This window comes from Phaseolus vulgaris, chromosome 11, assembly GCF_000499845.2.
Source record: "Phaseolus vulgaris cultivar G19833 chromosome 11, P. vulgaris v2.0, whole genome shotgun sequence".
Taxonomy (NCBI): domain Eukaryota; kingdom Viridiplantae; phylum Streptophyta; class Magnoliopsida; order Fabales; family Fabaceae; genus Phaseolus; species Phaseolus vulgaris.
This window is the reverse complement of record NC_023749.2, coordinates 41701766-41773854: the sequence shown is the minus strand read 5'-3', so window position 1 is coordinate 41773854 and position 72089 is coordinate 41701766. Positions and strand designations below refer to the sequence as shown.

At 33.7% G+C, this 72089-nt stretch overlaps 5 protein-coding genes and 1 long non-coding RNA gene across 6 annotated transcripts; 3 read left to right on the top strand and 3 right to left on the bottom strand.

Annotated features, from left to right (window-relative positions):
* Window positions 1–22036: 22036 nt before the first annotated feature.
* Window positions 22037–22636, bottom strand: LOC137832667 (uncharacterized). Its single transcript, XM_068640968.1, has one exon. It carries the CDS (start codon window positions 22509–22511, stop codon window positions 22305–22307), a length of 207 nt encoding a protein of 68 aa, XP_068497069.1. The 5' UTR covers window positions 22512–22636; the 3' UTR covers window positions 22037–22304.
* Window positions 22637–25967: 3331 nt separating this feature from the next.
* LOC137827858 (3',5'-bisphosphate nucleotidase AHL) lies at window positions 25968–38043 on the top strand. The gene is made up of 3 exons (XM_068634215.1): window positions 25968–26375; window positions 34339–35026; window positions 37542–38043. Exons 1-3 carry the CDS (start codon window positions 26222–26224, stop codon window positions 37843–37845), a joined length of 1146 nt encoding a protein of 381 aa, XP_068490316.1. The 5' UTR covers window positions 25968–26221; the 3' UTR covers window positions 37846–38043.
* A 4837-nt stretch (window positions 38044–42880) lies between these two features.
* Window positions 42881–44917, bottom strand: LOC137807772 (uncharacterized). Its single transcript, XM_068608559.1, has 5 exons — window positions 44507–44917; window positions 44192–44417; window positions 43672–44108; window positions 43240–43590; window positions 42881–43156 (listed from the first exon to the last, which is right to left on the bottom strand). Exons 1-5 carry the CDS (start codon window positions 44915–44917, stop codon window positions 42881–42883), a joined length of 1701 nt encoding a protein of 566 aa, XP_068464660.1.
* A 14606-nt stretch (window positions 44918–59523) lies between these two features.
* On the bottom strand, window positions 59524–60189 carry LOC137833365 (uncharacterized). The gene is made up of 2 exons (XR_011084698.1): window positions 60066–60189; window positions 59524–59975 (listed from the first exon to the last, which is right to left on the bottom strand). It is a non-coding gene; the product is annotated as an uncharacterized lncRNA (long non-coding RNA).
* LOC137833359 (uncharacterized) lies at window positions 59723–61071 on the top strand. Its single transcript, XM_068641713.1, has 2 exons — window positions 59723–59872; window positions 59989–61071. The coding sequence occupies exon 2, from the start codon at window positions 59998–60000 to the stop codon at window positions 60880–60882; it is 885 nt and encodes a 294-aa protein (XP_068497814.1). The 5' UTR covers window positions 59723–59872; window positions 59989–59997; the 3' UTR covers window positions 60883–61071.
* A 4591-nt stretch (window positions 61072–65662) lies between these two features.
* On the top strand, window positions 65663–66058 carry LOC137807753 (uncharacterized). The gene has a single exon (XM_068608538.1). It carries the CDS (start codon window positions 65663–65665, stop codon window positions 66056–66058), a length of 396 nt encoding a protein of 131 aa, XP_068464639.1.
* Window positions 66059–72089: the final 6031 nt, after the last annotated feature.

The window sequence follows — 72089 nt, the reverse complement described above, 5'->3', positions numbered from 1 at the left end:
TGGAGTTCTTGAGGTGTCCTTAGTCATCGACTGGTTGTTGTGGTTTGTATTACCTTTTCCAAGAGAGCCTTTAATGTACTTCAATAGACGAATGCATGCATTCCAAATATCTTCACATGGGGAATTAAGAAATTAACTCGCCATTGCGAAAGAAATATTAGGACGAGTAATAGTAAGATAGTTCAATTTTTCAACTAATCTTATTTACTTCTTAGGATCTTATAGAGGCTCTCCCTGATTGGGTTGAGGTTTGACATTGAGATCCATGGGTGTATCAACAAATTTTGAATTCATCAACCTAGTTTCATCCAAAATATCCAATGCATATTTTCTTTGAGAGATAACAATACCAGTATTGGATTTTGGTACCTCAATCCCCAAGAAATATATGAGTTTGCCAAGATCTTTAATCTAAAATTGTTGACAAAGATTTTGTTTTACCTATGAGATGTCATGGTGATCACTGCCTGTAAGAACAATGTCATCAACATATACTATGAGATAGATACACCCAACACTCAAGTGAAGGTAAAAAAATTGAATGATCTGCTTCACTGCGAGTCATACCAAATTGCTAAAAAACATTGCTAAATTTTTCAAACACAACCTATCATCTGAATTACTTACGATGCGGTTAGCTATGCTCTGACCTTCTTCAAATGTGTAATTCCCTAATGGTCTTTGGCCAACTCTCTTCCATTTATCATGCTGGGAAGGACGAGTTATAATGCTCATATTTGAGTGCCTAATGGAATGAGAGCATGATGCCTCTTTTATGATTTTTGGTTCCAATTTATCATAGTCCCCTTGAGACAGTTTGTGGGGGTGAGCATTCTTTTTCTGAATGTCATGTGCAACTTTCCTCTTAGCCTACTAGATACAATAATCAAATAATTACATTACAAGGTAATTAAATTCTTAACCAACATATGATATCACTCAATGCACCATAAATATAACAACTAGTAAGGTCAATCATAAAACCCCTCCATCATGTCCTAGCATATGAAATCCATTTTGTCCTTAATTAATCATTGTTTGGGACGTTATATGTAACCTGTGAAATAAATATCAATTATATATGTTTATAATAAATCAAATAAATTAAGATTTTTTACAATGATACTTTGCCAAATTTGGTTCTTCATCTGAGAGTCAACTCTCTCAACCTAGTTCCTTGCCTACCCTTTTTTGGGTAGATGAATGACTCTTGTTCCCACCTTGTGAATGAGGGGAGATATTAGATGGATCAAACATATCTTTGTTATAATTATTAGATTGTAAATTAAAATTAGTAAATAAAAATAAACATATAGTTCATAAGATATAAAGGATAAACATAAATAAATTTTGTACATTGTCAATTTGGAACGTTCTCTATAATGCTCCATGATGATAATCATGTGTGGCATACATATCATCTACTTCATTATCAACATTCAAGGTTGGCATATTTGTAGAGAAAGATGGAGTCTCACTAATATCAAGTATTAAATAATCTTTCTCATCGGTACTATGCATGGTTCTTCCTTGGAGAACCACTAACCATCGTTTGTTAGTGGGATTAGTAACATCAAACACTTATTTTTTCTGAGATGTCATGATGAATGACTCTTCAATATAACCTACATTTTCTAGGTCAACCAAGGTAAAACCTAGATCATCGATCTTGATACCACTATTAATGTCAACCCACTTACGTTTAAAAATAAGTACTCTAAAACAGATGTAGTTTATCACCCAAATGTCTTCAATTAATCCTTTGAACTTGAGAAACACATTAATTTAGCTACCATAATTACTCCACTATTTTTGCATGGAATTTTTTTTCATCTTTAGAGTTTTTATAAAATGAATAATTGTTTATATCATACCCACTCCAACATATGACATCAAAGTTTATGACATGCTATTGTTGGTAAATTATCTTAAATATTAGAAATTGATAGATAATGGTGCACATTACTTTTAAGTAGAATCTCAAGTTTATGTGTCTTGTAGTTTATTGTAAAGTTGAAGTAGGAAGCATAAACATCTTTATGGATGATGAATAGGGTAAAGTTTGAGGGACTGGAATATTGGTAAAGAGGTCAAGTGGTGTAGTTTCCACTAAAACAAACATGCACAAAATATGAATTAATTATAAAGAGTACAAAGAGAGAAATTATAATGATATAGGTCTGTTTATTGAAGAATTGTCTTCTTGAAAACAAATGTTCTTAGCTATTTTATAAGAATTTCAACATCACATAATTTGTTATAACTAACTAACCACCAAAACAAAATTGATTTATTTCTTTTGCGAAGGTTGAAGGATATATCAACTAAAGATATTTTAGAAGAAGTATTCAACATGGATGGACTAAAATGGGTCTCAACCATAGCAAGAAAGAAACAAAACAAGGTAAAATTCAAAACAAAAAAATTGAATTAGGAACTAGGATTCTAAAATTGTAAAATTGAATTTTATAAGATCTCATAAAATAACATCACACTCTTAAGGCACTTAGGATTCTAAAAAAATAGTTGTATTCATTAACCGAGTGTAACATTCAAAGAGGAGGAACTCCTATTACAGAGTGGAGTTTGGATACCTTTTACAGATGAAAAGAAAATAAGTGCAAAGCATTCAAGTTCTTGGACATTTACCTATGATGAGGATATGTGGAGGAAATTCAACTTTTACATGATGTTGGAGTTAGGTGCATGATAAGTGTTAATTTTACTTGTCAAAATGCTAATTTAGACACCTAAATGGAGTGAATTGCATTGAAAACTCATAAAATAGTAAACCACCCACTTAGAAATATAGTGTAATTGAAATTTTATGACTTTATGAGAATTATGGTTGATTTTTTTCAGAACACAAAAGTAAAAACAATGGTATGCTAAAATAAAAAAGATCCAGTGAGTGCTAAGAAAATTCAAGGAAGAGAAGGTTCAAAGGGAACACCTCAATAAGCTGAGTGACATGACTCAGTGTTGTGTATAGCTACTCCATAGAGGACTACAATTAAAGTTCAGAATCTGTTGAGAGAGCCAATGAAAGTTGAACATAATATAAACTATGAGGCCAAGAAAGGTCATATGTTGAGCTCAAGCACAAAAAGCTTAAGTGCAAAAGATTATTTTAGATGAAGAATCTTAATTCACTGAGCGGATTAGCCTGGCGCCGAGAGAAATCAATGGAATAGGAACATATGCCTCAACAAGTATAAATAGAAGCTTAAAGTTAGTTTTAGGGCATCGAGAGCGAGACATTGAGAAAAGGAAAGTAAAACTGATTCAAATATTCAAAATTGTCTTAACTGCTAGCTACTTAGGATCTTATTATATTTTATTAATCATTATGAGTAGCTAAATCAATGTTTGTTGAAATTGAATGACAATGTAACTCAGATGTATTATTTTGATTAATATATACAAGTATGTTTCAATCCTATCTTATTTAATTTTATGATTAACGCTTAATAAGTGAGGAATCATTATTATTTACATTAGAACATGATTGATATTGGAAAATACTTTCATTTTATGAACCAAATCAAATCAGCCAAGGAATTCAACTACTGAGAACATAGTTGTTGTAGTTGGCTATTATTGTTCCAAGATTAATGCACAAATCAAATGATTATAACTCAAAGGATTGATTATGGTGATTTGCTTTCTAGATAACCAAGATTAAGGGATTAACTTGGTTTGGTCTTAAGGAACAAAGGAATTGTAATATTATATATATATATATATATCATTAAATGCATATTAGTTTCAACATTTATTCAATCCAACCTCTTTATCGTATTTGGAAATAATTAATTTTATTGTTACCTTTAACCATCCTTCAAATATTGTGTAGTTCATGTGTCAAATGTATGCATTGTGCTTTATGGAAGAAGTAGCATCTCCCCAATCTTATAGGATACGATAACCCTTTATCAACTATATTATAGTTGACTCGATTCACTTGCTAAAAAAAATCATAACAGTGCATGCATGTGATGAACTACCTTAATTATGAATAATCATGAGTTAGTTGATCTCATGCATGATCCTTTCTACTTCCCTTCTCTTAATTGGACATCCACTTTTTCACTTTCTAGAAGCTTCTAAAACATTTTAGAATCTTCTACAATTTTACAATTCTTTTATCCCCTAATCTCTTCTTTAAGCACTTATAGCCTCCCCTTTTGTTTCTCTTTATTCTTCTCCACTCTTATTCTCCTTTGCTTTTTGTATTCTACAATACTTGATATGTTCCTAAGGTTCACATCACAAACTAACTATTGGAGATCCCACATCAACTAGAGATGAGGATATTTCATTGTATATAAGTGAGTGCAAACCTCAACCTCATGAGCCGGCTTTATGGGGTTGAGTTAGGCTTAAATTCCACTTTGTAATATGGTATCAGAGCCATTTTCGAGCCTATCCTAACGAGTGTTTGTTGGGCTTATCAAACCACCCACTATCGGGTCGTTATCGGACCATCCATAATATGTTATCCCACGCACGAGTTGTTGAGTTAGGCTTAAAGTCCACTTTGTAATATGGTATCAGAGTCATTTCGATTCTATCCTAGCGAGTGTTTGTTGGGCCTATCGTGCCACCCACTATCGGACTGTCATAGGACCACCCATAATATGTTATCCCACACACGAGCTGTCACTCTCGGCGTGAGGGGGTGTGCTGGAGATCCCACATCGACTAGAGATGAGGATATTTCATTGTATATAAGTGAGTGCAAACCTCAACCTCATGAGCCGGTTTTATGGGGTTGAGTTAGGCTTAAAGTCCACTTCGTAATACTAACAAAGTTAACTCATACTTTGAATTAGTCTATAACACCCATCTTTTATTTCAATATGTGCAAGGTACTCTCAAACCTATAAGTTTTTACACCCTTTGTCAAAATATCAACAATTTTCATTTCAATCGGATAGTACACCAGTTCAATCATCCCTCAATTCCTATATTTTTGTGAAAATTAAATTAGATTAAATTGTATTTACTTCTCCCATGTGAAATATTGTGAATAAATGTTGAAATTGTTTGATGTATTTTACATGTTTTTCTTTGATTCTAAAGGAAGATCTCCAAACACAATTATAATAAGATATTTGCCTCTTATGGGATTCAAATCTCAATTTGATAGATTTTTGTTTTTGTATTATTTTAGTTTTGAGACCTTTTTAGTATTTTAGTACTTATGTTTGTTTGTTGGAGGTAATAAAGTGTTGAATTTGAGGTCAAAATTTCTTTAGAAGAATGGTATGATGACATCATGGATGACATATAATAAAGGACCACCAAAGATGTTTAAAAGTTTATGATATAAATTCTGTATTTTTTTTATGTTGGATTTTTATTGAACTTTGTAATTCTTTTGTAAATTTTTGTATTTTTCTTCTAATTAGAAACTTTCTATAGACATTAGTTTGAGAGATTTGTTGGATGAGTCTTCTTAATAATTGGATCCATGAGTACGTAGTACATAATATATAAGACTTTTTTGTAAACTTTTGTACTTAGAATTACTCATTTTGAAATTTGAATCATGAATGATAATTTTCTCTATATTCTTTATTAAAAAAATTAATTCTTATATTTGAATTTCCAATTCAAATCGGTGAATCTTCCTTAATTTACCAATTTCTTGTAATTATAACATCAATAAAAAAAACTAGATTGAAATTTATTTATTCTAATTCATTCCACATTTTCTATTTTCACAACTAACTAAAAACAATTACAAAACGTACATGGACTAAGATGTTTTTTTCTTATTATATTTTATATCAAGTTATCCATAAGATTGTGTTGTATGCTATATGTATAATTAATCATATAAGTAAGAAAAAAATTCAATATTATTTTCAGAGATGAAAAATATGTTTCTTAAATTATTTATATTAAAATCATAATAACATATATGTAATTAGGAGTAAATTTATGAAAAATAAACAAACCTTTTTTATTTAAAGGAATTTCAAATTTCAGTGGTAAATATTTAAATAATTATTTTAATTTGTGCATTGATTTTATGTGACCAAAAGTACAATATGATGATTAAAAATATTTTATAAGAAGGAATGTAGTTGAAAACTTTAATTTTAAATATTTAAATACTACGATAATTATTTATGTGTTTTGACTGTATAAAATATACTGTACAATAGCATGATATCATAAGTTATTCTAAAGTATGATTCTATTTAGCGATAAATATAAATATAAGGAATGGTTCGAATTTTTAGTGTATCTACCTATACCACTCAATTTTGTACGAATCAAATGAGCTAGTCAAATAAGGTTCAAAGAATTGTGCATTTTATAAGCAAAAATATGCGTAAACCCAAACATTCTACTCGTTATATCACCTGTGTTTGATAAGTTTAATAAATATTCAATGAAGATTACGTGGTAAAAAATGTGTTTAATTTTACTTCGGATACTAATGGACACAGTGAAATCTCAACTTAAAATTAGATTTTAAAAGAGAAAAACACTCTGACATTTTAAAAACAGAAAAATATTAATATTTATTAAATAGTATCATATAATTAAATTATTAAAATAGAAATAAAATTATTAAAGTTAAAATTCAATTGGCAAATTTTCTCTCCATCTTCATACCTTCCCCTACACCATCATATTAAATGTGAAAATTCAATTTTATCCTTTTTAAAAAATTTAAATAATTCTAAATAAAACATAATCTCACATTTTTAAATAACATGAGCTACACCCTCTCACTTCCATATTTTTCTTCCAGTCGTAACACTTCATTATTTTTCAGTCATAGTGTTTGAGATAGTAGTTTCATCATTTGAACGTGTATAAGAGGGTTGGCGAGAAGATTCGTTGTATTCAACATTCTCCAATGCAAAGATAAAAAAAATTTAAGACTTTTATTCCATTTTTGCACCTTTCTGTTTTTTTTTAGGTTTTGTGGTTTCCAAAAAAAATGACAAAACTAAGTGAACGAAAACACAATCACCACTAGTAAAAACACCACAAAACTTACCTCAAAATGTTCATTACCCGTCTCACAAGCAACCACCACACTTAAAAATAAATAAGACATCATACCGTCCACTATACTTAGAAAAATATTATTAAAATTAAAAAAAAAAAGTATAAAAGTGTAGGAAGAAGGTATGGAGATGGAGCATTTAATTCTCCTCTTCCTTTTAATAAAGAATTTTTTCCTTAATAACACTTCTAATAAAAAAAAAATAAGAAAAAATAAATCAATTTCTCCATATGCTAAAGTGATTTTGGATTATTTTTTCAAAAATATGATTTCTAATTTATATATAAACTATTTTCAGTTTCAATTAATTTTAATTAGAAAGTTAATTTATAACTTTATTTTTCTTCCTTAAAAAATATTTATAGAAAAATTTCTTCTAATAAATTCCTTAAAATTCATGATTGTGATGTTGAGTCTTTATTCGTATATTCTTCTGTTCATGAATAATAATTGAGTGGTATATATAGTTTTGTGTAATTTATCGTAATAATAATTTTTATAGATAACACAAACTAGGAGAGGTTTATTAGTGACTAGGACTTGTGCAAATTCCATTGGTGTGATGGTCAAATATCTAATTAATTTTGTAGAAAATGATAGCAAGAGAAAAAACCATGTGGGTAGATACCTTTCAATTTTTAGTTACGAATTTTCCTTCATCTAGAAGATAGAAACATATGACGATCATTGTGTTCACGTTGCTTGTCATCAAATTTCATCAGCACCCACGTTAGTTTTCCTGCAAGAATTCTGCATGTAGGAAACTCGTAAAATAAGAATGAAACTTTTACCATCCAATACTTGAAAAACAAAAACATAATATTATTTGCTTTATAAATTTGGATAAAATTACCTAAATTCGAATAATTTGAATTCATTTAAAAAATTATTTTTTATTATAATAGACAAATCAATTCAATTTTTGGTAACTATCTTATTTGATATTAAGTTATTCTCCACGGAGTGATTACTTAATTTTGTTTATTCATTTAAATATTTTTATATATTTATCTTCATTCTGTACTTTATTAATAAAGTTTCATAAACCTTCAATAAAGAGGTCAACTTTTCCAAAAGCTCATTCATCTACCTCAAATGGTTCCAACTTAACTTCGGCAAAAACATTTGGTGTCACTGAGAGGTAAAAATATTTGGTGTCACTGTGAGGCCACGGTAAAACTATTTCTAGACCAAAGCTCTTATGGTACTCACCAAAAGTTAGAATATCACGTCAACATCATCATATTGTGAGAGGAACTCATTTTCCCTTGAAACTCTTAAAGCTCATATGGAGGTAATTATCTCGAAGACCAAAACCAACGTCCATTATGTCATCACTGGCATACAACACAAGTTCAACAAAGATATGGAATTTTTACAAAATTAACACCATGAGATGCAGGCCCATCGAGATTAAATGTAGGCTCTTCCTGAGAAAATTGTTATACTGCAACAAGATCCGACCACACATCGGTCTAAACAACATCTACAATAACACACAGAACACGTAACTTAGTCTCATCTCATAACCCTCCTAAATCAATCAAGGATATGGGCCAAGCAAGACGACGCATTCAACAAAAGAATGTAATTTGGAGTCACAAACACAACATATTCTGAATAACAATCAATCCTGAGGTCCTGGAAGACAATCGACTTGGCGCAACTAATAAGTTGGGTCAAAGGATCAACCATACAAACAGAATCACGAGTATGTTACGAAAATGTTCCCTTCAACGCACTGTCAACTCCCAATTTGGACGAAACAATACAGACATTTGTTAGCTCTCATCCCTTCACCCTTGAAGTTATACAATTCTCGACTCCTAACTAAATGGAAGTGGTTGAGTATAGAAAAGTACAACGGATCCTCAAACTTAGGGGGCAAACGTCAAAACCTATCTAACTTAGGCTAACCTCTTTTTTAATGACCTCAAAGTGCATTGTTGGTCGTTCCCAACTACCCTCAACGAATTTGTCCTCGAATGGTATTACTCACTACCTTGGAACTCCATTGATTCATTTAACACCTTTTATGCAAGGTTCTTAACACGATTTATTGATTGCAACCAATGGTCAAAGATTTAGCCTCCCTTCACAGGGAGATGTTAAGCCTTTATGGTAGTATATGACCCAATTTTCCAAAGCCTCTATTAGCATTCCCGATTTGCACCATGTCGTTGCCATGCACTCGATGAATGTAGAACTTTGTCCAAGTTCTATCCTAGACTCTTTATATGTCGATATATGGATGCACTCTGAGCCTGAATAGCCAGGTACATCAGTATAAAGAAAAACTCAAAACCAGAAAGAGGGCCAAAGCTCAACCTACCGCTCCAACCTCCAATGTCCAAGCTTTTAAGAAGAGAAGTGTCAGTAAATATGAGACTTATACTCCCTTAATGTTAGTCGAAATGTAGTAATCCAAGAAGCTTTTAATCTACAACTAGTCTGAGTACCTCGACCCATGCCTTCTCCTCCATTTGTTGACCTTACTAAGCGATGCATCTACCATCAAAATCAGGGATACACTATGAAAGAATGCTATAAATTTTGGGATCTAATTGAAAACTCATACAGTCTGGGGTTTGGTCCACTTTGTCCATAATGGCCAACCTAGTCGTGGTCGAGGAGGTGGCTTCTAATGTAAGTATGAAAGTTGAAGTCGAGGACACCATCCAAAGCAAGCGGCACATCTTCAACCATAACAAGAATAGAGGAAGCAACCTCAAAAATTTCATAAATTTGTTATCAAATCGAACATATTTGCTGAGTTAAAATATCTAGCTTTGACACTAATAAAGAAACCAAGTTATTCAAAAGTTACTTATTTCATTAATTTATTAAACTACAATTATTCATTGACTTTTTTTCCACCAATGATATATCTCTCTAAATTAAATAAAGTTACATCTATAGAGATGGAAAAATGCACCATTTAACGCATTGCCTTTTTAAAACCCTCCGCGTAGCCTTCTAGGTTGGTTGAGGCAACTCAACATTCTCAATCTTTAAATTCACTTTACTCTTCTCAATTTTCTCAATTTATTCTTAGAGAAGACAACGTAGACTTCTACCTCCTTTAACTTGTTTTTGGTCTCCTCATTTTTAACTTGTTATTTACCTCATTCGTATCTTTGAGGTTTTTCTTCAACAGCTCCACCTCGGCTCCAAAGCCTTGATCCTACCATGACCTAGAGCGAGTTCTAATGGTTTAGCGAAGAGAGTGAGCTCTAACTCAATAGATCTTGGTTTTTTTTGCTCAAGCTCTTGTATCTTAGTGATTAGAATTCTCAATCATTGCACCTTTTCAATAATGGATGAACACCATGTTTCTAGCCATCATTATCTCTGCAAAGTCAAGGCATTAAGTTGGATCGATGAATTTTAGTAACTCGACATCATATGGGACTGGAATACTCTTCTCACTTCTAGCCTAACTTGACTCGCCTTCATATTTATGTGACAAAAGGAGTTGGAGTTTAGTGTCGAGATAGATACATGATCTACTCTGGTCAATGAACCTTATTTTCCTTGGATTATTATCCCGAGCAAGGCAAACCGCCCATACTCGGGTAATGGAGGAGGGCAAGGAACACTTTGTGCACTTGAAGTAGTAGGAATTGTCGTTTGGCTCGAGTGTGGCACTGTTACCTTCATTGATGGAGGAGGATTAGCTATCTTTGGCGGGGGTGTGATGACTCTTTTAACGAAAAGTGTACCAAGTCAGAAGTAATAATTTGTCCCTAAGGACGGATATCGAAGCCATAAAGAACAATTGTTTAAAATCCTAAGTAACATTCACTAAGTATAAGAATATGTACAATAATTTGATTTGATTTGATATTGATAATAGTTTGCATAAACAATCAACATAATCAATATAAAATATTTACAAGCAAACAAAAAAAAAAATTAGAACCTTACCCGTGAACAAGGCAATAGAGTCTTCGGTAGGGGCACACTAAGGAGACATTTATTGCTAAGGTAGGTTTTTATTATTTCTATGTCTATTTTCTTCTCAACATTAAACTTATCTGATCTTTTCCAGTATAGAGGAAATTTGGGAGCAAAGTTAGGGTAAAAGAAAATACGTTTTCAAGGATCTTATGGCAAGCATTTCAGTTTGAAAAACTTATTTTTGAAATTTTTGAAGGATGATGTGTAGATGGTAAAAAGAGGATCATGTTAAGCTTTGTTCAGGGAAATCTAACCAATCTCAAAAGCATGCTTCGATTAGTAGAAGTACATGATTTTATTTATGGTAAGTCTAATTTGAAGGTAGTGACAAAGTATTTTGAAGACTTTCAAGAAAGCCTAACTATTTAGGTGAAGATGACTCAAAGCCACATCTATGGTAATGAGCATTTGTCTTTCAAAGGGAGATAAAGGAAACAAAATGTCAAGTTCTTTAAAGAAGAACTCGTAGATAAAGAAAGTCCCCATGATTTGGTGAGGGCTTCTTGAAAACTTGATCATAGACATCACAAATTTCAACCAAGACGAACTCAACCATCGAGATAGCACAAACATTAAATGAGGATGTGAACTTGATAACTATTTTACGGCAAGTGTATTGTGTCAAAAGTAATAAATTGTCCCTAAGGACAAATATTGAACCCACAATAAACAGTTGAATTCTCAAGTATGTTATTCACTTAATATAAGATTATAGGTAAAAGTTGGTAAAAGGTTGTGTTTATGATGGATTAGTAAGAAATTAAATAAAGCAAAGTAAAATATTTGTATTAATCAATTGGGAAAATTGGGATTGAGGTTCATCCTTCTCACTCGTCTATATTTTTCAAAAGCATATAATATTCAATCTTGATTGATATTGATGCACATATAAAAATCATTCATATTGATTCCTCTCATACAAAATTATTAAGAGAGTCTCTTAAATATCGATTTCTCGCATATTTATAAAAATTCCTTATCAATATGAACAGGTGTTATAAAGCAATTAACATTTTAAATTTATTCCTAGCATTCAAATATCTTAAGCATTATCATTTAGGTCAAATGCTTAAAAGTACTTTCCAATCAAATCTAAGGATAAAAATTAGGAATAATTCAAGCTTTAAGAATAAAATGATAATACCAATCATCAATCAAGAACTGAATATTATAGATAAATATCACTTCAATACATAAGAGTTTGAACAAATTACTCTCAATCTCTAAGGGAAGAATTAGTCACTCATGTTGGCTCTTACAAGTATAGAAAGCAAGAAAAGAAGATCCAGGATGTTTATCCTTGACTGTTGCCTCCTCTAGGGTTTTTTTGTCTCTCTATATTATCTCAATGATGTCTAGGGTTATGTCTCACGCCTTCTATTTAACCTAATTGGGCTTGGGCTAACATCTTGCCTAAGCGAGTTTGACGAGAACAAACCCAAATTCGCTAGAGTGAACTCGCTTGGTGAGTTCCTCTAGAGTGATCTTGCTTGCGCGAATTTGGGTGAATTTTAGGCAAGTTTCCAATGTTTCAACTTTTCCTTTTCATCTTGTTCATTCTCCTTTAGCCCTTTTATCTACATTTTCTCCAAAATCTTGAAATTAACAAAAAATTTGGAATAAACCGTTCACATTCATCTTATAATAAAAAATATGTAAAAAGGTTCAAATTCCTAAATTAGGGGTTTAATTATAACTATTTAATCAATTAAAATTCATAAGTGTCTATCTACTTATATGTAATATTACTGAATTATGAATCTTATCAACTCCCCCCAACCTTTAATCCTTCTTGTCATCAAGCAAAGTAAATGAATATAAATAAATCATATTTAAATTAAAATATCAAAACAATTTTATTTACTAAACAACAAATTAAATTAGAAACTTATGGTGCTTCCAACTTCAAATATAGCAAGATATAGATACAATCAACTTCCAGGATAACACAAACAATGAAATGATAATTCATCAAGGAATTTCTTCTCATATTCTCACAGGTAAGTGTTTCTCTGTATTTCCATTGAATCCTAACAAATCACAGTTGTTTTTCATTTCATCTTTTTATCACAATCATATTAGAAGCATGAATCTTAAGGTCTTTTTTACAAGCTTATAATGAGGCTCGACTTTCAAAAAAATATTGGTTTTTGAAAATAACAAAATACACACATACTTACAATCCTATTGCAATACATATGTGCTATCTAATTATCTAATTATCCTATTGCAATACAATCCTATTGCAATACATATGTCCCACATTCCCTCTTCCTGGACACTCATGCCCTCGCCTTCTTGCGCCACAACCATATCACGAGGTAGGGATGGGCTTGGCGGAGGAGCCTGCTGGGAGGGAGAAAATTCGTCTGAGGAAGATATCTCGAAAGGAACAGCTGCAGTCTTCCTCCTCCTTTTGAAGATCGTTCTAGAGTAGGTCTTCTAGTCGTCCTCAGCGGGAGTTGGAGTTACAGTGACAACAACTTTAAGCTTGATATCCTGAGCTGGGGGCGCTTGGGCAACTGCTCTCATCTTTTTGGCCCTTTCTGCCAAATCTTTCTTATTGATTCGGGCCAACATGTTGTCTGCAAAAAAGACATGGGAAATTCAGCAACAATAATCAAGTCAACATCATTAAGTGTAAGAGAATGAAAGGTACCAATATACGTTTTTAGTCCCCCTGGGGAGAACTCTTGGCTTATGAGGGTGGCCGTGTCAAAAACCACCTTTAAGCTAGAGAAGAAATGGAAAACCTCATGGTCACATTGTTACATGCTTTCCAAGCACCAAGCACCTTGGAAGGTTGGTTTCTTAGTCCAATATAAGGGAAACCCATCCAGAAGAGTTGGGTTCCTCTTGTTGCAGCTTATCTTCAGGAATTTACCCTTGAAACCTTTATAAGACTGTTGGAAGAGCGATAACAATCTCTCCCAGCCACTCCATTGAAGGAAAACCAAAGTTGGCGGCCTAGGCGTTTGGCCTCAAAGAAGTATAGGAAGACTTCCACAGATGGCAAAGGCTAAATTGTGTGCAAAGAATAGAGAAACCCCGAACGAATGCCCAACTATTTGGATGTAGCTGGGCAGGGACCACGTTAATCTTTGTGAGAAGTTCTTTTTCAAAATTGAACAAGGGTAAACGAAGGAGAATCCTTTTGAAGATTGTGGTATAAAAATAACAAAAAGGACCATCAGGGTCTGAGGACTCATCGCAACAGACATGCTCATCCTCTCTAGACGGGATTACCCTAAGGGCTCTATCGTTCTCTCTACCGAAAAGGCATTTCTTTTGGCGTTCACTTTTCATATAGGCCACTATTTGTTTATGAGAGGTGTATATCGAGACTTCTTCTAATAGGTTCTCGGGTGCCTAGGGGTACATAGCTTGGTAATCCATCATACAGAGTATCTAGAAATACAAACAACAAGCAAATGCAGACACACATTCAAACATACATTCAGGCAAGGAAAACCACATTCAAAGTTACATTTCAGATTCAAGCGAAGCTATTGGCAAAGATAATGATGAGTGTAAGCAGAAAAAAGATAAATCCCAAAATAGACCCAGCTCAAGCAGTATGATCGCAACAAATATTCTAAACAGGTCATCATGCGAACAACAGGGTAATGGTTTGGGTGAGAGAGTGGGAGAGGGGCACGAAAGCTTCATGAGTATGAAAGAAATGAAACAGTAAGTGGCAAAGGTTTTCGAACGTTAACTTAAACAAATGGGGGAATCGCAAACAGAAACGCCTTTCCACCGATGATGAAGAAGCCACGTGTACGCTCCCAATTAAGTATGGTGAAATGTCACCTCCGAAATGTTGTGTGCGTTGTGTCACACTTGCCCATTGAGAGATTGACACGTAAGCCACCAGAGCACACAAATGGTCTCTTCACTGGATCAAGCTCAGCTCGAGCCTGGGGGGCTTGTGTACTGGACCAGATGGCTCAGAGCTCAGTGCTCAGTGGTCAGATCTCGGTGCATGGCACATGTAGGTCAGCTCGGTTGTTGGGCCAGTATAATGGGCCATGTGATTGAGCCCCGGTTGTGCGAGTAAGCCAGTTATGGTAAAATTAAGGTAACCTTTCGTATGTAAAGGCAAGGCAGTTAACGAAGGGTAGTTGTGGACCTAGGGGTGCGCTTAGTGCATATGGAGTCTAGGTCAAGTAAATGTTTTCTTTTTAAACCTAAGCTCATGTGTTTTAGGGAACGTAGTGGTTAGGTTGAATGTATAACGAAAGATAGCGTAGCACCATGAGTAGGGTGCCCACATAAGCAGAATGGACCCCTGATGTTGGTACATGAGTTGGTGCCCTGATGGTTATTCTGTTATTATTTTATACACTCCCTGGAGGAAAAATTTTGTTATGTTGCAGCACCGAGAGAGTGTGCCCCTGAACAGAATATTTTCCTATTGAGTATGCCTTCAATTGAGATTAGATTCTCGTAATGGAAAGTTGTTACAAAAGGTAAGCTATAAAAGGGGTTTGAGACAGGTTAAGGTACACTGTTTCCAAGACTAACCCTTACTACTTCTTAAATTCTTATAAGCCTTATACTGACTTGATCGTCGGAGCGCCATCAACAAGTAGGGCTCCCTCTGTTTCAATGGATCTACGTTCTAGAGCAGCAAGAGATAAGACGAACTCATGAAAAAATTGACGGAGGTAGAGCTTGTCATCAGAGTCAACCGACGAGTAAGTCAACTAACAAGAACAAATGGTATGTTTGTTTCTGCTGATAGTATCGTGAAAATACTGTTTAGTAAGAAATGAGATGAAAGCATGAAATTCAAGAAAAATAAATACGTTAATCGAGAAAAAATCAAGGCTTAAACTTTATGTTTAAAACTGCAAAGAAAGTTTAAAAAATATACTTTTAATAAATTAATCTTTTATAATATAATTTACTTTTATTAATAATTATATTTCGTAAATAAATAATTAAAATAATAAATAAATATTAATGTTTTATTTTAATTAAATATTGAAATAAATTACTTTATTTGATATTAAAATTTAAATTAATTTATTATCATTTTAAAATATAAATTTTTATATATTAAAATTTATAATAATTTATTTATTTTAATTTAAAATTTATTTTTTCATTTTTAAAATTTATTTTTTGCATTACATTTTTTTACAAAATTTACTTTTTACATTACATTGTTTATGAAAAATGTTATTATGGTGAATTATATGTTGAATCAGATAAATATTTTAATTACGAAGATTATAAGTTGAAGCATCAATATGTTATATACTAAATAATTAAAATGTAAGTTTTAACATCGATTTATATATTATATAAAATAAAACTTTTGAGATAGAAGAATATATGAGGTGAATGTTTACAAGTAAATTATTAGTGGTTTTGTTTTTTACATGTAAATGTTGTTGAATATGATAGGGTAGTAGTTGATCATTATGTATGATAAAAAAGTTTATGTAAGACTTTGTACTACTTGTTTACATTGTATGACATTTTTTTGTAGGAATGACTTGACATGATTTAATTAAGAATATTAATGTTAATTATAAGTATAAAATATGGAAAATAAAATACTAAAATAATGATAATTCAGAACATATAATTGAGATGGTGCTATTAATAGGCCCATAGTGCTATTAATGGTGCTATTTTAATAGGCCCATAAGTCAAAGATAAATTATTTTAAAATTTCTAAATAATAATTTTGTTAACAAATTTTTCTATTTACATAGTTTTATAGATAATTATTGCTTAAAACATATGTTTTCTAAATAATTATTTCTTGAAATAATTTTTTATTATAAATTATTATATTCTACATAATTACTTTTGAAATAATTAATCTAAGAAATTAGTTTTCAATCCAATTTGTTTAAATAGTTATTTTTTTTAAACTCAAAATTATCAATTCTCTTTCCTTGACTTTTAAATAAAAAAACAAAAATAAAAAAAAATCGAGTTCATAAACAAAAAATTTAATTGCTAGAGTGAATTGTGTTATCTGGTTAATTATTTGACATAATATGCTACAAGAGTACATATTTGGTACAATATATTATTGGAGAAAATAAATTATTTAAGTGTCCCACTTTGATCAAAATTTCTATTTTTTTTAATTATCATGTAATCTGAAATACACTATCTTTTAGTGTATTATAATTAATCTTTAGACTAAACTGTTGATTTATAGATGTTATTGCTCTTCTTTCTCAAAAAATGAGACGTTATTGAGTTTAAGTTTAAGAGAAATGGGAAGCTTTGTAACTATGTAGTTATTGAGTTGGAAGATTTTTATGTATTTTTTTTGTTGTTGTTGAGTTTGTGTTGTAGGTGACATCAATCGTTTGATGACGTAGGTTAGGTGGGTCAAATCATAATCAAATTGTGGTGTTGGGGTTGTTGCGCTCTTAAATAGAAAGACTTGTGCCTTGACTATAAGTTATAGTTTTTGGTCTAGTCGTAAACACTCAATCCAAAATTGGTATGGGAGCGAGGATCACGAGTTCGAGAGTTTGTGATTCCTAGTAGGAGATTTGTTGAGGGGAAGATTATTGTAAGTGACATTGATTGTTATGTGGTGTAGGTCAAGTGGGTCAAGTCACAATCGAATTGTGACACTTAGGGGTGACAATGCAAGGCGAGTCATGCAGGTCGGCCCGCTACCAAAAAAGTGCGGGATGGGCTCACTAATCTAGCCCGCTGGCCCGCGTAAATAAAAAAATAATTATTTTAAAAAAAAAATCATATCTCATTCACTCATTTGCAGGGTGACCTTTTTTTTGTTTTATTTAAAAAAAATGAATTTAATGTACTAAGAAAAAGAATATTTTATTTAATCATCTAAAAGAGTTAATATTAAGACTGACAGTGGATTTAGTTTTAAGCAAAGTCTTATATTTAAAAAAATTTAATAAAAAATTAATATAAAGAAGAGATTTCAATAGGATAGTTAAGAAATTAGTCATCTTCATTAAAATATTTTGTAGCAAAACTTTGGTAAGATACTTTTATACATTTACATACATATATAGGAAAAAATAGATGCAAAACAAAACTTTAATTATTTTAAATCAAGCCTTCTAACAACCCTCATATTTGAATTTATATTTTTATCTTAATTAAATTAATTGAAACAAGGATAAAATTTTAATTTTTCAGTAGTAGGAATAAGTTTTTATAATTAATGAAATTTTAACTTTTGAAAAAAAAAATCTTATACGAGTTGGCCCGCAAGTTACTTCTTATGCGGGGTGGACCAGTAAAATGAGTCAGCACTCCTAGTGTGGGGCGGGCCTATGCGGGGCAAGCCAGCCCGCATTGCCACCCTTAGTGGCACTTGGGTTGCTACATTTTTAAATAGAAAGAGTTGTTCCCTAACTATAAGCTTTAACTTTCAATAGTAAGCGCTTGATGCAACAAGTTTTTCACTAATTTCTTAGGCAATTGGATTAGGATACTTTTGATATCCATGTTATTATGTTACTAATGTAATCCAAGTTGATGGATTATGGAAGAAGAATGGAGTGGCAGCAGAATGAGAATGGATGCACTGAGAATTGGAATGGTTTAGTGATGAGAATAGTGACAATAGATGCTTAAAGTAGAAAGAGGTTGAGCCAACTTTTTAGGGTTCACTGGTCCTTTTAAGGCTCTCTAACAAAAGGAGATTTGGGAGAGAATGAAGTCTAAAATATTTAGTTTACTTATTCAATATTATCAAATCTGAATACAAGAGTGTTATAAGCATTTATTTATAGGCTTCCATTTAAGCTACCTTAACCTTGGCTTGTCTAGCTAACCTAGGGTGAGTTCTTGATGCTTATATGGTAGTGTTTTGTGCTCATATGAGCTCTAGAAACTCTTGCTTGAGGGTTTCTAGATTGTACACGTTTTATTTAAAGTCTACTCTTGAAAGTTGTCCAAAAATACAAGACATGAAACTATTCTACTTGTTTTTACAAACTAACGATCCATCACTTTGGATGCAGTAAACAAATTGATTGACCGTTTACATCTGGTGAAACAATTCTAGTAGAAGACTATTATGAATCATCATAGGTCCTTATGGCGTCGAGTAGTGTTGATGATTGTGAATAGATTATGAACTTTGGTTGTTCATTTCATATGACACCTAATCGTCTTTGGTTTCAACAATTTGCATAACTTGAAGAAGGGTATGTTCTTCTTGGTGATAACAAGTCCTGCAAGATAATTATTATTGGAACAATTAAGTTTCATCTTCATGATAAAACTGAGAGAATGCTTGAAGAAGTTAGGTATGTACATGGTTTGAAGAGAAATTTAATATCCCTTGGAGAACTTGAAAAGAAAAGATATATATTCAAAGGTGAAAAGGGGATGATGAAGGTGTTGAGGGAGTGCATAATGGTCATGAAATGTGTGAGAAAGAATGGTTTGTATGCTTTGAAAGGTGTTGTAATCTTTGGGTCAGCGTCTACCACTGAAACGATCGACTACACCAAAACAGTTATGTCATAAAAGATTAGGTCATATAAGTGAAAAGGGGGGCCAGTGGAGTTGAACAAAGAAGACTTCTTTGGAAGAGATAGAATTGACCATTTGGCATTCTGTGAACATTGTAGCGAAAGGAAAGGTTGGAGAATTCATTTCATCATTGGTTAAAAGAGAACGATGGAGACCTTTGATTATATTCATGTTTATGTATGGGACCCATCTCCTACTGCGTCACACTCTGGTTCCAACTACTTCTTATTAACAGTTATTGATTACTCAAAGAAGTTATGGGTCTACAATAAGTAAACCCATTGATGAAGCATTTGAGAACTTCAAGAACTGGAAGCATCTAGTAAAAAATTAGACTGGTAAGACGGCTAAATATTTCAAAACTGATAATGGCTTGAGTTCTGTTCATAATTGTTTAACAAATTTTTTTAGAGAGCATGGTATAACAAGGCACACGACGGTTCTAGGAACACCATAACAGAATGGCCTAGTAAAGAGACTCAATCAGACTATTCTATAATGAGTAAGGTGTATGATGTTGAGTTCTAGAGTTCTAAAGAATTTTTAGGTTGAGGCTATTGTTGTTTATCTAATAAATAGATGTCCTTCAATGATTCTAAAAATGAAGACTCTTGAAATTTTATTAGCAGAGATGTTGTCTTCAGAAAAACTGAAATGGCTTATAAAGATGAAGTTTTTTAATGTAATCTTATTGATAATAAAGATGTTGGGAAGGCTAACATTGACGTGGAGTCCAGAAGATGAGGCAAATCTAAAGCCATGAGATTGTTTGATACATCTAAAGATGATAAACACTTAGTTAATGTGTTTGAAGATTATACACGTTTTGTTATGTCTGATGAAGAACATTGTGCTAATGATGATTACAAAATAACTAGAGATAAAATTAGGAAAATGATCAGAGTTCTAGAGCGATATGGTTTTGTAGAACTTGTTGTTTATTCCTCAATGGCTGCTAGTGAGGTGCTAGAAGATGAACCTTCTAGTGTGTCGTCTCTCTTAGCAAGCAAGGAGAAGACTAAATGGTTAAATGCCCTAAATAAGGAGATGAAGTCACTTACTTGAATAATACATGGACTCTGGTGTGTAGACTTCAAGGTTCTAAGTTGGTCAGTTGTAAATGGATTTTCAAACAAAAAGATAGCATTCCAGGAACTGATCAACCAAGATTCAAGGCAAGGTTAGTTGTTAGAGATGTTACACAGAGAGAAGAATTGAACACAATGATATTTTCTCTCCTGTTGTAAAACAAAAATCCATAAGGATGTTGTTAGTTATGGTTGTCGAGCTTAACCTTAAGCTGGAAAAGAAGGATGTCAAGATGACTTTCCTTTATAGAGACATAGACGAAATCATCTACATGAAGTAGACAAAAGTATTTGAGATAGAAGGAAAAAAAAAATTATGCTTGCAAATTAAACATATATTTGTATGGTCTAAAACAATCGTCAAGACAATGGACCAAATAATTTGATGAGTTCATTGCTATAATTGGTTTTGAATGTAACAAGTATAATACTTGCATCTACTTCAATTTCTTAGTACAAGGTCTATTTATTATATTGTCGTTGTATGTAGATGATATTCTGATAGCAAACAATACTAAAACTAAAGTAAAAATGTTAAATATGAATTGAATAGCAAGTTAGAAATGAAGGACTTGAAAAAGTTGATAGGAAGATTATTTTTTCTAAACAAATCTAAAATTATCAATAATTTATAATTTTATGACAAAAAAATTTCAATGTTTTGTTCTAGAAATTAATTTGACTGCTTATTGTAATTTCAAAAATGAAATTGGTTGATAATGTATAATTTTGAAAACCATTTTGTCGTTTATTGATTTTAGAAACCAATTACACTAATTATACAATTTTAGAAAATAAATTAACATTTGTTTTTATATAAAAAAATGTCACTTCATATGAATGTTTCTCACGCCGATTAAATTAAAACTGTTTTATAAAAATGATAGAATAAATAATTTTACCTAATGCATTTTACGTAATAAAAATATTTTATTTGATAAAAAAACGTTGTGAAGAGAAAAAACTAAAATAATACATTTGGGATGAAATATTTTTAAAAATTAGTATATTTGTTAGGAAAAAATTTCCCAAAAATATTTTTAAGAAATAAGAAAATGAAATAATTATTTTATATAAACTAAAATTACATATCAAAAATATTTTTTTAAATTATATAGGAAAATATATAAAGCAGCTTTTAGATATATATAAGTTACGAATAAACTAATGTTAATTAATAAATATACATTTGTATATACTTTTGTCCACACACGTGCTAATATTTATGTGCAGGGAAAATGAATATGAAATGTAGCATGGATTGAAGATTCCATACAAAGTACCTTTGTTAGAACTCTACAACTGCTTTCGAACATTAATAAATTCGCATTAAACTTCTTACAGCTGGTGTCCCACGACATTTTCAAAGGTATTCCCAATTAAAACATCATGGGACCATAGATACATGGCTTTATCTTAGGACTAAAAATAATTAAGAATGCAAGGGACATAATTAGCAAGAAAGCTATAGCCAATGAATTATCTTCATATGGAAAAATACAACTATTTTCATTTTTGTTGTTTATATGAAGAGAAAAAAAAAACCATGGTCATGCTCTCTAACATGAAGTGATTAAACCATCATCACTTACCTCAAGAAGACTATCCTATAAAACCAGATGTTTTCTTAGTCTCTTACAAAGTATTGTGAGATTTTTTTGTAACCTAAATTATGGTATGTGTGGCAGCCATCTAAAACTTTCTTGGAAAAAAATTCATCATCATGTATAAGACTTGAGCATGGCTCCACAGAAAGTGCACATGATAGCCTTCCAAGATTTGCAGTAGAAAGGAACGGAGCAAAATCTGGTTTGAGTAATCATGTCTGCCACACTGGCACCGCCGCCGCACCGTGAGCACGACCCCGCCACCGGCTTGCTCCGCTTCACTTTCTTTGTCTGATCCACCAGAAAACAAAAGCAAACCATGCTTCGTTCTTCTCCAACGTTGTTGTCGTGTTGCAACTGAATCTTTGCTGTTCCCTCTCTTCGGTTGTTTGGTTGCTCTAAGGAATTAGTGGTCTCTCGGTTTTTGATCTGGAATTGGGTGAATTGATGAGTTTATAAAGGAAACAGCGAAATGGTGAAGTGCGGTTCGTTAAGAGGTCAACTGTATGGGCCGTCAGATGTGCGACGCGTGTCATGTGGAATTGAATAGGTTGGACAGGTGTTAGGATCAAAATGGGTGTGCCAATGATTGTGATCATGTATTTGGCGCGGGAGACCTACTCGTTTCAAACGAGGTGTATTCCGTGGATGAGTACCACGTGGACGGTGAGGATCAGATTATGGGCGTGTAACGAAGTATGGGAAGTTTGAGCAAAGGAAGAGACTTTACGCGGAAAATACTCCCTCTATTATGTAGGTTGGGAATGGGAAGCTGTTGGGTGTTTCATTATCTTTATTTTTTTTTAAATGGTGCAATTTTTTTTTTATATTTTTAAAATAGAAAAAGTTTTTTATTTTCAGAAATGGATAAATAGTCAACACTAAGTATGTTTTTACTATAGAAAAATCCTCAATAGTACAACAATAAAAAAAAAATAATAACCACTTTAGGGATAATTCAACTCTTATACATGAATTCAATCATAACTTTTTTCAGTAGACTTACACTCATGTCTGCCTATATAGAATTCTCCTAGGTAACCCAGAGGAAGACACTTGAGGCAAACAATCATACAACTTAAATGAATACATCATGAGATCATCTTCATACAAACCAACAAATTTATGCACCAATCAGAAAAGGAAATAACCGTAAATTGTGACTTGAATGTAACCAATGACCAAGTCTTTAATTGAACCAAAGGAAATATTATTTCCCCTTTAAAGATTACGCTGTTTCTATGCTTTCAAATTTCGTTGACTACTGCGATCCAAATCACTCTCCAAACCTCATTCATCGAAGCAGGCGCATTGCTCATCCTAAACTGGACATAACAATGGGATGTTGTGAAACACGCTTTGCACGCCCAACCATGCATAATCATAAATATTTATTGGTGTCTTTTATTTTATAATTATAAACATACAGATTCATTAACTTAAAATTATTTATTTCAGGCATCAGATAATGGAAGTGGTGCTCCATCACCTAATCAATTAATAGGATCAAGTGCTGGAAGCAAAACTGATTAGGGATGTGTGTTTTAATTTTAAACTTGATTAGGGATGTATGAACTTTTTATGTGTTGTAATTTTCAATTATGTATAAACTTTTGAACAATATTATGCGTGCTTTAATTTTCAATGAAATAAAATGAATGAATGATTATAACTTTATACATTATTTTATTTTATTATGAAAATATATTATATATGTTTAGGTTAATTGTATAAAATAGATTATAAAAAAAATTATAAAAAAGTGGTGGTTAAATTTTATTTATTCAAAATTAAAATTAGGTTAGTTAAAAATGTCACTACTTACATATATTATGGCAACATAATCTTCTTCCATGAATTAAATTGCGACAATTATAACTAACAGTACTTATATATAAAAACCGTCACTACTTACACTATGTTTAAAGTGATGGAAGTTGCGGCGAGTAACATAAAACCGCTACAATAAACTTTGTGCCGACCATTTCTATGACGGTTTAGAAAACCGTCACAAACGTATATTATGAAAGTTATAAACATCAATTTATATGAAAATAACCGTCATAATATATATATATATATGAATAAAAGAATCAAACATTTTACCTTATCTAGATAGAGTAAAAAAAGCATTTCTAAATCTTTTTCTTAGTGAATAGTAAAAGCCTAAAAGAATTCTTGTCGCATTGAAAAATCTATCATACAAAACTTTATCAACTTTTTTAGAAGTTTAAAACAAATTATGTTATTATGTTTTGGATTTTAGTAATGTTGTAATATTCTTGTTTTCCTTTCCACATAATTCTCTTACTTTATAGTATAATTCAAATGATACTATTGGTTTAAGCAATTTGAACACGTACAATATTTTAAATTCTAATAATATTTTTTTATATAAAATAAATCACTGAGTTATACATTAAAAGAGGTGGAATGGTATCATTATACCGTATATAAATTATATTTTATTTATAATATAAAATTAAATTATAATATATACTAAAAAAGAGAAAAAATAATTTAAAAATAACTAATTTAAAAATAACAAATAATTAATTATTATATTAAATAAATTAAATACTATTTATAAACTAAAAAATATTGATATATAAATAATTTATATTATTAATATAAATTTATAAAATATTTTTTAAAATAATATTAACTACTTATCACTTAAAAATTTAAATTAATTTTTAATTATAAATCATTGATTAATTCATAATATAAGATAATTAATAGTTAAAATCTTGATTCTAAATATTAGATGTTGATTTAAAATTTATTTTATAAAAATCATTTTACATATTAATAATTTTTTTTATTTTATAAAATAATATTTAATTAATATATTATTTTTTTAAATAAATTTTTATTTACTGATAAAATTAAATTGTTACGAAACATGTGAATAATTTAGATTATCCATAATTTTATATTCAAGTTCTAGATTTATAATTTTGTTCGTCTAGAAAAAACTTCATAATTTATAGTTTTTTTTTACTTAACTATAACATGCAATATATATATATATATATATATATATATATATATATATATTAATATTAGCTGAAGAAAAAATTGTCATTTAAGTAATATTTCAAATGGGTAAGATTGCTTATGATGAAAACATGTGATCTACAATAAACAAAAGTATAAAATTATTTAGCTGATAATATTCAATAATAAAACTTTATAATTTCGGTGGTTTTTCCTAACTTGAGTAAGATGTTTCTTTTCATGAAGACTTGGAATCTATAATATAAAAAATAAAAAATGTCTTTGATTATTGAATTTTCTTACTTTTAATTAATGAATTAATTCTAAAAAATGTGTGAATTTGATATATTTTTTAAAAATTTATAATCGTTAAAAATTACCACTAAATAATAAATTAAATTAAAAAATTAAATTCTTATATTTTTCAAAAGAGGAACGACTAATTCATTAGTTTAAAAAGAAAAAAAAAATTAAAGTAAGTTTAATAAAAGAAATGCATAGACTAAATATGTTTTCCCTATAAAAATATAAAATTGTTTTTAATTTATTTTAAAACTTTCAAAATTTAGCTAAAAAGTATATATATATATATATATATATATATATATATATATTTGAAAAATCATTTAAAATAATTAAGAAAATGTTTTGTATTAATTAGCAGAGAGTGTGTCGTCTAAGTAGATTAAAGGTGGATCATACACACACGAGACAAAATAAAGAAAAGATATTAAGTTCTTAAGGTGCTTAAAATTTTTGCTATATTTTATCATGAAGAGAGGGTGCAATTCCGAGAAACCAAATCCCAGAAACTCCACTTTGGACGTGTTTCGTTTCATCTTTTTCTCAGTGAAAGGGCCACCCCACGTTTCACTTTCACTTTTCACTTTGGGAAACGATGCCATTGTGTCCGCCAAAACCCATCATGTAGGAGACTGTACTCGACTCTGGCTTTCCCTTTTCCCCTTTTTACGAGGTGGGCACGTCAGAATCATCTGATTCTCAACCCCAGTTTGTCACTTTTTTTGGCTATGGAGGAAGACAAGTACGCCAAGGAATTGGAGGTGGCCGTGAGGGTGGTCCATGTGGCCTGTGCTCTCTGTGAGAGGGTGCAGGAGAGGCTCCTTGAGACCACCAATGATCACGTTGTGTCCAAGGATGATGACTCTCCTGTTACTGTTGCAGGTATTGTGTTTAATTTTAATTTTAATGCAGACAAGTTCCGTTTTTTTTTGTTTTCATAATAATAGGATCGTTGCGAATTTAAAAATTGGTGTTGGGTATGATCTTTTTTTGTTTCTGCGGTGTGGGGAGGTGTGCATTTGAATCATTGTGTGATAGTTGCTGGCAAGATTGGTGTTTTGGTGTGGGGAATCAAATGGGGTTGTCAAAATCTTTGTTTTTATCACTGGTGAAGTAATGGATTGCCAGTTTGGATCAAATTTGTGAAATTTTAATTTTCAATATAATGTAGCTTGAGAATTTATGTGGGATTGGGAAAATTTTCTCTTGTCTTTGTAAAGTATTCAAGTGCGTTGTGATGGACCAGTATCGACATTAATCCAGTGAAGAATTGTGTTTTTATAGTGAATTTAAATCTTTAGAGGATAATTTAGCTTACAAGAAGATTTTCATTCTTTATTCTTTGTTTATGAATTCTGTTCTTCTTGGGTTTTTTGAGCTATTGCTTGGTGGTGAAGTGTTAGGTTAATTCTTCAGTAGATTATCTGATATCACATTTATATATGGCCATAATTTGATACATTCATTTGATCTTTGCATCGTTAAGGATTTTTTCATCTACTGTAATCCTCCGTGAATGGTGGCATCATAATTGCATTGTATGTGTCTTATAGACTTGTGATTTCTGACATCCACTGTGCACTGGCTTGTTCATCTAACTTGATGTATTCTATAAAACTAACTAGATGATTATGGTCATGATAAGGAACCATAAAACGTAAAACAACTTTTAGAGAAAAGTACATTGTTCATTGGTGCTTGACTATTTGTTTCTTTATCTCAAAGTGTTGCTGAACTTTTCCAGTAAAGCTGTTGAGAAGCTTCAGCTGTGTCTAAAGCTTAAGCTGTAAGATTAAAGGTCATGTTTGGTTTTATATCTAACGCACTCCCTCTTGAAGAGTCCTTCAGACTTGAGTCTGGACAATGCATATACCCCACCTACCTTATACTCTTAATTTAAGTATTATTTTGAAGAATGAGAAGACCAAGTATCAAACTCCTAACTGCATCATAGAGGCTATGATCCTACGTCATGAACTAGTTTCAACAACTTTTGTTAGATTATGTTATAATTATTAAAAGAAGGAACTAATCCTATATAATCAAGAATATCTATATTCTATATGTATTATTAAGGACATTTTTATTTATTATAGTATCATATCTTTGTTATTAGAAGATATCAAATCTCCTCTATTTATCGTATAGATTCATTTTCCACAATATAAATAAAATTGTCTCAGTCAGCTCAATGTTTATCTCTTTTGCCAGAGTTTAACAGGTTAATAGCCGTAGATGGTTTTACATTAATAAGCTATTTCGTACCAGAATTTTAAGCTGTGGCATAATTTGTATTGAGATATAAATGTACAATGTGTGTGCAGATGCACACTAGTATAAATCTAGGTTGGTGGTTGAAATTATGTAAATATTTTTACTTGTCTTTTTTAAGTTTACACTAAATCTATATGATGGTTCTGGCAGGTTTAAATTCCTTGATCTCCGATTCATAACCATAAATTATGAGAAATGCTTAAATTATTAGTAAATTGACTCAAGCATTCTGGCCTACTTTAAAAGTTTTTGATGTAGTTACTCACTTACCCATTGCAATGGGCACTCTAACATTTTTAATGCAGAAGAACAAAATTTATTGTGATAGAAACTGGTAGTACATGAAAGGAAATAGATGATATTCTAGGCGAATAACTCCTTTGCAGAGGTAGTATAACTTCTGCTTACAAAAGAAACTAGGAAAAACAGAAAATAGCAATGCAGAAAAGATGACAACCAGAGATGCAAGACGGAACCTCTATCCCCACCCCAAGGCAAAAGCCTAACCAATTTCTCACCCAATTTCTGTTCTCTGTTTTTGCTACTCTCTCCTACCCTATGGACACCTCCACTGTTTTTCCCATCATGGTAGAATAGTTCACTTCAATGTCCTTTGCCATGTCGACATTCTGTTATCCATGTCACACCTTCTAGTTTTGCATTTCCCTACTTGGTTCATTTGTTCTCAGCCCATCTTCCTTCTTTTTACCCGTCTATCAACAGGGGTTAAAGGCCGAACACATTAGTTTGTCCATAGTCATCCAGCAGGATTGGAATATTCAATATTTTTTCATCACATATGGAGACAGAATTATTTGAGTAACAGTAAACCTTGTATCACCCCAAAAAGAACACGTCTTGGATGCTTTCTGTGTGGAAACAAATCATTGACTCTGTGATGGAATCAGCTTTTTTAATTGTGCAGTCAGTGGTAGGAAACATCTAGATGGTTGGGATAAATTGAAATTTAGAGAAACATTTTCAGTTTTAAAGAAATTCAAACCAGCAGTTCAAAAACTCTTACAGATAGCCTTACTGGTTTGTTCAAATAAACTGATTGCACAGTAGGCCTAGCCAATTATATAATATAAAGAGGTTTGTTTTATTTTAGAACAAGGTATGATCTTGTCCAAAGAAAATCCATTAGTTAGTATGACTCACAATTTACTTTTTGGAAATATTGCAAGCATAATGTATCTTTCCCTTCATTAATTCATTTAGTGGTGCTAGTGCCACATTTATTTGTTGGCAGTATACATTCCTTTTTCATGTTTGGTTTCTAGTTGGTGTGAATCATTACATTGTAGCTGTAGAGTTTAAATGTATTTTTAGGTAAAATATCAAGTTAGGTTGACTTACTTTAGAGTTTTTGGTATTTTACTTTGATTGAGCATATTATGGGCAAATGTTTTAATGTCAACCTGTCATTTTCAAGTTGTTAGTTTTGTTGTGACTCTTGAAGGAGTATATATGAGAAAAAGAGGTTGAGAGATCTTAACTTGGATATATTTACTGATTCATATATATACATATGTGTGTGTGTGTATATATATATAGAAGGATCCATGACTTACAGTAGAAGCTGTAAGATAAAGAAAAAAAAAATAGAGTTTACCCCTAGGATTCTAGATTACAAATATTTTGGTCAGAAGATAATATAAACTATTCTAACACTTCTCCAGAAACTGGGGTATACAAATTGTAAGTTCCAAGCTTAGAACATATAAATTGAATCAGAGGTCCTCTTAAGGATTTTGTCAAAAATGTTTGCAAGTTGATCATTGGTCAACAAACTCGGTGTAAATTTCCTTGGACAAAGCTTTAATCTAACAAAATGTCGGTCAATTTCTATGTGTTTTGTCCTCTCGTGAAACACGTGAATGTGAAGAGTTGTTTGATTATCACAATGCATAATTATTTGTTGAATTTCACAAAACCTTAGTTCTTGGAGAAAATGTTTTATCCATACAAGTTCGCAAGTGAGTGATCTCATTGGCTTTAACACTTGATTGAGCAACTATATTCTGTTTCTTGCCTTTCCAAGAAATAATATTTCCTCTAATGAAAATACAATATCTAGTAGTGGAATGTTTGTCTATAGGAGACCCTTCCCAATCATCTTAACAATATCTTGATATTTAGGCACGTCCTTTATCTTAATAAAGTAGACCTTGTTCTGGAGCATTTTGAAGTATATGAGAATGTGAAGGACAACATTCCACTGATCAATGCACGGAGCTTGCATAAATTGAATAATCACATCAACTGCAGAAGATAGGACAAGCCTAATAATAATGAGATAATAAGTTTAACCACAAGTCTTGTGTATCTCTCTGGATCTAAGAAGGGGTCACTTTGTTCTGCCATTAATCTATGATTTTGATCTATAGGACTATCTGCGGTATACAATCAATCATTCATGTCTCTTTCAAGATATCAAATGCATATTTCCTTTGAGAAATTGTAATGCTTCTTTAATGGAGCTACATCAATGCCAACAACTTTTTTGAGAACATAGAGAGACCATTTCAATTTATAAACTAACCTAGACTCCCTTTGAGCAATTAAACCCTAAACAAAAGACATCGAGGAAATAAATCAGAAGTAAGAAGGAGATAATCAATGATAACTTAGAAAATTGTAAATAAACAAGTACTTTTTTGGAGAAAAAGGGGTCAATTGGAATCTTCATTAGCGGGAGTTGTGGTATTGAGTGACGATTGTGAAAGACTTGATGAAGATGACTCACCATGCAATAGTAGACCAATCACTTGTGGCCTATATTGGTAACTGAAGATAGGTGGCAATGACGACTTTGTTGGGTTTGATGTAGTAGAGGAATGTGGAGAGTTAGGTTGATTTAAGGTGTTCTGAGTATAACACTCGAATGATAAGACTTGTTGGACAGAGTCAACCTCTTAAAGAGAAGAAGGGAAGAAATCTTCAAAAATGGTGACACTTGCAGACATATAGTACCTTTTTGATTTTGGAGAATAAAAATACCCTTTTTGGAGGCGTGAATATCCTAGGATGTCACATTTGATGGGCTTTGGTGAGAAATTGTTCAGACCTGGAGTCATTTCATGTACAAAACACATAACTAAAGACACGAGGAGTAGCATAAAATAGAGGTAAATTTTGAACAAAATGGAATAAGGAATTTTATTATCAAGGGACAAACAAGACATTGTATTGATAAGAAAACAAGGCGTTAAAGTAACATCATCCTAGTGATGAATTGGTATATTAGCACCAAGTAATGAGGTGCATAGAATTTCAACCAAGTGTCTATTTTATTTTCTATACCATTTTGCTGAGGTGTATGAAAACAAGTGAATTGATGTAAAATTGTGAGCTTGAAGTAGTAGAAAAATCAAAAGAAAAATATTCTTTAGCATTATCACTTTTGAAGATATTGATAACTTGTCCAAATTGATTTTTTATTTCATTCAAGAAAGATATATAGATAGACTAGTTCAAAATGATCTTTCATTAAATAAACTCAAGTACATTTGGAGTATTCATCAATGAATGTAACAAAATATTGAAACCCAAAATATGTAACAATTTGGTTCCCAAATGTCTTGATTCATTTCGCTTGGAAATAGATGTTTTCCTAGTTGTCATGATTCATACTCTTGAACTTAAAGTTTACTTCAAGACCCATTGGTTTTAATTTTGGCAAATGTGGATGACCCAAGCGATCAAGTAGAAGTTTAAATGAAGGGGAAGCAAGACAAGACACAAATGACTTGGTCCCGAAATAGTACAATCCTTTGCACTCATGTCCTTCACCAATTACTTGATTTGTACCATGCTCTTGTATAACAAATTAATTGGTATAAAAGAGTACACAATAGTTTAATCACTTAGTTAATTAACTTAATGATATAAGTTTAGAGGCACATGAAGAAACAAATAGAACAAATTTTAAATTTAAAGAAAGAGAAAGGAAAACATGACCAACTTTGTGAGAAGCAATTTTGGATCCATTGGTTAAAGTTATGAAGTGAGGAAATTTAAGGGAAGAAATAGAAGAGAACAAGTAGGTATTACCTGAAATATGATCAGGAGCACTTGAGTCAATTATCTACAAACTTTGACTTTCCATGGATTATGAGATATAGGTTGTTGACAAATTGGTATGCGTGGAAGATTGTGTTTGACAGTTGGATTTTAACCTCAAATATTCTTGATATTCCTCACTAGAAAACCTTGGTTCAACTCTTTTGGATTTGGAGATATCTCTTGTCTTGTTAAGAAAAACATGCAAAGAGTAACAATCTTCTTAAGTATGACTCATTCTTTTAGAATAAAAGCATTGAGGGCGTCTTCAACTACCATGTCCTCCCCTATTGCCATGATCTCCCCTTCCACGAGTAGATACCATGACAAAAAATTTAGTAGATTCATGAATATTTCTACCTTTAGAGTTGGAACATAGAGCAGTTGTGTTGTTAGGCTTTCCATTTAAGGGACTTCTTGAATAGTTAAGATTTGATCTTGGATATTATCAAAATTTGGATTTATCGCATGAATAATCATGACCATATATAACTTGTCCAACTTCTGCTTGATTTCTTCCCGCGAGTTAGCTTTTAAGAACATCTTTAACTCCTCAACATCAAATTGATGTTTAGCTATAAAAGATGTCATGTCATGATTTGTTTGTTTGAGATGTTAGTTTATGGGCAGAATCGTAAAGTCTGAATGTCATTTGCAAAGATGCTTTGAGCCTTCTTGCAAAGGGATTTACATGTTTTAAATGTTCTATAGGTCAACAAAACAGAAAGTGGGAAGTCCAACATCTTCCATTATTCAACACTTGATGATATTTAACTGCTCTCTTTTCCAAGTGATCATGTAAACCTTGGAAAATAAACCAAAGTTCAACAAAAGCACATCAAGATAAATAACTTTTACCATTAAGTTTTTCCGAAGTAATCGATGGAGTACCAAAAATTGGAAAGGAAGGTCCAGTACATAAATGTCCCATAACTTAAACAGAAATAAAAAAACCAAAAAAGAAAGGAGTCCCCTAGGGTTCAAGAGAACCTATACGTGAATAATGTTAGAAATGTAAGTATGGGAGTTGGAAGGTATAACCAGTTTGTGGTTTGTAAATGGGTTGGGATACCCCTAAAGTATCCCTCTTAATTTAATTCATTCATTGCTGATAAAAAAAAAAAGTATGGGAGTTGGAATAGAGACAAAAGATGGTGGCACAATGGTGTTCTGGTGACAAGCAGGTGACATGTGGGCTGCACACGCTTAACTGAGCCACAAAGAGAAGTGGTGCTTGATGAAGTTTGAGAGAGAACCAGCCTTCGCAACTAGTCATGTTCAACATAGCTTGGAGAGACGCTTTAGATCCAATGGTTGCCGAATAAAGAGGTGGAGTTTGGCAAACAGTGGCCAAAGATAGTGGACGACGGTAGAAGAAATTTTCTCACAAGACAGTATAGGCAAAACGGGATCAACCTGTTCTGATACCAACAACTTAAAGGAGTATATTTGAGAAACAGAGTTTGAGAGATCTTAACTTGAATCTCCTTACTTGTTCAAATTCATATATATATATATATATATATTTTCAAGTTAAGATTCAAGTGAGGGTGGAGACGGTGATATTTTTTAGAAGTTGAAAAGTCAGAAACTTAGTATGTAAGTTTATGTTTCCCCTTTAAACAAACAAACCATCTACTTCCCATTTACATTTTCTCTTTAATGTACCTCTTGAGTTTCCCCTTCTCTATATAAATAAATAACCCTTCTCTATGCTGCCAGTCTCTTTTGCACTTCCACACCATTGCATGCTCTTCTCAATTCTTGTCAACACATAAAGTTTGGGTAGAAAGTATTTTTATGAATACTGTGAATTTTGATGTATCCTTTATCGTTTCCATTTAAAAGTCAATATGAAATTCCCTATTTTACTGCTTTTAGTTTCATCCAGTATATGGGATTTATGTTGTGGGTTTATGGAATATGGCATATAAGTAACTCTTATCTTTTATGAGAGTCATAGAATAGAACCAGTTTTCACTATTCATGGTTGCCTTCAATTTTTGAAGCTAATCCTCTATGCAAAATGATGGTGGAGGGGACTTCATTTTATGTATTTAATATTATTATTTTACATGGATAAATTAGATCCTTTTTTATTAGGCAACAATGTGTTCAAACTATTATATTTGACTAACTTTTTTATAGAGGATTTTGAATATATAAATCATCTTGATTGCCAATTTAAATAATTCGTGATAATATTCAATATATACATACATATATATTCGCATCACCATATCCTACATTTTGGAGATTATAGTTATTGTCTTGTTCGTGTTTGTGTCCATGCTTCATAGATCACAATTTTGCAGTCAAACCAAGCTATCTCGTTTATTTTCTTATAGCACTGAAACAAATCAGCCATATTTGGAATTGGGATATTTTACGTATGCTCCATTTTATCCTTGCAAATTCATTCATGATGCTCAAATTTTGTTTCTGGTTCAAATGTTGCTTACTGTTAATTGACTGGTTATTCCATTTCATATCTTTGTGTGAGTAGACTTTAGTGTTCAAGCAACTATTAGTTGGTTATTATCAGAAATATTTGGAGTTCAAAACGTTTCAATTGTGGCTGAAGAAGACATACAAACAATCTCCAAGGATGAATCAGCAAGCTTGCTGGAGGATGTTGTGAATACTGTGAATGAGTCTTTAGCTTTTGCATCCAAGTATGGTCTTCAAAGCCCAGAGACAACTCTAGGATCAACTGAAATTCTTGAGGCCATTGCCCGTTGCAACTCAACTGGAGGCCCCAGGGGAAGATATTGGGTACTTGATCCTGTTGATGGCACATTAGGATTTGTACGTGGGGATCAGTATGCTGTTGCTCTAGCTCTGATTGAGGATGGAAAAGTTGTTCTTGGAGTTCTGGGTTGTCCTAACTACCCAGTAAAGACAGAATGGCTTAATTATCATTACCAGCATCACCAAACAGCACCACAATCATCTGTAACAACTCCTGATACAGGAGGAAAAGGATGTGTGCTGTATGCTAAAAGAGGCAGTGGTGAGGCTTGGTTGCAGTCATTGATTGATGGAGAGAAAATGCTAGAATGGCCAAATCATGCTAAACTTATTCGTGTTTCTTCAATTGATGACCCGGCATTGGCTACTCTCTGTGAACCAGTGGAAAGGGCAAACTCAAACCATTCATTCACAGCTGGACTTGCTCACAGTGTGGGACTTAGGTATGTATATTTCCTCGTGTTTCATTCAAAATTTCCATAATTTGGACATATTTCATTCACTAATTCACTGAACTGAAAGTACTTTCTACATCAGTGCATTAGAAACATAAGAAACACTTAATGTAATCAGATCCCTATTATTCAAGGATATAATTAGATCCCTATTATTTAAGGATATAATTAGATCCCTATTATTTAAGGATATAATTAGATCCCTAGGATTCAAGCATATTAAACACTTCAATTCTAATATGCTAAATATGGAATAATAAAATGATTGGTGATGCTGTCCCTCAAGCTGGTAAATATGTATTTTCCATTACCAACTTGGAAACACTCCTTTCAAAGTTGTTGTTATTAAGCCCCTTTGATAGAAGGTTTGCAAGCTTGTCTTGATAGGAGACATATGGAATGCAGATTTGACCTCTGCTAGTTTTTCTTTGATAAAATGCCGATCAATGTCAATGTGTTTGGTTCTATTCTATCACATTACACGGAATTATGGGCTATGCTATAACAAATTTATTATCATAGTAAAGTCTCATTGCTTCATCCCACTTCATTCTTAAGTCTTCCAAAATGATTAAATGATTTTTAGTCATAGTAGTTCACAGATCCCTTGTGCCATTGCCCTGAACACTGCTTCAGCACTGGATCTTGCTACCACATTTTGTTTTTACTCTTCATAGTTACTAGATTCCCACCAGGTACAATATCTAGCAGTTGATCTCCTATCCACAATTGACCCAGCATTGTCAGCATCTGTATGTATGTACCCAACATTATCAGCATCTGTATGTATATAATTCGAGATTTACATTCTCATTTCGTTTGAACATAATTCCCTTGGTTGGAGTCCCTTTCCGATATTGCACAATTCTTAATGCACCCCGTGACTTACTCCAAATGCAACATCAAGTCTAGTGTGAGACAAATATACGAGTCTTCCAAATACTCTTTGGTACATTTCTTTGTCAACAACAATATCTTCTTCTGCATTTCCCAACTTCAGATTTGGATTAATTGGTATACTTGTATTGTAGGCTTACGTGTTATCTTCAATTGGTGTACCTCAATTCCCAAAAACTAACTTCAATCTTTGGAAGGCTTTGATTTAAAACTCCTTAGCTAGATGCTGGCTGAGTAGTTGTTGTTCCTTTTCATCATCACTTGTCACTATAATATCATCCACATACACCAGTGACACTGTTACACTCCCTGACTTGTGTCTTGAACAAACTGTGTGTGGTCTCCATGGCTTTTTTTGAAGTTCAAACTTAACATAACTTTAGTAAACCTTCCAAACCACGCTCGTGATGATTGGTTTAGTCCATATAAAGCCCTTTTTCGGTTTGCAAACTATATTGGTAGCTGTTTTCCCACCATATCTAGGGAGAAATTCTTTGTAAATCTCCTCTTCAAGTTCCCCATGAAGGAAAACATTTTTTACATCAAATTGTTGTAAGTTCCAACCATAATTAGCCGCTAGAGTTATCGCCTTTATTGTATTCATTTTTGCAATTGGAGCAAATGTTTCCACATAATCCACTCCATAAGTTTGAATGAATCCCTTAGCTACTAGTATATATTCATTTGCATCCTAATGGTTCTTTTCCTTTTGGTAGAGTAACAAATTCCAAGTACTATTCTTTTCTAGTGCCTCTATTTCGAGGTCCATGACCTGTTACCATTTTCTATAGTCAATGCCTCAAATAGAGAGGTAGCTGTTCTGGTAGTGTTTAGGCTTGTAAGGAAGGCTTTATGAGTAGGTGACAAGTGTTTAATAGATAATTTGTTAAAGGGTATTTGGCTCGGTGGTACATTTCTAGTCTCCTTCCTAAGGGTAATTGGAATGTCTAGGTCCTCATAGGTTGGTGTCAAACTGGATTCAGGTTCATGTGCAGTTGAGAAATCAGAGATTGATTCACTAGAGATCACAGGATTAGGATAAACAGTTACCTCTTGTAGTGTTGGATTCGATTCGTGAACATGGACACTTTAATTATAATATGTTAAATATGGAATAATAAAATATGATTAATATGATTGCTGCTGACCCTTATAAATAAAATCATTAAATTGATGATGATCCTAAGTTAACATAGGTAGTGCTTGGCTTAACTTTTTGTAGTTTTACTTTCCCTTAGAAGTATAAATTAGGCCAAACACATTTTGCTAAAAACTCTTATTAATTTTGAAGTTTATTTTCTATAAAAGAAAAAGGGGGGTAGATAAATTAAAAAAAAGAAAAAAAGTGAGGTAACTTTTTAAAGATAAAGTGCACACTTTAGCCTCCTTCCCTCTCATCCAGACCAGAACAACTTGATGAGTCAGCAATCAAACTTTCAGTTTTAAAGTTTTGAAACTCTTGTTTTGAACTTTAACTCTACTGTTTTCCCAGAAAGGAATTAAGAATGAAGCACTTAACTTGTAGCCTGATTTAGTCCTATATTTGAATTATTGTGTTTGAAAAGCATTGGTGGGATTGAATGTTCCCTCTGAAAATGTGGTGTAGAAAACAGCCATTGCGCGTGCATAGCATGGTGAAGTATGCAGCAATAGCACGGGGCGACGCAGAGATATTCATGAAATTTGCAAGGAGTGGGTACAAGGAGAAGATATGGGATCATGCTGCTGGTGTTGTGATTGTTGAGGAGGCTGGTGGTGTGGTGACTGATGCTGGAGGAGACCCTCTGGACTTTTCAAAGGGAGTGTACTTAGAAGGTCTTGACAGAGGTATAATTGCATGCTCTGGTCTCCCATTGCATCATAAATTTATTGCTGCTGTTTATGCCAGCTGGGACTCCTCAAATTTATGATCATCTCCTTTTTTTTCCCAAACATTGTCATGCATGTTAGTACATCTACTTTTCCACTCTTACACCATTCAGACTATACTAATTATAATCATTGATTAAGGATAAAAGTGTAACTATAAGCATTGATTAAATACTCAAAGGAGTATTTGATTTCACAAAACGTTTTTTTTTTTTAATATTACATTATTTTCACTTTGATTTCGGGTTTTCAATTTTATTATGGGGACGAATGAAAATAACTTTTATTGTGCTCTAATTACAGTATGCTAAATATCATTTTTACTTGTCTAAATATTAAATTTATTTTATTTATTAAATAATATAAAGATGTAGCATTATTCATTTCGGGCCTCTTAGTTTAGCACCCTCCAATTTTCTATTTGAATTTCCCATTTTTTTGCTTTTATTTTGTTTGCAAAATATCTTCAGAATTTTTTTTTATAAAATTTCATGTTAGCCATCACCATTTCAATTAGACCGACATTCCATTAATCTGAACTAAAATCATTAAATGAAAAAAATATTATTAAACTAAAATAAATAAATAAATAAAATTATAAACAAATATGAAAGATTAAGCTAATATATATATATATATATATATATATATATATATAAAAGAAAGAACCTTAAACTTAGATTAATCGAAATATAAGAGTATTATACCTATTATGAAAAAATTCTAAAGAAAAATTAAGGGAAACAATAGAACCAGACTAACACCTAGCTATGAAGACTCCATAAAAGATCTACACAAAAAAACTTTCTACTGTGATTTTTTTTTTTTCAAAATAAATTAAACATAATAAAAAACTGCTTTTATTTTCATCGGGTTTTTAAATTTTAACTCTACATAAACATTTTTTTTGAATTAATTTTAATCAGTGGAATACATGTTTATGCTGGAAGCATTTATAATGGGCAGATGATGAATTAGGTACCTCGTGTCCATGTGGCAATTTAGTCTTTTTAAAGAATGAAAAGTTTGATTTACTGAATATATTAATAAGTACAAATTGACCCCTATGCTTTACTTAATATCAAATTGATTCTTAAGTTTAATGATAAATGGTTTCACAAAATTTAATAAAAAGGTAAATATTGTCACTTTATAAGATTTTTCATTATTCTAAAGACTAAATTACATTGATTTATACTTCCATTTACTTATTTTGTAATTAAATACTAAAAAGATGTTTTTATCTTTTCACTGTAGCTGCTGAGTTTAAATAATATTTGGGAGTGCCAATAGCAGGAACCAATTTGCATATTTTTGTATTTTTCTGCCGTCCCTTAAATTGGGATGAAAAGCTTCAGTTAATTAGTGGATCATATATTGTATAGCTACCCCAAAAACTTTCAACAACTTTGTTTAAATGGAAAGATGTTTTGATGATTTAAAAATAATCTTTAATAACTTTAATATAATTTAAGTTCTGATTGCAAAAAATAGTGTAATTTTAGTTGAATATTGGGTAAATGGATAATTTTTTTAAAAAATGGAATTGGGTAAATCTTGATTTGAAACACGATTTCAAAATGAATAACACGTGATTTTAAACACGAATTTGGATTGAAATAGTATTAAGTACTAAAAGTGTGCTTAAAAACCCGTGTTCGCTTTCATCCAATGTAACCCATAGAGAATGTTCATGCAATGAAAATACAATGATAGAGCTTTATTGAAAACCCTAAAGCTATGAAATTCTAATAACTTTTAAGGCTACCCTAAAGCTATGAAATTCTAATAACTTTTAAGGCTAATTCTCCCTTCAGCTGATCAATTCAAATTGGCACCCGATTGTAGACTTGAAGAGATAAAACTGTCCTTAGGCTTTGTTTAGATTAGAGAGTGAGGGGAGTGGAAAGTTGAGGGTGAGGTGGAGTAGAAGTGTGAAGAAAGTTGAGGTTGTTTGGATTGGGGTATGTTAGAGTAGACGTGCGAATAAAATTTATTGAAATTTGTGAGTGATGTGATGGTTGTAAGAATATTATAAATTATTTTGAATAGTAAAATTTGTAAGATTACAAATTTATCCTTGTATATAAAAAAAGAATAAATAATGATGAATATTTTTCATATTTTAGTTAATTAAGTTTCATTTATAAATAAAAAAAATGTTAAATTGAAAGAAATCATGAATTTTAATTTTAAATTTAAGTATAATTTGATTATTTAACATTTTATTTATTTTATTTTATTTTTTACTTAACTTAATTTATTTACATAATTTTAATATTATATAAGAATTTTTAAATTATGTTATGTTATATATATACAAATATATATAAAATTAATTTTAATAATGATTTTCATTATTCTGAATAGCAAAATGAATATATTTTAAAAAGAAAATAGATATTTAGAATATAAAATGAATATTAAGTAGTTGTCAAAATATATAATATAAAGTCATTATATTTAATTTGGAAAGAGATATAAAGACATGTTAATTTGTTTGTAATTTTCAAATTATGTAAAAATGAAGAACATAATAATGTTAATTAGAAAAAAAAAGACATCTTCAGTAATAACATTTTAATCCTTCTTGTGGAAACCTTCAAACGGTTTTCTAGAAGACATATTTTATTCTGTTGTATGATAATAATTGCATCTTTTTCATCGGCAACGTCTTCAATGCACCATTTGAAAAAATTACAGTCTAGAACCATGTCACTTCTAATCTGTTTTCAAGAAAACAATAAAATTGAACAATGAATAAGTTTAAAATAACATTCTTAAGTTTGTATCAAACCTAATTGAATAAATTTTACCTTGTAGTTGAGACAACCCCAAAAAAAATTTCCAGCATTTTTTTCTGTTGTCTCTATTCTCAAAACAACAAACTGTCCACAATCACAAATAGAAGCAACGATGACACTTGTGCTCCCAGTAGCATGGGTAAAAGTACCACGTTTTTGCACACTACAACCAATACAACTAGATGACGACGTGTTCTGATACGCAGACATTGAATGACACTTAACCAATGTTGTTGAAGTTCCGTATTAGGGTTTAAAGACACAAATATGATTTATGCATAATAGAAATAAAATGGTAAAAAAGTTGCATTAAAAATAATATGATTATGTAAATAAGTAGCATGAAAAGTAACATAAAACCTTAATATTAAATAACAATTTGTCAATGGTCAACATAAAAAATAACAATAACAATTCATTAATGTTCAACATGAAATTTAGAAATAAAAATAACAATGACAATAACATAATGATAATACAATCAATGGCCTTGATGACGTCGAATGTCATTCAGAGTATCCTCAATTCGGTCCATCCTTTGATCAACCCTGTCAATGCGGGTATTCATGTTTTGTATGCCGGACAAAATTTGAGTTAACAATTCGGTTTGATTGGGGATTGCCGCCTTAGGTTGACCACCTTCAACATGTTGTGCTGGCAATTCATCCTCTTCATCATCTTCTTCGTGTGCATGGTGAGGCCTACCAAGTTGCCATATGCCATTGACATGGAATATATTTAATTTTGTCATACTTTTTTTCCCAAAGTAATGATTCCAGCCTAACATTATTGCTTGTTCATTCGACAAGTCGAAGCCATACACCTGCAAGATCCTCGTTATCAAATTTGCATATGGGAGAGACATCTTGTTATCCCGACATTTGATGATGTGTTGCATGATGTAATGAGGTCAATTAATGCGTACATTATTTTTTATGAACCACAACATGAAAATATCTTCATTCAGTAGTTGTGCAAAGTTGCTTCCACGAGGGCACAAGATATGCACCCATGTGTAATGAGTCGGTCATTCATTTTCAAATTATTGACATTTTTGAGATTTTCACCTTCAACATCTTCACGAATCATGGACAATAATGCTAGTGCTCGATCAAAATTCAGTTCCTCAGGGATCGTCCCAGGGGTTAACTTAAGACCGTCATACTGTAGATGAGCAATGATCATCCAATCCATTTCTTTAATGTGTATCATCTTTTCGCAAATCTCAATGGCAAGGTGACCAACAGGTGTGATTTTTACATTTGTATAAAATACTCTTACCAAGTCCTCATAATACGGAAGATTAATTTCAAGGAAAGGTTGTAAACCTTGCCAATTCAGAAGATTTTGGAATTCAAATCCTAGAGTAGCAAAAAATGGAGTATGCATAACTTTTCGTGGTAATACTGGTCTTGCATGAAACTTCTTTTCAAACACCACCATTTGACGTTTGGTACTAAAGTATCTTGAATAATCAAGAACTTGTTCAATTCTCGTTGTTGGCTGAGGAGGAACGTCAACATCTTCTGCTGGAGATTTAACCTTATGGGTTCTGTTACGTTTCTGGAATGATGATGCCATGTATAATGCAATTACTACAATAAATAACTAAACAAAAGTTAACATAATATCATAAACATAATGGTAGGTCTTTTCAAACACAGTAGTACAAGTTCACAAAGCAAAATATTACATGGCCAATGAAAGTAGAAGTTCACAAAGCAAAATATTACATGTCTAATAATAAACAAACACAGTCAAATATTACATGTCCAATAATTAAAGGTAATGCCGATGCAGAGATATGAAATCAACGCCTAGTCATAAATCCAAACAACTTTGTCATGCGATGCTCATATGGCATCCCAAATAGTTGCTTAACTCTTCTGCGATGGTCACATAAAAACTCGTAGCATTGATCCATGAGTTGTTCATCCTGAATGTTAAGCTTGATGAGCATTGCCCAAATATCAGACTCTGAGTACTGGTATGAGGCATGGCGTCGATGATGGTGTACATGCTTAGCATATAGGCCGTTTCTTCGTCTAATTTCGGCAGCTATATCTTGAGCTGTCGTTGCTTGTGCACGAGCAATATTCACCAACTGAGAGACATTTTCATTTCCATCCTTCATTGATGACACACATTGTTGAAGATTAGTATACAACATTGCAAAATGTTCATCAATGTCGTCCATAGTAGGGCCTTTTCTCTTTGATCCTCGAGATGAGGATGTGCCCGCAGAGCCAGCAGACAGCATAAAAGGAGTGTTTTATGGTGTGTCTGAAAGAGTGTCACTAGATTGGAATTGAGGAGCAGGTGATCGTGGGACGTAGTCATCTGCCTCCTCATAGTTCGGTTGCTCGGGGATATAATCCATATTATTGTCCCCAAGGTTGACACTGAAATTGCTCATGTCAGGAGGTGAATTGATGTCACGGGCGGTCCTGACCCGACTTCCCGTGGCTCTATCATTAGACCACAACTCCTCCATGAGGTCATAATGGCGAATGGGATTCACACGCCATTTCGCCGCAGATGGTTTGGCCTACATAGATGTCACATATTAGTATTTTATGCCAAATGTGAAGTCAAATGTATTTGTTAAATAAAAAATACTTATCATCATACCTTAATCAACTCACTCCAAACTTCGTCCTCGGCTTCAAAATGTTTGGTGGTCTGGTTCCATGCGAAACCACTCAATCCACCAAACAAATCATGGACTTCCCTCCACCTGTCCTTGAGGCTTTTCTGGCGGTTCTTGACATGATTTTTCTTAATACCCGATAAGCCAACCTCATTTAAAGCCATAACTATGTTAGTGTATCCCTGAGTGGTCCAGCTACCATCAATTCTACACCCTTTTCGTACCTCATCAATCATTGCATTAAGCAAAATTAGGTTCATCTCCGCCGTCCACTTCATGAACTCTCGATAAGAACCAGATGAATTTGAAGCAACATTTTTCCCGCGATCCATCTAATTAACTTAAATAAAGTTAGGATGACAAACATTGAAAAATAGGACAAAATATATTATTTCTTGAAATTAATTGTTTACATAATCTTTCCACATTTCGTTTGCTATAGTGTCCCTAATATGACACCCTAGCCTATAGTCATGTTCACGAGCATGGGTGGTGCTTGGTTGGACATCTTCTTGTAACAATTCATTATCTACTTCTTCAAGCATAAACTCATCATTGTCGACCCCGCGTAGAAAGTTATGCAGAATACAACAAGCTAAAACAATTTTTGTCATAGTATCCACATCATAATGTGGCTCAGTCCCACTGGCTATAATTGGAAAACGTTTTTTGAGCACCCCAAAAGTTCTCTCAATTACATTTCTAAGTGATGAATGTCGATGATTAAACAACTCTTTTGCATTTTGTGGCCCTCTTCGCGAATATTCTTTCAAATGGTATCTCACCCCACGATAAGGTGCTATTATATTTCGTTTTAACATAAAACCTGCATCACCAAGATAGTATTTTCCTACAAAGATTGTGGAAAGTTGGGTTAGTATATAGTACTACAACCTTTTAATTTTTTTGCACACCCAATCCCCTATAACTAACCTTCTGGAATAACCAAAGGATCATCTCCTACCAAAGCATATTTCAATATCCTTGAATCGGAGGCAGTTCCTTCCCAACCGGCTAGGACATATGTGAACTTCATGTCAAAGTCACAACCTGCGAATATGTTTTGGGTTGGCCAATCTTTTCTCCCTCGAAAACGAGGTGCATCAGCACGTGCAACCTTAACACGTACATGACTCCCATCTATGGCCCCTAAACAATCCTAATGTAAACAAAATTTCATAACTTTAATTGAACACAAAATAAATAACACATTACACATAATTTGAAGTAATCTTATCATCAACAAACCTTAAAGTAGGGGAAAAATCGACTGTTTTTAAGGATGTGTGGTTCTACAACCGTTCTATTTGGTTGAATTAAGAATTGCCCCTCCAACCTTAAAATTGCAGTCAAAACATTATGAAAGTGATGGGAAACTGTTTCTCCATACCGATGGAAAAAGAATGACACACTTCGATTCTTCACATTATGCCCAATAATGTGCAGAAATTTCGCTACTTGTTCTTCCACGGTTGATCGATGTGCATCTTTAACAAGTCCAGTTGCCCGTATTTGTTCACATAATTTAATGAAAACTTCCGGTCCCATGCTAATAATATCACGAGATTGTTCACTGTGAACCAAGTACTCCATCAATTCTTGTCTGTGACGCTCTTTTTGTGGTTGGGACTCACTCATACAGTTGCTTCTAGTAGGCATCGTGCGTAACAAAATTCAATCCAAAAGCAATCATACAAAGGATCATGACTGATGCACCTTCATTATTATTTTTTATTTGTTCTTCGATTTGTGAAATTAAATTCATGTTCGCCGCAACAAGATCTTCATAAATTGCAACTGTTTCCTCAAAGTGTACCATCTCTGTCTCGTCATAATGTCTTTCCGAATTCATACCGAACGCGGTTACCGCTTCGGTGTAAAAGTACACCAATACAGTGACCCTAAAACGTATTTTTAATTAATTTTAATGAAAATTTTATTATAAATTACTATATCATTTAATTTTTGTAATATAACCAAAATTATATAAATATATACATAAATTATATTTTTCAATCATATAATTTAATCAAACAACATGTAAATATAAACAAACAAAATAAACAATAACGTAAAATTAATGAACTATCATAACAAATATAACTATACAAAACCTACAAATTTAAAAATTCTATTTAATTTATGTAAAAAAATTTACTATTCATTTTAATTACTATATCATTTTGTATAATATTTTTAATTATAACATTAACATTTTTTTGTCAAATAAAAATAAAAAACCCTAAACATTAGAAATTATTTTTTCCATTGTCAAAATTTTATTTATAAATAAAAAATTCATTTTTAAAAAAAAATTCTAATTTCAAAAAATAAAGGTCAAAATCATATTTCTACTCTAAACTTTTATTGCTTTTCTTAATTACTACAATATTTTTATAATGTTTTTAATTATAACATTAATAAATTATGTTAAATCTAAAAAAAATGAAAACCCTAAACATTATAAATTTTGAATTCCTTTCTGTCAAAAATAACTTTTTTAAATATTTTTTATAAATAATTCAATTTTAAATAAATAATTACTTTCTACATTTATTATTAAAATATCAGATTTCTTCTCAAAAGTTTTACTGATTTTTTTAATTAATACAAGATTTTTTCTAAAGTTTTTAATTATAACATTAAAAATTTATGTAAGATAAAAAAAAATCCTACAAATTACAAATTTCTATTTTCACTTGTAAAAATATTCATTTTAAAAAAATAAATTTTTTTCTTATAAACAATTAAATCTTATAACAAAAATTAGTAAAACATTCAGTTTTTAATGTTTTTAATGATAACATTAATAATTTATGTCAAATCTAAAAAAATATTAACTAAACATTATCAAATTTTATTTTCATTCTGTAAAAATATTATTTACAAATAAAAAAATATTTCTTATAAAAAATTTAATTTTTAAAAACTAATAACTATCTACATTTATTATTAATAATTCAAATTTATTCTCTAAACTTTTTCTGCCTTTTTAAATTATTATAACATTTAATTGTAACATCAATAATTCATGTAAAATAAAAAATAACCCTACAGAATACAAATATTCATTTTAAATAAATAAATCTATTCTCTTATAAACGATTAAATGTTAAAAAAAAATAACAATGTACATTTATTATTAAAAATATAAACAATATTTATGTAAACTTTTTCAGTTTTCTTTAATTACTACAACATTTTTTTAATTGTTTTAATTATAATATTAATAATTTATGTTAAATATAAAAAAAACCTAAACTTTAAAATTTCTATTTTCATTCTGTAAATCATTAATTTTATACAAATAAATATTTTTCTTAAATGTTAAAAAAATAATGACTATCTACAAAAATTAAAAAAAAAAATCAAATAAAGAAATTAAAAACAACATTAATTTATTAACTCATTAACATAATTAACTAAACTAAACCCTAAACAAATTATATAGCAAAACAATAATCTCCAAACAGAAATAGAAAACAGAAATTAAAATCATAAAGTTAACATAAAAAAATAAAAAATCTGAAGAACAGTAGTGAAGAACAACACAATAGGGAGCACAATGAGGATGAAGAACACACCGGGAGAGTGCCTGAAAATTAAGCAAATTAAGCAACCCAGAAAATTTCACAAAGCTCACAAAAAATTAGAACATAATCGATTATTCCATCAGTTACAAACAAAGGATAATCGATTATCCAAAAAAATCAACCATAATCGATTATTGAAGAAGGCAAAAAACAAGCTTAATCGATTATCAAAAGCTATAATCGATTATCACCATTTTTGAACGCTTAAGATAATCGATTATGTCTTCAATTTTTAACAGATAATCGATTATTGGCTTTGCATAACCGATTATCAACTCCATAATCGATTATGTGGTCAGTGATTTTTCAGCCATAATCGATTAAGCACCATTGAAGCAAAGTCGTATGCTCACCTGAGATCAACCAAGCACCTGAGATGAACCAATCACAATGTTAGTGAACCCCTACCACACACTCTGATGCCTTACTAATCTCTCCAACCCCAGTACAACTCAACACATATGAGGACAAGCTTCGGTTTCGGTTTCTTTGGTTTCTTTGATAAGTGAAACAGCCATGCATGGTTTTATATACTCAACACCCAACTTAATGCACACCTACTCCTCACCCACTGAATTCACAGTCTACACAACCTTCAATGGTCAAACGATTCCTGAGCCAAGTCAGGAATCTTACGCTTTGATGTGGCATGCATGCAGGGGGCAATGGTTTGTCCTGGAATGGAGAGGAAAAAAGCAAGGGCACAAGCGTAACTTCAGAGCTGTGACGTGGCACTCCCTCTCATGATCCCAACTTTCTCTTCATCTTGGAGAAGAGCCCAAATTCACTTCACTTTCTCCGCCCTTCCTCCCTCACCCGCATTGAACACTGGAACCAAACGGGGTGGTACTGAGACTTCCGTCGTCGACAACAGTACCACCCCCAGAACCAAACATAGCCTTAATGAATTTTATATTAGGTCAAGTGAGGTATGTGCACCCAATATAATTAGAGACCTGCACCCAACCCTCAGACGCTTGGAGTCATTTGCACCCAACCCACACCCGCAGTGAGTCATTTGCACCGTTTTCCTCTTTGTTTTCGCAGGGAACCACAACGCAGTCGTCAACCACCTTCGTTTCGTTCGATTTCGGTGGCAGAGCAGCAGCTGCCACGACAAAGGAGCCCTTGAACGGAGAGGAACCCCGAAGCGAACGTCGGAGAAGACAAGGTAAGTGACTTCTGGATATTTTTGTTCGGAATTATAGTTTGACTTGTGGATAAATTTATGCGTAATCATAGTTTGTGCCTTCCGGATATTTTTGTGCGGAAGTCATATTTGACTTGTGGATATTTCTATCCGATATTTGTAATTGTTGTGTGGATGACTTCGTCCGTAAGTTGTGTGAATTTATTCTGGATATTAATATCCGTATTTGTGTTAGGTAGTTAGCACAACAATATGTTATTTTTGGATTGTTCTTTTATACTATCTGTTTTCCATTGTAATTTTGGATTGAATGTTGTTTTTATGAAAAGTAAGATGGTGAGGACTAGAGGTGGAGAAAGTTCTAATTTTGACCGTGTGCGACCAACTGCATCGGTGAGAAGAAGACGAGGTGGTCCTAGTACTTCGGTTTCAAATGAACACTTTGAAGATTATATTGAAGGAGAAGAACTTGAAATTGATGATGAAGGCTATCCGGGAGGGCCAGTGAATAAGTCGTTACTAATTAATTATGAACATAATGTAGCTAGACAGTTATGGGATGGTTTGGTAAGTAATGAAAATTAATATCTCGTATTTGGTATGTATGTATTTATTGATGATATATGTTGATTATTGTAGGATCGTGGTGAGCTGAAGGTCGTTTCACATGGGAGGAAGATAAATAAGTTAGGAGCACCTCATGAGCGCATAGAGGTTGCTGTAGAAATGTCTGGCTTAGGGGGTCTGCTTCAAGCTAGTTATGAGGTTTTAGACCAAGGACTGTTGTGTGGTTTTGTAGAGAGGTGACATGCAGAGACTAACAACTTTCATTTACCGGTTGGGGAGATGATCATCACTCTTGATGATGTGTCAAATTTGTTGCATTTACCCATTGTCGGTCAATTTTACACGCAGGAAACATTAGATGTAGATTTGACGATTGATTTATTGGTACAAGCTCTCCGTGTTGACCGTGGAAATGCATATCAAGAAACAAGATACTGTCGGGGAGCTCATGTGCGCCTGAGTTGGTTAAGAGATGTGTACGAAGAAGCATGCTCAAGGAAGTAGTGGACTGTGGCTGTCAGAGCTTACTTCACCTTGTCGGTTGCACTATATTCGCTAACAAGAGTGCTACATCAGTTAATGTGTTTTATCTTAGATTTTTTGTTGATTTGAGGTTGATCGGAGGATATTCTTGGGCGGGAGCTGCATTAGCTCACATGTATGAGCAGCTGGGAGATTGTATGAGCATTAACTCCCTTGGATGCACCAACATTTTACATTTTGCTTTCACATTTTTATCAATGTGAAATCGACAGAGCAAATTATAAGCTTCAGGAAACACGATTCTCAATGCATTCATTAAGGCAATATCTCTATTACATACTACCACCCTAGGGTATGAATCAATTCTGAAAAACAATCCTTTAAGTTTTTCAAGGGCCCACAAAAAATTGTTTTTCCTTTTCTGCTGCTAGTAAACAAAATGCAACGGAAAAAGTCAAACCAGTTGATGTAATCCCAACAACCTCAAGTAAAGGCATCCTATACTTGTTCGTTTTGTACGTACTATCCATCAATATGACAATATAAAATGAGTTCACTAGCTTTACTAAATCTGGGTGTGTCCAAAATATATCTTGCAAAACATTCGACACCTCTCCACACCTACACCAATGCACGTACATGTCTCCCTCCAGTAACAACATGAATTGTTGCATTTCTGTTATGTGACCTCATTGTGATCTTCGGTGAACACACATTGCATTATAAACTTGCTTTATCGGTATCACATTTTTCTCATTTCTCTCTTTCATTGTTAGTAAAATATTTCTTGCCTTCATTGAAGTTTTAGTCATATCCTCCACCATAACCTTTTCCTCTACATTTAACCTTCCAGCATACGGATGACCTACCATTGTCTCTGCCAAATCATGATTGTGAGATCCATAAATTAATTCAACCATCCACCCTTGACCACATTTGATTGGTTTGCCTCGCAATCTGAAAGGACACTCACACTTCCTACTTTTCGTTCCACTTATATCTACGTCTTTTTTATACCGCCTGTATTTACCTCCTATCTCACAACCTAATAATACAAATGTCATCATTCCTCGTTGGCCCGTCCATGTATCCGACCTTAATATAACAATAACAAACCCATAACTATAGCCAACACTTCTCGCCCACTCTAACAGCTCATCTCGATCACGAAATACCTACAATAACATATGCCAAATTTTAAAATCATTCATAAACAATAACATTCAAAACCCCAACATTTACCTTACCTCATTTGTAGTAAATGCCTCACTACACTTATGTGTCATATCTTCATTATCTAACGCATTGTAAGTTATTGACTGCTCTATATCAACATCGTCTAATCCATCCCACACTTCAATCTCTCTTGAAATTCCCATGTATGAGTCCTGTGTATCCATTCACAATGCTGGAAAAAAAATTACTTAGCTTGCGGATACAGAAATCCATAAGTCAAAACATACACTTCCACATTCCCACATCCAAAACATAGTAAACTATTCCGGATATGGATATCCATAATTCAAAAAGCAGCTATGAATATTTAAATCCATAACACAAAACAAAATTATGGATAATTATATCCGTAATGCAGTGATATGGTGCAGAAAATGTTACTGACTACGAACGTTTGCATCTGTAAGGTTAAAAGAAGACTTCCGGATATCGGTATACGTCACTACCTGAGCTCGAACAAAATGCGATAAAAAAGCTTAAATCTATTCTTACCTCACAACAATGTCAAAGTGCAAACAACCCCGTCCACCACCACCGTAAATCCACCTCCTACGCAACTCAAAGCACCACCAAAGAGGAAAAGCAACTTTCTCCAAACCCTTCACATCTTTTCAAAATAAATCTTCAAAGCTTTCAAACTAAAGAAGACCAGGACATAGTTGGATTTTGAAAACTTCGTCGAGGGCAGGAAGCAAATGATCGGGTCCAGGAAGTAATTGCCTAACTTTAAGAGTTTCAAATTTTGATCATTTAGTCATCCATTTCGTTATACATCTTCTCTACTGCATGGATTCTATCTGCAAAACTAAAATTAAAAAAAAAAATTGTGTCTCTACTTCTCCAAGTCCTACATGCAAAACCTTGCCCCTTCCAATCCTTCTTCCATAAATCTTCAACTTCTGATGCATCCAAACCAAGCTTCACTCAATTCAAGTTCACACATGGAGAACCTCAATCTCCATCACTTCTTGTGGATGAATTGCCCTGTCTTCTCAGCCAACTTTAGGTGGAAGCTCCTATATACACATAAGTATAAGGATAAGGATAGGTAAAAAATCCAAATTTCCAAATTCAATTTATAATTATTCAAATTCATATTATTTTTAATCCATTTAAATGAATTTATCTTAAATCAAATTCATATTTTTGGATTTTAAGTCCAATCCATTTAATTGGATATGGATTAGATATATATTCTATACATTTTTAGATTATTCAAAATGAATTTTGGGTTGAATTTTGACTTGGTCTTGGCCTAGATTGAGTCGAGTCAATTTGGGTCCAGGTCGAGCAAAGTTAGTATGACTCCATGTCTAGCCAAGTCGGGTCAGGCAAAAGTCGAGCAGAGTCAGCCCAGACCAAAGTTGAGCTGAGTAAACCCTAACCCAAGTTTAGCTGAATGGGGCAGAGCCCAAGTTGAGTCGGCACCAGACAAGGTTGAGTCGGCATCGAGCCCATGTCGAGCCGAGTCAGCCCAGGCCCATGTTGAGTCGAATTGATCTGAGTCCATGTCGAGCAGAGTCGACGCGGGCCCATGTCGAGCCGAGTCGGCCCGGGCCCATGCCGAGCCGAGTTGTCTCGAGCCAATGCCGAGAAGAGTCGACCCAGGCCCATATCGAGTCAGGTCGGCCTGGGCCCATGTCAAGCCAAGATAGCTCGAACCCATGTCAAGCTGAGTCAGCCCAGGCCCATGTCGAACTGCGTCAACCGGAGCCCATGTCGAGCCGAGTTGGTCTCGGCCATTGCCGAGCTGAGTCGGTCTGGGCCGATGTCGAGTTGAGTCAGTCATGGCCCATGTCAAGCCGAGTAGACTCGGGCCCATGTTGAGCCGAGTAGACCTGAGCCCATGTTGAGTTGAGTCGGGCCCAAGTCAAATCAAGTCGCTAATGAGCCCAGGTTAGGTCGAGTCGGCTCAAGCCCATCTCGGACATAGTGGGCCCATACCGACGTAGAGCTGAGTTGACCTAGTACCAAGTCCAACTGAGTCAACCCAGGTCCAAATGTAGTCAACTTCTATTTCTACATGTTTTTAACCACAACAAATATTTAAAAAATTTTAAAACCAATATACTTATTTTTTTTATGTATAAAACCAAAATTACCAAAACTTTTTATATTTTTTATTCATTTTCAATCAAGCAATAACCACAACTTTAATTTCAAAAAAAATATAACAAAAACAAATTATTGTCCTACATTGTTTTTTTTTATTTTCTTCCTTTCTCATACAAATTAAAAAATTATTAAACTTTTAATACATTTTTACTACAAAACAATTTTTCTTTTACTTTTTCATTTTTCAAATATACATATTACAGTACATATATTTTTATTCATTTTATTTTTGTGACTGCATTTTTTCTAAATCCATTCAAAATTTTAATTCACAATATATAACAACAAACATCCAAAAAAAATTCCTTCAACTTTTAAATTTTAAAACATTTCAATTCTCTACAAAAGCCAAATTATATTCCACTTTACACAATTTCCAATTTTTTTTCTCAAACAATAATTTAAAATTCATTTGCCCCAATTGTATTTTAAACTTTTAAATCATTTTCTACCTACATAATGTTTGAAATTTTATCTTATTTTCTTCGTTCTTCTTCCTTGGGATTTCAATCTCCAAAATCACAAATTTGGGTCCTCGATAAGCAAATTTGGACCAGCAACTGCTTCAATTTCTTTCACTTCCCTCCACCATCCAGAAGAAAAAGCAAAATACTCTCAAAATTCGGCCTCCGAAAATTGAATTCCAAGTGAATTTTCATCGCCAGCATTGCAAACAATAATTAGGCAAATTCTTTGTACAAATATATTCTCTTATGAACTGAAAGATGTAATGTAATTCATTAATGGGACCCTATTATCCCACGTTCCAAGAGGCTACTCTAAAAGCAAAACGCAAAACTAAAAAGTTGAAGGCTGAAAATTGTTGATGAAGGAATTATGTATTGTGATAATATATAATAACAATACGTATTAGCTAGCTCTTTGGAATGAAGGAACAAGATCTATCTTCCTAGCTAATTAGTTGTGCTCATTTATTATACATCATCCCCAAATTGGAATGTTCTCCCTCTCTATATATATTGATCATAACGGTTCCATGTTAAATTAGGTTGAAAATAAAATATCACTTTAAATATTTTGATATTTTGGATTTGTTGGGCCTAAGTTTTAGTTAAGCTTTAGTTCAGCCCAATAATATTTTCTTTTTCACACACCATGTCAATATATGATGTAGGGCTGCAACATTCCTTTTTCAATAATATACAAAAATATTCTTCCCTTACCACGTGTCTCTCACCCACACAATGTTGTGCCTTTGATTCATCTTCTTCTTTCTGGAAGTTCCTTATGTTGTTCATGGAGAAAGTCAATATGGTATCAGAGCGGGTCTAACCCGCTCTACTCCGCTGCCATCGGTTTTCTTCTTCCCTTTCATTCCTTTAATTTCTCTTTCTTTGCTTCTTGATCTTCCTTGTTCTTTTCCATGGCTGCGACCCAACAAAAGGATCAACAAAACCCTATCAGTGCCTATTACCTTCATCCAGGAGAAAACCCATGTGTGGTTCTTGTTACGCCACAACTTGACGGATCCAATTATCACTTCTGGAGTCGGTCTATGAAATGAGCCTTACTTTCAAAAAACAAGTTCAAGTTCGTTAATGGTGATATCTTGGAACCAACTCGTGATGATGAAAAATACGAAGCCTGGGAAAGATGCAACATCATGGTGGTTTCATGGATCACACGCACGCTGACTACTCAGATAACGCAAAGCACCGTGTATATTTGACAATGCAAAGGAGTTGTGGGAACACCTTAAAAAACGATTCTAAAAAAGCAATCACTTTCGCACCTCTAATCTCTTACAAGAAATCAATTATGTCAAACAAGGAGAGAGGAACATCACAGATTACTTCACAGACTCAAAGATTTTGTGGGAGGAATTGGATTATTTGCAACCATTACCTGCTTGTAATTGCAAAGTAAAATGTAGTTGCAATGTGATGAAGACGATGGCAAGTTACAGAGACTCCGAACGAGTTATGTGTTTCTTAAAAGGATTGGGAGAAAATTATAACACTGTCAAAACGCAAGTCTTACTCATGGAACCTCTACCAAATATCAATCGCCTCTTCTCCCTTGTTCTGCAGCAGGAAAGGCATCTGAATGAGAATATAGGCATAGATACAAAGATCTTGCTCAATAGCGTCAATCATCAGAGTCAAAGAATGAACAACAAGGTTAATCATGGATGGCGCAACCAAGGAAGAGGAAGAGGAAAGAACTATGGGAAGCAATGCTCTTTATGTAACAAGATGAACCACATCGCTGATGAATGTTATTCGAAACACGGTTTTCCACCATGGATGAAGTAGAGAACTAACTACACTGCAAATTTTGTTGAAAGAAACGAGGATTGTAATGGTGAGAATGAAGAGTTTTCACAGGCTAAGACTCACAATAAGAAAATTTTTGAAGTCCTCAACCCTGAGCAACTGCAACAACTTGTTAACATGATCCATAATTCAAAAGGCAAAGAACATACTGTAATCAACGCCATGGGTGAAACTTCAAAACAAAATCCAGGTAAAGAGGATAAGTCTTTTTGGATTCTTGACACGGGTGCCACTGATCACATAGCTTGCTCTATTTCCCTATTCATAAGCTATCACAAAATAAAATCAGTAAGGGTCAAGCTACCTAACAATCAGTATGTGTATGCTACTCATGCTGGAACTGTTTTTCTTTCCAAAAACATTACTCTGCATAATGTTCTGTATATTCTGGATTTTACTCTAAATATCATATATGTTCAACGCCTTTTATCTTCTTTAAATTGTCAACTTGTTTTTACTCACAATATTTGTCAAATTCAGGAGAAAAATTCCTTGAGGATGATTGGTCAAGCTGAGATTCAAAATGGGCTCTATCATTTGTATGTTGATTATTTTGATACTGTAAATAATTTGGATGTTTGGCATTGTAGGATGGGTCATCCCTCAAATAGAATATTAGATTGTTTAGCTAAACAATATTCTGATATACATTACAATGATAAGAATATTTGTGCTCTCTGTCATCCTGCATAACAACATAAATTGTCTTTTCCTCTTAGCAAAACAAATGGTCAAAATGTTTTTAATCTCATTCACATAGACATATGAGACCTCTAGGTATTCTTTCTTTGCATGGTCATAAATATTCTTTAACCATTGTGGATGATTTTAGCAGACATACTTGGGTTCATCTGATGAAAATTAAAAGTGAAACTAGAGAGCTTTTACAAAATGTTGTTGTTTATGTTAAAAATCAGTTCAGCAGGAATGTAAAAATTATTAGAACTGAAAATGGTAAAGAGTTCTATTGGAAAGATTTTTATGAAAGGCATGGCATAATTCATCAAACCTCTTGTAATGAAACCTCTCAACAAAACTCCATTGTTGAGAGGAAACATCAACATATTCTTAATATCACTCGATGCCTTATATTTCAGTCCAAATTACCCAAAGTTTTTTGGTGTTATGCTGTTTTGCATTTTGTTTTTCTGATTAATCGCCTTCCTTCCCCTGTTATTCATAACAAATCTCCTTATGAACTCTTATATAATGTTGCACCTTGTCTTTCTGATATTAAAGTTTTTGGTTGTCTTTGCTTTACATCCACTCTTGAACATAATAGACACAAGCTTGACCCTAGGGCACGTAAGTTTATTTTTCTTGGTTTTAAACAAGGTACAAAGGGTTATGTTGTTATGGATATTCAAACTAGAGAAGTTTTTATATATAGGAATGTTATTTTCTATGAATCCTCTTTTTGCAAGTTTCATAATAAAATTGATCAAGTTGTCATACAAGAAGACGATGACTTCACAAGAATTACATATGATGATGCTTATATACAAAGGGGGTATACATATATGCCAAAGAAAATATGCTATCGACATTTTGATTGATGCAGGTATGCTTGGCATAGAAGAATGACAAGCTTTTTTTTATCAAAGTTTGTCAGTACACAACATAACTCTATACCGAAGAATCATTGGAAGGTTATTATATCTTGTAAACACCAGACCATATATTAGCTTCTTTGTTCAATTCCTCAGTCAGTTTGTCCAGGCTCCATCAAAGCTTCATCACCAAGCCGTTCAGAGAATTTTAAGATACATCAAGTCCTTTCCAGCACAAGGTATATTCTTTCCTAAAAGTATTGACATTCAACTTAAAGCTTTTAGTGACTCAGACTGGGCTTCTTGTATCACCACACGCCGCTCAACCACTGATTTTTGCATCTTCCTTGGAAACTCTTTGATATCATGGAAAACCAAGAAGCAAAGCACCATTTCTAGATCATCCTCCGAAGTGGAATATCGTACTCTAGCCACCACATGTTTTGAAATACAATGGCTTGTATACCTTCTCAGAGATCTATGCATCAAAGCCAACAATGCTGCAAGCCTCTTTTGTGACAGCCAATCGGCCAGGCATATAACTCACAACAACGGATTTCATGAGAGAATCAAGCATCTGGATATTGACTGTCATGTAGTAAGAGAGAAATTACAACATGGGCTCTTTCATCTTCTTCCCATAAGCTCTCAAGAACAACCAACAGACATTCTTATAAAGTTCCTCAACTATACAACTTTTTATAAACTTGTTACCAAGCTTGGTGTTCTGAATATACATCCACCAGCTTGATGGGGGGGTTTGATGTTTTGGGTTTGTTGGGCCTAAGTTTTAGTTAAACTTTAGTTTAGCCCAGTAATATTTTCTTTTTCACACACCATGTCAATATATGATGTAGGGCTGCAATGTTCCTTTTTCAATAATATACAAAAATATTCTTCCCTTACCATGTGTCTCTCACCCACACAATGTTGTGCCTCTGATTCATCTTCTTCTTTCTGGAAGTTCCTTATGTTGTTCATGGAGAAAGTTAATAAAATACCTCAGTAATTTTTTAAGTTTAACAAACGTCATTAACACCGTGTTTGTTTTTGTTGCTGACAGTATTTATGCGAATAGAAAGGAGAATGTCACACTTGTTTGGATTTAGTGAGAAATGGGAGCAAGGAAAGACGAGGACACTGGTTAAGGCTTCCTCGCATTTGTGTGAAGAAACAAGGAAAAAATCACATTGGCAACTTGGTTTTATCATAGTAACCTGGCTCATCGTGGACGTGCATGGAAATACCGTGTTTTGGTAGTGCATCGGTGGTGTTCGATAGTGGTGTTGCGATACTTTAATCATGGTTGATTTTCATTCAAGAGTGTTACGAAGAGGTAAAGAACCATAGAACGAAGCATAGTGGTGAATAAAACATAAATAATCGATTCTAAAATAAACATAATTGATTATAGTTGATTTTTTAGTTTATAATTAATGTTCCAAAACTTCATAATTCATTATGACTGAAATTTTACTTCATAATTGATCATGCATTCTTTTTATTCATATCCAACATCAATTATGACTAGTTTTTTACTTAATAATTATTTGTTGATTATATTTTATAATTATAAATATTTAATAATTTTTTTATATATCAATAATATAATTTTTTCTGAAAATAATTATTTAACTGATATCAAAAGTAATTTATAAAATTTTAATTAATTTAAATCTAGACAAAAGTACATTATATTTTATTATTTAATTATTTTTAAATATAAAAATAAATTTGTAAACATGTTACAATTTTTTTTAAAATATTAAAAAATTTCACACACAATTATAATATCGTTCACAAATCACAATAAACTTCTGATATCTTATAATCCAAAATTTTCCTTTCAAATCCTCGGATATTATCTTCCTTAGATTCACATAGATTCTCTCCCAATTTCCCACCGCAGTTACGCAAAATAATTAGAGTTTGAGTGAACATTTGAATCGCCATTTCCCAACTCCCAGGGGCCAATTTATCTGACTTTGAATTTTCTAACCTCATGTCCCCATGATTTGCGGAGATTAATAACTTCACATCATACAATATACTTTTCCTTTTTTTTTTGATAGCAGGAAAAACAAAATCTCTCTAGAAAGCTTCTGTACGTCAAACTTGTGAATGAAGAGCCTTTGTTAAAAGAGAATAAATTATTTTGAGTTTGATTAATTTTCATAAAATATATATCTAACCAATTTTATTTATTTTTACAAAAATAATAAAATTTATAAAGAAAATACACGAAAAACTGACTACCTTGTAAAAACGAGATAGTTGTAAACATGTGTCTTAAACTCTCAAGTTGTAAAGTAATATTTTCATAAAAGAATATACACACCTAATGATAAAGATAATATAATTCATTGTATTTTATGATTTGATTTGTTTTGTTAAAGATGATTTTTAAATCAACGGTAGATTTATTATCTTTATTTTTTAATAGCATACTTTTAAATAATTATAAACACCACCGTCTATTTATGTTTTTTCAAAATAAATCCTTTACCAAATTTCTTATAGTTTATATATATTGTAATATAGAAGTAAAAAGTAAAATAGAAAATTTTATAAATAGTTTATTAAAGTGAAGAAAATTACTTATATTTTTTAGTTTATCTAGAAGAACGGTAAACGACATTTGAAGAATTCGACTATTTTTTTTAGTGGTAATAAAAATAAGATCAGTAATAAATGCGACAATAATGGTAATTTATTCATCAATATTAACAATTCTTTAACGTTTTTAAAGACAACGATATCATCTCTGATTATTTCTATCATATATTTAGCTTATCTATATTTTCTTCTTTACTTTCGTACTTTTCTTCCAACATATACTCAACCAAAAAGAAACACAACACTTTTTTAGTTACTCAATTTCAATTTTTGATTTTTTAAATACGCACACATTCTCTCTCTTTCTTCTTATGTAGAGGTATATTTATTATCCTAACAACTACGGGAGTATAAATAATCAATCCTCTAAGGAAAATTATTCTTTAATTCTATTTTTTTATTTACATTCATTTTAACAATTATTAATTATAATTGTATTGGTCGGAGCCAAGATAATTTTGAGATGTCTTAGTATTTGATATTGTCTAACATGCTTAAATGTATTAAGGTAAAATATTGATTAATAAAGTTAAGCTATACGAAAAATTAGATAATTCTTAATGATGTGCATGTTAATCTCAGGTCAACGTAAAGAAGGAGAATTGGATTAAAAAAAATAATTGTTCAACCAACCTGCAGAATAAGATATGATAGTATCTGACCCACAAGAACAATAATTAAATATATCATAATAAAAATAAATGTAAATAAAATGTTATAATAAAATAACAAGTATGTATGAGTGAAAATGTTAAAGTATGAGGACTCTCTCAAAGTAAGACCTCTCACTGACTAATAGTGATCTCTTTAATATTTTCTCTCTCAAAGATCGTGCACGCTTCCATGCTTGGCTTTCTGACACTGGAAACGGAAAACAAGGAATCATTGTGACTTTGTTTGAAGCAAAACTGACATCAGAATCAAACTCTTTGATGCACCACCACCATTAACGTCAAATAAACCTTCGAAGATCCAAACCTTCGACTCTGAACTACCAAACCGTAACTGTACGCCACGCACTCCTAGATTGCTGTCTCCTTTATTGGGTGAATTAAGGATATTTTAGCTTTAATTTAGTTTTGTAGGCCTTTACTAATTGCGAAACATTTTCTGTGAATTGCAGAATCAAAGAATGGGAAAAACATCAAGCAGAGAATGGACACGGATCTACCTAATCTACGGAATGGATCAGTGGCAAACCTTTGTCTTCCTTCTCTGTCAAGCCATTCTTTTCTCGCTTCTCTCACTACTCTACCTTCACTACTTCAACCAAATATCCACCCTTTTCGAGACCCATCTCTCCATCTCCGCCGTACACCGCGGCGCCGCCCGCTTCGCAGCAGGGTTCACCGGCTCCGTCACGGCGCTCTCCGCCCTTTGCCTCTTCTACGCGGCGGCCAACTTTTTCTACTCCGCGGTGCCTCTCCATTCCGAGATGGCGCAGCGCATGGTGGACACCGTCGACGAGTGGTCCACGGTGCGCTTAGCGCTTGACCTTGGCTGCTGCGGCCGCGGCATTTTGCTGAATGCCATAGCCGCCCGCCTTAAAAAGGAAGGAGGCTCGGGTCGGGTGATTGGATTAAGCGGTCCGAACAAGGCAGGGTTGGCGGCGACCCTTCGCGCCGCCAAGGTAGAGGGAGTGGAGGAGTACGTGACATGCCGAACAGGCGACCCGACCAGACTGCCGTTCCTGGACGGAAGTTTCCACGTTGTGGTGTCCGGGACGTTTTTGCACACGGTTGGGAGGGGACAGAGGGCGGAGGTGGCTGCGGCGGAAAGGGGGAGGGCGATGGCAGAGGTGGTGAGGGTGTTAAAGGAGGGTGGGGTTGGGGTGGTGTGGGACCTTGTGCATGTGCCGGAGTACGTGCGGCGGTTACAAGAGATGAAAATGGAAGACATAAGAGTGAGCGAGCGTGTGACTGCGTTCATGGTTAGCAGCCACGTCGTGTCCTTCAGAAAGCCCACTCAACACGTGCATGGCCCACTCGAGGTGAGGTTGGATTGGAGATTCTGCTGACATGCCTTCTCTTACAACACACATTACTATCTATAGAGAGTGATGAAACAGAACAACACCGTTTTGTATTTTTGTCTCTGTTTTTTCCTTTTTGTTTTCACTATAGTTTTACCATGGGGAAGAAAAAGTACAACCATGTAAATGAGTAAGGTTTATATATATACACTCAAACTAAATTTAGTTCACCAATAATAAGTTTATATATATGTATTTAAATTTAATTTTGAGTTTCAATTTCAAATTGTGACTTGAGAAGGAAGAAGAAAAACGTCTTTTGGTATTACAAGTAAATGAATTATACTTTTCAAAAATAATATTCCCAGAAAATCATTTTTTTCTTGGAATGGTTTTATCAAATTTTTTTATATAAATATTCTCAGAGGTGAAAATCAACTAATTAAATAAAAAAATATTAAAAAAGTATTATTATTGTTATTAATTCATTTATTTAAAAATATTTTTTAACCAAAATATTAAACTGCTCTTTAATTTTTAGATTTTTTTTATGTAAATAGTCCTAGAAATATCTTTTACCGATAAAAAAAGTATTTTAGTCATTCATAGGAATCGTAATTGACAAGATTTTTAAAAATAATGATTCCCGTCCTTGAAATTTTTTATAGCATTGCCAAACCAATTCAAATGTTTTAAAAAAAAGTCATAATTGGTGGACTTACATATAAGTAGATTTCAATCACCTAAACCTTATTGAATATCATTATTCCAAATATTATAAATATATAATATTCATTTTAACATTTTTTACTTTGTTAATTGTTCTAGACAAGAATATAGACGATTTCAAACATAGAATATTCAGTGTAGCTAAGAATAAGTGTATTCTTAGCCGAGTAGGTAATCTGTCTTTCTTTCTTGTGTCTTCTCTTACATATACTAGAGTCTCTACACTATTTTTCCTGTATCTCGTCTTGTTATTGGTCTAATTCAACAATAAAGACTAATTACTCAATAACTCTTGATTTTCGTTGATACGAGAATTAATGTCCTTAAATATCAGTATTGAAAGACGATATACTCACCCACACAACCGGGCTCATGCCCATGATGCTACAACCTCCTAGCCTTAGGCATAAGCCAATGAGACTAAAAATCAAACTTACTCTGGCGATCTCCAACCGATCTACCTGTCTCTTATCATTGGACTTGACCCATGACACCACAAGCCCCCTAGCCTCAGCGTAAGCCAATAAGGCTAGTCTTGGACTCCCCCCTTGTGGTCTTCAACCAACGTTTGCACCTCCCCATTATCTCCCAGCCTATTCTAACCTTTATTTACCCACACTATCCACCAACCTCTCCCGATGCAGTCCAGTTGACTTGGTCCTTTGTGTTTAACGTACCGACCCTTCCCCTCTGGATATATGCGCCACATTTATTACTCCTGCAACATGTTGCTTTAGATGTCTTCCACAAAACCTTTTTCCACGTGTCCATCACGGATAGGCGTTCTACACCAACTTTCAGAATTTAAACTTATAACGTCCCAACGTTTCATGTTCCCCTTTCACTCACCCCTTTTGTCACCTTTCCTCTGTGCTTCTTCTTCCAAAGTCGTCTTTTCGTTCCTAACTTCCCTTTCAACCAACCATTCTCGCTCCTAAGTACGCTTTACTTGTATTTTCGATTTGTATTGGCTGGCATTTACCTACTTGTAGAAATAAGGTTGATGGATTACCGTTGTTTGTATCCCTGGGCTAAGAGTGATGTTCTTTGTGAGATTTTGTGTTTACTTCTAACAAGCGCATTCGAAATTTTCGTCATGCCCAAGCACTCAGCCAAATTGGCTCTGAGGAAGATATTGTTGTTATCCCTTATAAGCTTGAGGAACCTGTATGTAGAGATTGTATGCATGAACCCCCTTTCTTTTTTTTATGAGACTTTATTTACTAGGATTGGCCTACAACTACCGTTAAACCCCTTCGAAAAGGAAATTTTAAATACCATGAACGTGGTCCTTCCTGACTTCATCCCAATAGTTGGGTCTTTGTTCGAGCTTTCTACATTTTGTGTACTTTGGTTGTGTACTGAGTTCAAACATGTTTTTCTACTTTTTTGAATATAGAATTTCCAAACGAACCTCCTGAGCTTCCGTGAGAAGGGTTAAGGCTCGAGGGTATACTATCCTTATTTCAGTCTTCGTACAAAACCTTCACAGGGAAATTCATAAAAATCCAAAAATCTGATCGTAATCCTGACCTTTTAGAAGGTTTCCCCTGTATTGGTTGTCCCATCCTTAAAATCAGTCTTCTTGATCTCCCGACGACCTAGACCATAGTGAACTAGGTGACTGCCAAACACTCGACGACCTTGAAATTCTATTTGAAACTTCAGTACTTTTAAAGCTCACCACCCGACCCAGTGACCTTAAAGTCTACATTGGTACATTTCTTTACTATACGTGTTGCTTACTTCTTCATTTCTTAATGTCTCACTTCATGCTTCATCTTTAGAGAACGCCATGTTGTTGTCCAAAGTCGAGATGGCTCGCCGAGAGGCGTTCACACTAAGATAAACACTTCTAGGGTGGAGATTTGGAACAACCTGCCATTGTCTCCTTGAAAAGAAAACGTCTCACCAACACTCGACTCGATGCTGACCATATTGATCTGGACAAGGATAACTCTTATCACAATCAAGGCTCATCAACCATCCGATCCTTTAAGAATACTGACACCCCTGCCTTTGCCCAACAAACAACCTGGCCCAAGGTTCTTTTTGCTTGTGATCACATGGTGCAAAGTTAACTAAAACGAGATGTTGAGGCAATGCAAAAGGTACACCAAGATCTTGAAGATGCCAAGTTTTGTCTTGCCGAACTTGAGAGTAAGATTTCGAAGATTACCCAAGACCACTGCTCTTAGCAAACTACAAAGGACTGTGGAAGACTATGCTCGCCACCGAGAAGAACACCAGGCCGACAACCAGGCATGGGAGTCTACTGAGAGTATGTTGCACAACAACATATCCACCTTAGACACTACCTTGGAGATTGCTGAAGACGTGATTTCTTACAACTTCGTGGAGGGCTTCAACGGAGTCATTGACCAGTTTAAAGTGCTTCAACCCGACATGGACACATCAACCCTTTACCCTTTTAAAAGCGTCGTCGATGGAAAGATTGTGGATGATGAAGAGTAATTTGGGAAATTAATGTTTTTCTCTTTTTGAAAAACTATTGGAATCATGATGTAAGTGTCGGGAGACATTCTCACGGTGCATGTAAATAAAAAAGTGGCACGAGAATGTTACGTAGAAAGCCTAAGGGTAGAGCATACACTGTAGGACGCCTATCGCGACCGATCCCCTCGGTGGAAATCCTCTCGAGGACGGAAGTCCCCTCGAAGAGAAGCTCAGGTAGTACATAAAGAGCACACAGTCGCTTTAGTCGACTTGGATCTCCAAACGACCGAGCCAAGACTCGAAGCTAAAGAGTTGCGTTATGTCCCTCTCCTCGAAGTGGAACACAACACCTGTGTAGGTACGACCATAGTGGCGGTCGACGCAAAGCTGGTGCATCAGGCGTTGAAGAAGAACGTTGATTTCCTCGCTTGGACAACGACCATTATGCCTGGGGTGAGCCTGGATATCATTACCCACAAGCACTCGGTCTACAAGTAAACGCGTCTGGTAGCCTAGAAGAAGCGCAAACTTGGCGAGGAGAAGAGGTTGGTAGCGAAGGAAGAGGCCGAGAAGCTCTTATCAGTTGGGTTTATACGTGAAGCCCGATACACCACTTGGTTGGCTAACGTAGTCATGGTTACCAAGGCTAATGGCAAATGGAGGATGTGTAGACTACACGAATCTTAACAAAGCAGGCCCAAAGGATTCGTATCCACTCCCTAGCATCGACCGACTGGTAGATGGTGCAACTAACCACAAAATTTTGAGTTTCTTGGACTCATATTCTGGCTATAACCAGATAAGCATGCACTAGAGGGACAAGAAAAAGACCGCATTCATGACGGACGACACAAATTATTACTATGAAGTAATGTCGTTCAAACTAAAAACGTTGGAGTGACCTATCAGACTCATGGATAAGGTATTTAAGGGGATGATCGGCCAGAACGTGGACGACATAGTTGTAAAGTCAAACTCATGTGACCAACACATCAAAGACTTAGACAAAGTCTTTGAAGCTTTGAGAAGGACGAACATGAGGCTCAATCTTGAGAAGTGCGTGTTTGATGATAAGGACGACAAGTTTTTGGATTTTATGTTAACTAACCGAGGAATTTAGGCGAATCTGGATAAAATTTCGGAAGATAACCGAGATGAGAAGACCTCAGAACGTGAAGGAGGTTCAACAACTCATCGGGCGTCTTATCGCGCTATCGAGATTCGTCCCTCGCTTGGCTGACCGCACATGGTCGATGGTGCACCTGCTTTGAAAAGCGGTGAAGTTCAGCTGGGATGAGAAACGCGAAGAAATTTTCCAGAAGTTGAAGACGTTCTTATCCTCACCAGTGATCATCCAAAAGTTGAGACCTGACCAACTGATGATAGTTTATCTATTGGTCTCGGAGGAGGTGGTCAACGCAGTTCTGGTACAAGAGGTTGAGAAGGATGAGAGTCAATCTACTTCGCCAACCAGACGCTCTACGCGGCCGAGACGAGGTTCCAAATGATAGAGAAGGTCGTGTTCGCCCTTGTACTAACGACCAAACGGATAAGACCATACTTCCATAACCATACCATCACGGTAAGAACTGACTATCCAATTTTAAAAATTTAATCAAAGCCAAACCTTGTAAGGCGCATGATAGGGAGGTTAGTGGAGCTTTCAAAATTTGACATCCACTATGAGCCAAGGGACAAAATCAAATCCCAATGCATAACTGACTTATCGGCTGAGCTAACTCCCCAACAAGACCTCTCGACTGGATGGAAAGTATATACTGATGGGTCGTCCAAAGAGATGACATATGGAGCTGGAGCTGTCCTCGAAGGACCTGGTGACATGCTCTCAGAGCAGGCACTCAAATTCGGGTTCAATGCCACCAACAATCAAGTCGAGTACAAGGCCATCTTGGTCGGTATAAACTTGGCATATGATATGGGAGCTCGTGAAGTAACATGTAAAAGCAACTCCCAGTTGGTGGTCAATCAAATAAAGGGAGAGTTCGAGGTGAATGAGCCTTCGTTGCAGAGGTAGTACCACACGGTTTCTGATGAGAATCAAATAAAGGAGGCTTTTATTAATGAAGGAAGAGGTCATTCACCTTCACATTTGAAGTTCTTCCTTCTAGTCTTCTCAAAATTAAAAGAAGACATAAAATAAAGATGAGGCCCAAGCCCAAAGCCCAAGCCCAAGCCCAAGCCTAAGAAGGCCAAAGCCCAAAAAGCCCAAGTCCATCCCATGAGGGGCAAGGCCAAGCATTAAATAAAAGAGCATCATTTGATTTACTCTTGTAGGAGGTGTGGATATTAAATAAAGGAGTATGAATATGTAAAATAAAGTCACATTGTCCATGTGACTTAGGAGAGTAGGTGTAGGTGTAATTTTTAGGAGGTGTCATAGTAGAAAAAGGTCACACCTCCCATGTGACTTGTTTTTGGTGGGAATTTCAAATGAGTTTCATTTGAATTTTCCCACCTATTTTTCAGCACCCTCACACTATAAATAGAGGTGTGGGCTCTTGTAAAATTCAGATTGGAATTTGGCTATAGAGAAACTCTACTCAAATTGAGAGAGAATTGTGAGAACTTTGTCTTCTCCTCTACCATGTCTTATCTTGAGTGCCTTGGTTCTCTCAAGTGGCGGCATTTGCTCACTTATCTTGGAGCCTTCACACTTCAAGTGGCGTGACTATTAACCAAGCTCTCCATCTTCTTAAGTTCTTCTCTCCTTCATCTTTTCATTTCATTTCCAAGTCATACGAAATTCCTAAACATGTTTTAGCTTCTTTATATTCGGTGCTTTAGCTCATTTCTGGTTTTTGGTTCGGCTCTTCTTCCTTTGCCTTGCTTTTGTTCGGTGCTTTTCAGTTTTAAAGCTTTCTTTTGGGTTCATTTACATTTATGCACCTTTTAATCGGTTCAATTGGCAATAGATGGATCTTCCATGTGAGTTTGGTGTTTGGTGCAAGTTTTGGTGAGTTCTTGAAACATAAAACATTGATCCAATTCTATTTGGTGAGTTTTGGTGAGTCCTTTTCTTTCTCCAACTCAAGTTGATTCCATAAAATGTCAAAGAATCATCTCTACTTTGCTAGTGGAATCATATCATGTGGTATCTAGAGTTTAGGTTTGTTCTTGTTTAATTTTGAGTTGTGTTGCACTTTTAATTCAAGAGCTCTATAATTCTTGTTGTTTATCTTTCTGTTTTTTAGGCTTATTTTGGGTTTTATTGCTGTTTTCTTAATTGTGCCTATCATGTATTTGTGTTTTTTCCTTTTTGAATCCATACAAGTTTTGTCATAGTCATGTTTTTCCAAGAATGTCATCATTTCTTGTAGTCCTTTTATTGTATTTTTTTTGTTTCTTGCTTTGGTGTAATACAGTTTTTCTGAACTTGTGTCTTGATCCTTTGTGCATTTTATTTTTAGTATTGAGTTCATACTTGTATTTTAGACCTATACAAGTTCATATACATCATTTCCATTATGTCTTTGCTAGTTCTTAATTCTGTTTTCATTCCTGTTAGGATTCCTCTGTTTTTCTGAAAACGTGTTCACTGTTTCGATTTATTGCAATTGATTTACTCACTGGAAATTTCTGAAATTCTGGATTTGTGTTCTATAAGTGTTATAAAACAGTAGAAAAAAGAAGTACTTCAAAATTCAAAGTACAAAAAAAATGATAAATCAAAAACAAAAAGTGTGCAATTCTGCCGAAAAAATACAGTAATCTGGCAGCGACTTTAGAAAATTTATCTCAATTAATTGGCTTACTGTTTTTAAGTAATTCCAGTGCCATTGTTGAGCTAAGATCTTGAACTTTCTTTGGTTACAATTTCATAATCCAGTTCGCTTTATATCATTCCAGTTAAATCGGTGAACATCAAGCACAGTTTGCACAATTTTTTTTTTCCAGTAGTTCTGTTTTTGTTTTCTTCATCTAATCTAGTGCTTTTCTTTAGGTCTCTTTTGTGTGCCTTCTTTTTCATTGAGTACCTTATTTTCTTGCTTGTCTTTTCTTCAATACTCTTTGAGTTTTTCATACATCTAGTATTCCTTTTGTTATAGCCTTTTCTTGCTTATACCTTTTCTTGCTTGTCTTTCATTATTCATTGGTTTTATGGTGATTTGCTTTGAGATTGTGTGCTCTTGCTTTGACATATTTCATTTGAGGTTACTCAAGGCCTCAAGATCAGCTTGGTAAAGGGAGTATTCTTTCTTTGGAGTGATTTAAGTGACACTTCACTTCGGCATTTTGCTACAATTTCTTTTTTTTGCTAACCTTGATTTCTTAACATTGTTTGTTGTTTTGTTTGCTTTTTTATTTTATAAATGGCTTCATATTCCAGCAGTGATGCTTACAAACAGCACTTTCCTAGTAAAGTTTCTGTTCTTGGTGAATTGAAAGAAGCAAGGAAAACTCTTGCTCAAAGGGATGAAGAATTGCAAAGATTAGAAGCCCGTTTGGCCAAGATTGAATTGAAGCAAGAAGGAGTTGTCCATTCTTTGCATGAGGGACATCATTCTCCTAGGCATTCTTCCAAAAATTCTTCCAATGCTCAAGGCCATCATCATCATGGGCATGTTTTAAAGAGTTCCAACACCTATGGGAGCTTTGCAAAAAAGGAAGAGTGGAAAATACATAAACGTGAAGATAGGTGCCAACATGTGATATTGCCTTATTTTCAATGTGTTAGAGTACCTAGCTTTAGTGGTCATAGTGACCCTAATGTGTATTTAGATTGGGAGGCTAAATGTGAACAAATTTTTAAAGCCTATGGGGTCTATGAAGACCAAAAGGTGAAACTAGCCTCTTTAGAATTTTTAGATTTTGCCAAAGAATGGTGGCATAAAATTGTAATGGCGCAAGAGACCTCCCGTGGTTTCTTGGAATGATTTGAAAGAGTGTATGCGCGCGAGGTTTGTTCCTCCTTCTAGGAAGGAACACTTGTTGAAGTTCCAAAGGCTTCCTCAAGGACATAGAATGGTAGATGAATACTTTAAAGATTTTGAAACAACTTTGACTAAAATGAATATGCATGCTAATGAAGAGTCAAAGATTAAACGATTTGTACGTGGTTTGAGAAGAGATATTAGAGACTTTGTAGAATTAAAAGAATATTCTTCTTTAAAGAGAGTGTTTCGCAAAGCCATCAAGGTGGAATCATATCTTTTGAAAAAAACTTTCAAAAATACTCATGATGATGATTTCTACAACTCTTCTAGGAAGGATGCAACCAAAATTTCTACTCAAATTTCTCCTTCCAATTTTTCCAAACAAACCAATGTTTCCAAAAAAAGTTTCTACTACAAATCTTTCTACTCCTAAGTCACCTACCAAAACATCAAATATCAAATGTTTTAAATGTTTAGGTTTTGGGCACACAACTCTTCATTGTCCACAAAAGCAAATCTTAAAGATAAACAAGGTAAAACAAGACTTAATTCACCCACCTACCACAAGTAAAAATGAAAAAGACAAAGAAGGCCAAATTGACATGGGTCTTAATCCTTCCACATCCAAGGTGTTTTCCTTCCTTATCTTTTTCATTACCAAAGGTTCTTACTTCACCACCATCTTGGTTAAAAAATGTTAGGGATGATTTGTTCATACCTCCTGATGGTTGTCACCATTTAAGAGGCCTTTTTCCAAAAGATATCATCATTCCCAAACAAATTTTTCCAACTTGGTCGATTTATAGAACCTCCTTTTTTGAAATCCCATTGTTTACAAATGATAAGTCATGTTTTTATTTTTCTTCCACTTTTACTTGTAAAAGTAAACTGACTTTGTTATATGCAGGGATTCAGAATTCGTGGACGAATTCTCTCCAACTCGAGGAGTATGATGAGAATCAAATAAAGGAGGCTTTTATTAATGAAGGAAGAGGTCATTCACCTTCACATTTGAAGTTCTTCCTTCTAGTCTTCTCAAAATTAAAAGAAGACATAAAATAAAGATGAGGCCCAAGCCCAAAGCCCAAGCCCAAGCCCAAGCCTAAGAAGGCCAAAGCCCAAAAAGTCCAAGTCCATCCCATGAGGGGCAAGGCCAAGCATTAAATAAAAGAGCATCATTTGATTTACTCTTGTAGGAGGTGTGGATATTAAATAAAGGAGTATGAATATGTAAAATAAAGTCACATTGTCCATGTGACTTAGGAGAGTAGGTGTAGGTGTAGTTTTTAGGAGGTGTCATAGTAGAAAAAGGTCACACCTCCCATGTGACTTGTTTTTGGTGGGAATTTCAAATGAGTTTCATTTGAATTTTCCCACCTATTTTTCAGCACCCTCACACTATAAATAGAGGTGTGGGCTCTTGTAAAATTCAGATTGGAATTTGGCTATAGAGAAACTCTACTCAAATTGAGAGAGAATTGTGAGAACTTTGTCTTCTCTTCTACCTTGTCTTATCTTGAGTCCCTTGGTTCTCTCAAGTGGCGACATTTGCTCACTTATCTTGGAGCCTTCACACTTCAAGTGGCGTGACCATTAACCAAGCTCTCCATCTTCATAAGTTCTTCTCTCCTTCATCTTTTCATTTCATTTCCAAGTTCATTCAATTTCAAAAACATGTCTAGGTTCTTTCTATTCGGTGTTTGAGCTTAAATTTATGTAGTGTTCGGTTCTTATGCTCTTTTGCTGGATTCAATTGTTTCTTCTTCATTTCTTCTTAATTTGTTCGGTGCATTTCATCCCTTAAGCTTTTTAATCGGTGCATTTGCTTTCTTGTTCAATTTAATCGGTTCAATTGGCAAGAAATGGATCTTTCATGTGAGTTTGGTGTTTGGTGCAAGTTTTGGTGAGTTCTTGAAACATAGAACATTGATCCAATTCTATTAAAAGTGCCTATTCATTCTCCAACTCAAGTTGATTCCATAAAATGTCAAAGAATCATCTATATCTAGCTAGTGGAATCATATCAGTTTCTAACCTCATCGTCTGGTTCAAGAAGGTAATGGTGGAGCACATCCGCCAAGCGGAGAAAATGAGGGCTGACGCATTTTCTCGGCTTGCTACAACTAATAAGAAAAGCCACCATAGATCTGTGGTACAAATTCACTTTACAAATCCCAGCGTAGGAGAAGCCGAATGCCTGACCGTTATCGAGGCCGACACTTGGATGACTCCGATCATTCAGTACCTAGAGCTCGACACATGTAAGCCAGAAGAGGAAAAGACGATGAGGCAACAATGTGCCAGGTATACCATGAAGGGGCTTGTGCGAACCACTCGGGCAGGAGAACGATGACCGCCAAGATACTCAGAGCCGGGTATTTCTAGTCGACAATCTAGAACAACTGTACAAAATATGTGAAGAAATGTACCAAGTGCCAAGATTACTGCCCCTTATCTCACCTCAAGCCCGAGAAACTCCCAACATGGTGTCTCCATGGTTGTTTGCCATTTGGGGAATGAACATCATTGGTCCCTTCAACCCAAGAAATAGACAAATTAAATTCCTCTTGGTCGGGGTAAATTATTTCACCAAATGAATTGAGGATGAGCCCCTCACCTCAATCTCGGTCAAGAATGTCCAAAATTTCGTGTGGAGGAGTATTGTATGTCAGTTCGGAGTTCCCCACACCATCATAACAGATAATGATCGGCAATTCATTGACCGAGGACTCCGACCCTTTTACGAGGATCTCAACATAAAATCGGTAACAAGTTCGGTCGACCACCCCTAGACCAATGGGCAGGCCAAGGTAGCAAATAAGGTCATCCTTAACGAGTTAAAGAAGTGGCTTGGCATGACGAATGGGCGATGGACTGAAGAGTTGGTAAACCTCAACGCATGAGACACCCTACAGCCTAACCTACGACATCGAAGCCATGATCCCGGTCGAGGTAGGCGAGTCTTCCCTCAGAAGGCAACTCTTTGATCTATTCCTAAATCAAGAGGGTCTATTGGTTAGACTCAACCTACCGAACGAGCTTCGAGACAAGAACAAGATTTGCGAAATCACATGCAAGCTCCGAGCGGCCAGGCGGTATAACACGAAGGTACGACTGAAAAACTTTTAAAAAGGAGACCTCGTTTGAAGGATGCGAAGTGAGGCTAGGAAG

Bases quoted from the DNA above. Each gene is read 5' to 3' on its own strand.
- LOC137832667 (XM_068640968.1), bottom strand. From the start codon at position 22,511: ATGGTTTGCTTTTGTTTTCTGGTGGATCAGACAAAGAAAGTGAAGCGG.
- LOC137827858 (XM_068634215.1), top strand. From the start codon at position 26,222: ATGGAGGAAGACAAGTACGCCAAGGAATTGGAGGTGGCCGTGAGGGTG. The intron at 26,376-34,338 runs GTATTGTGTTTA...TTGTGTGAGTAG, and splicing joins CTCTCCTGTTACTGTTGCAG to ACTTTAGTGTTCAAGCAACT. The intron at 35,027-37,541 runs GTATGTATATTT...AATGTGGTGTAG, and splicing joins GCTCACAGTGTGGGACTTAG to AAAACAGCCATTGCGCGTGC.
- LOC137807753 (XM_068608538.1), top strand. From the start codon at position 65,663: ATGATAGGGAGGTTAGTGGAGCTTTCAAAATTTGACATCCACTATGAG.
- LOC137833359 (XM_068641713.1), top strand. From the start codon at position 59,998: ATGGGAAAAACATCAAGCAGAGAATGGACACGGATCTACCTAATCTAC.
- LOC137807772 (XM_068608559.1), bottom strand. From the start codon at position 44,917: ATGCCTACTAGAAGCAACTGTATGAGTGAGTCCCAACCACAAAAAGAG. The intron at 43,591-43,671 runs GTAAACAATTAA...TAAGTTAATTAG, and splicing joins ACGAAATGTGGAAAGATTAT to ATGGATCGCGGGAAAAATGT. The intron at 43,157-43,239 runs GTATGATGATAA...ACATCTATGTAG, and splicing joins TTTGGAGTGAGTTGATTAAG to GCCAAACCATCTGCGGCGAA.